The sequence below is a fragment of the Ursus arctos genome, unplaced genomic scaffold, assembly GCF_023065955.2.
Source record: "Ursus arctos isolate Adak ecotype North America unplaced genomic scaffold, UrsArc2.0 scaffold_22, whole genome shotgun sequence".
NCBI classification, from domain to species: Eukaryota; Metazoa; Chordata; class Mammalia; order Carnivora; family Ursidae; genus Ursus; species Ursus arctos.
In genome coordinates this window covers 28,251,921-28,314,667 of record NW_026622897.1, presented here as the reverse complement: position 1 = coordinate 28,314,667, position 62,747 = coordinate 28,251,921, and the positions used below count along the sequence as shown (strand labels likewise).

The window sequence follows — 62,747 nt, the reverse complement described above, 5'->3', positions numbered from 1 at the left end:
TATCCTTGAGTAGGTGAAGTGGATAGGGGCTGGTGGCCGAGTCGGCATATACAGGATCATTTACAGTATTACTGCATTCGCTGTGACAGAATGATCACTTAGGTTAATTTCAAACACAGTGCAACACTGTCAGTGGTCCATATATACAATGGAATATTACTCAGCTATCAGAAAGAATGAGTTCTCAACATTTGCTGCAACATGGGCGGCACTAGAGGAGATAATGCTAAGTGAAATAAGTCAAGCAGAGAAAGACAATTATCAAATGGTTTCTCTCATCTATGGAACACAAGAACTAGGAAGATCGGTAGGGGAAGAAAGGGATAAAGAAAGGGGGGGTAATCAGAAGGGGGAATGAAGCATGAGAGACTATGGACTCAGAAACAAACTGAGGGCTTCAGAGGGGAGGGGGGTGGGGGAATGGGATAGACTGGTGATGGGTAGTAAGGAGGGCACGTATTGCATGGTGCACTGGGTGTTATACGCAACTAATAAATCATCGAACTTTACATCAGAAACCAGGGATGTACTGTATGGTGACTAACATAATAAAAAAACATTTAAAAAAAAAGAAAAAGAAATGAGAACTGGACTCATCATTTGAATTTTTTGTTAATATCTGAATATTAACTTTCAAATGTAGGTATACCATTGAGATGTGACATGAAGTAAAACATTAAAACTTTATTGATAAGTTTAAGCAAAATAATGATTAATGGCTATTATGAAAACTATTACCATAATGTCCGGAAGTAATTAAGAACTTTCAAATACTTAAGCACATAGAGGAATACATTAATAGCCAGTAAGAATATTAAGAGAGTACATTAGCTTTATAAGTTCTAAGGAAGAATATGATATCTTCTCTGAGCCAAAAAATGTATGTAAATAGATGATCTTTAGAAAATAAAGAACATAGGGGTGCCTCAGTGCCTCATTCAGTTAAGCATCTGACTCTTGGTTTCAGGTCAGGTCATGATCTCAGGGGTATGAGATCGAGCCCTGCATTGGACTTCACATTCAGTGGGGAGTCTGCTTAACATTCCCTCTCTTCCTCTTCCTTTTCCCTCCCCCACATGTGCGTGCGTGCGCTCTCTCTCTCTCTCTCTCTCAAATAAATAAATAAATAAATAAATAAATAAATAAATAAATATTAAAGAAAATAAAGAAGATAGACATATATAGCATATACATCTAAAAATATAAATAATAATTAAGAGCTACCAATATTATTATATCACAATTTTATCACCTTAGAACTGTTTGATGTCTACCATTCATAACATTAAACAACATACTCTTTATAAGCTGAATTTAATTGCATTACTTAATTTCATTGCAGCTGTGAGTCTTGGAAAAAAGTCTTCTTTGGGAATTCTCACCACCTTGAAATTTCATGAGGAGGAAAAGCTACAACACGATAGGCAGTTACATCTATGTTAAATCATGTTCAATCCAGATAGAACAAAGAATGATCAACACGTGAAGAGAGGATGAAAGCATTAAACAAAACTTAGTCACATTTTGTTCTCACTATCAAGCTTCAAAAGGACAGACTTAACAATATTTTAAGAAGACAATTTCTTACAGATTTGAGTCCATGGAAGCTAAAAAAAGTCTCAAAATAATTGCCCTATCTTGCTATTTTCAGTCATTTCCAACTGCCCAAAGATTTTTAAAAATCTGCCCAACTTATGATTCCCAGGTGTGAAGTTCCTTCTACAAGACATGTCACTGAAAACCTTTTCCCCAAATGTCATTTTGTTATGCACCAGTTAGTGATATGAAATATCCATATTTTATATATCAGATATCAGGACATATAGGAACAAATAGAATTCTTCTTAGCGCTTGACAGCATAATAAATTAATGATGCATTTAGCTATGCCTCTCCTTTACTTTGTTACCATGATTTCTTAGTCTAGCACAGCAAACTAAGAAATATTTATCAAATGAAAAATTAGGAAATACGGGGGCTATGTATTTGTCATTGGCAAAGGACAAACCTGGCTAAAGCCATAAATGATTTAGGAATTACAAATGTATAGCTTCATTTATGACCTTCAGCTCCGTATTTAGAAAGTAATTTCAGCATAGTATAAAGTAAGCATTTTTCAACCAAAAACAAATTCCATGATATACAAGATATTTTGAAACTCTCTTGTCCCTTTACTTTATGCAAGACGTTCAGAAAGACCGAATAGCAGCTAATGCATGTTTTAAATTTTAAGCTTTAGCAAAAGAAAGACTTAATACCATACTTTACAGAAAATAATAGCAACATAGGAGGCCAAACAGCAAATGATTTATTTTCTTGAACCTGCTGAAAAAGGAACACATTGACATGCTTTGAGAGGAAAAGTTATCCTAACATGACACTTGCTGAGGAATACTAGTATCCTGTGAAAATAAAAGCTGAAATGTGGATGAAATTTCAGAGATTATTTTTGTTATCTTAAAGTACAGTTACATTACTCCATTGCTACATTTTTACACTCAGTATTTAAAAGGATACATGTTTAGGGGACTGCAAATCAAAGCGACAATGAGATAGCATTTCACACCCACTAGGATGGCTATAGTAGTAAAAAAAAAAATAAGATTAAAGCAAGTGTTAGTGAGGATGTGGAAAAATTAGAACCCTCATTCATTGTTGGTGGGAACGAATGTAAAGTGGTGTAGCCACTTAGGATAACAGTTTGGTGTTTCCTCAAAAAATTAAACATAGAGTTATCACGTGTCCCAGCAATTCCACTCCTAGGTATATACCCAAGAGAACTGAAAAGATACGTTCACACATAAACTTGAGTGTGAATGTTCAGAGCAGCACTATTCACAACAGCCAAAAATTAGAAAGAACTCAAATATCCACTCATTGATGAATGGATAAACAAAATGTGGTATCCAAATAACAGAATTTAATTAATCCCCACAAAGGAATGAAGTACTGATCTATGCTACATGAATGAATCTTACAAACATTATGCCAAGTGAAAGAAGCCAGTCACAAAGGGCCACATACTGTATGATCCCATGTACATGAAATGTTCAGAATAGGTGAATACATAGAGATAGCAAGTAGATTAATGTTGTCAGGAGCTGGGGAGGGGCGCAGGGGAGTGACTGTTAACGGGTACAGGATTTCTTTTCAGAGTGAGGAAAATGTTCTGGATTTAGAGGATGGTTACAACAACCTTATGAATATACTACACTAAAAACTACTGAACTGTGAATTTTAAAAGGATGGATTTTCTCATATAAGAACCATATCTTAATTTCAAGAACTTTTCTCAAATATAAAGTATTTCTATTTGTCTTTTTCTATGTATAGAACTAGAAATATTTGCTTTATATATTGAGGCTAAATGTTTAGGGACATACAACTCTAGAATAGTATTTTTTCATGACTTAAATCTTTTATCATTATCAGTAATTGTCTATATCTACTAATGCCTATTATCATTCAGTCTACTTGTCTGATATTATTATGGTTACTCCACCTTTTTCAATAAGAATTTGCATGGTCTGTATATATTTATATTTTTAACTGAGGTATAGTTGACAGGTTTTATATTAGTCTCAGGTGGATAACACAGTGATTCAACAATTATATACATTACAAAATGTTCACTACAATAAGTGTCGTTATTATCCATCACCATACAAAGTTATTATAATATTATTGACTATAATCCCTGTGTTGTACTTTTCATCCCTATGATTTATTTTGTAACTGGAAGATTGTACCTCTTAATTCCCTTTACCTATCTCACCCCATACCCTCACCTCTCCCCCCTCTGGCAACTACCAGTTTGTTCTCTATATTTATGTTTCTGTTTGTTTGTGCATTTGTTTTTTAGATTCCACATATAAGTGAAATCATACGGTATTTGTCTTTCTTTGTCTGACTTCAGTTAGCATAATACACTCTAGGTCTATATATGTTGTCATGAATGGCAAGATTTCAATCGTTTTATGGCTAATACTCCATTGTGCGTGTGTGTGTGTATCGGAATTTCTTTATCCATTCATCTATCCATGGATATTTGAACTGCTTCTATATCTTGGCTATTATAAGTAATGTTGTAATAAACACAAAGGTGCACATATTTTTTTGAATTAGTGTTTTTGTTTTCTTCAGGTAAATACCAAGTAGTGAAATTACTAATCATATGGTATTTCTATTTCACATTTTTTAAGGAACCTCCATACTGTTCTCCATAGTGGCTGCAGGAAATTTACCTTCCCACCAACAATGCATAAAGTTTCCCTTTTCTCCACATCCTCACTGACACTTGTTATTTCTTATTTTTTTTAAAGATTTTATTTATTTATTTGACAGAGAGAGAGACAGCCAGCGAGAGAGGGAACACAAGCAGGGGGAGTGGGAGAGGAAGAAGCAGGCTCCCAGCGGAGCAGGGAGCCCAATGCAGGGCTCGATCCCAGGACCCTGGGATCACGCCCTGAGCCGAAGGCAGACGCTTAACACTGAGCCACCCAGGCGTCCTGCATGGTATGTTTTTTTTTTTTTATTTTAACTTTCTATCATGTTGTGTACTATGTTAAAGGTGTATCTCTTGTAAAACTACAACTTTTACCTTTTAAGGTTTCGTACATTTACAAAATTTACTATGGTTGCTAATGTATTTGTATTTATTTCTACTATCTTAATATATGTTTCCTACTTATTTTTTACTTTATTGTCTAATCCCTTTTACCTTTTACTGGTTAAGTTTTTTAGTTGCTTTTCCCCCCTCATTCTATTTGTCCCCTTTGGGTTTTGTTTTGTTTTGTTTTTTGGAAGTTAGAAGCATTATGTATATTAAACAGTTAAGCTAAATTTATTAACATACATGTTCAACAAAATCTAAAGTTAATATCTGAGCATTACAGAAACCTTAGGTCCCCCCCTTTTTTTTTTGCTATCGCAGCTCTTTCACCATAGATATTTTCTCCTAGTCTTAGAATTTTATACGGATTTTGCCCTCAAATTAGACATTAGTATATTTTTTATTGAATTAATGTTTGTTCACATGTATTTGTATATTCGTCAACATCCTTCCTTTGTTTCACAATTTTTCTTGAATCTCAGACCTTACCACTGGGATCATTTTCTTTCTGCTGACATAACGTTCTTTAGGATATCTTTTCTCCGCTGAGGTTCACTGAGAGACATTAAGCTGTAATTCCCAAAAGATCTATCGTCTGTAATGAATTAACTTTCCAAATATGCATCTATAATATTACAATAAGAAACTAATCCCTGAAAACATTTTCTGTAGGGTGTTATCTTATGGAACCCCAGTTAAGAAAGGCTGCCTCAGAATTCCCTTCAGCACATGGATCTTTTGATGATATAAAATCCTTTGGCCCTTGTTTGTCTGCAAGGTCTATATTTTGTTTTCTTTTGCTTTGTTTTTCTTTAAGGACAGTGTTACTGGGTAAAGAGTTCTAAGCTGTGAGCGCTTTTCTTTAAGCACACTGAAAACATTATATCTTCTGGACAGTATTGTTGCATTCATATTTGCAGTCATAAAAAAATGACATAGGTATGGAGCTGAGGTATAATAACAGAAGAAGAGGTATAAATCAGAGAGACATGTATTCAAACACCTCTTTAAACCTTGGTTTCTCCAACTACAAAGTGGAAAAGCTGCCTAGTTGCTAAAATTAAAAATAACATATATATATTACCTGAAATATAATACACACATATGATCTTCAGAATTATTATTTCTGTTGTTCTCCCTTGGTCTATAGTTTATCCATAGATTTTATGGGTTTGAGCCTATAGCCCCAGAGAATAAAGTTTTATGTAGAAACTGTGTGGATGCATGATACAATTCTCCTTCAGTGAGCCATTCAGACTAATGGGAGAGAAGATCATCTGACTCCTTAGTCTCATCCCAAGCAGGAAGGTTCCTTCTTCCCTTTCAACACCAGATTGTTTGCTAAGTTTGTTGAAGCTCCTAGGCACCATATCTAACTAGGTGATAAGATTTTGTTATACTGCAATGGTTCAAATTTAGGTCAAGTGCTATAATTTTATTATAAAAATTTGATTCATTTCCAGTGGTGTCATTTGAAGAAATTCGTTTGACTAATACTTGTCCACTATCATTAAGAGCCTTGACTGTATCCAGATGGCTGAGGAATAATAAGACACAGAGTGCTCCATGCCAGACTTTGCTGTCATACCTGTCAGAAACAAGCAACCAAATTGCTATACCTTCTCTGATTGCATATGACCCACAAGGTCACCTTGGAGAAACACAGGCTGTAGGGAAATGCCCGAAGACATTGTTCATGGCACCTTGTATTCCCCCCTCCTACACACACACACACACACACACACACACACCAGGAATTTGCCAATCAGCATACATGGTACTTTCTCTGGCATAGAGAAAGCAGTAATCCTTACTCTCTCTTAAGCCAGAGACTCTTTTCTTCCTTCCAAATGAGTATGAAGAGTCAGAAATAAAATTTGTTATTATTTTATTCATATCTGCCTAAAGGCACATTTAATTAGAGAATAAGATTACGCTAAGGATTTAACAAGGCACATCAGTCATTAAAGATTTTGAAGACTTTTTAAAGCCTACAAATCGGCATCACATGGATATACTATAATATTCATAACAATTTCCTTTTTATTTTTTAGGTTAATTTTACATTTTTGCTATTGTAAGCAACACTGATATTCTCAACATAAATCTTTCTACTAAAACAAATGCTTGTAGATTAACAATCCTAGAAATGTGTTATAACACAGTCTTACAGCATGGGTTCATTTGTAGTTCGGATGTATGAACCACTCTTCTTTTTCTCAAACAGGATGATCTAGGGAGAAAAGAAAGGTTGACAGTAAGAAAGGGTAAGCCTATTCAGTACAGGATGAGAAAGACACTGAATTGCATTCTGGGGATGAAGGCAGATCTCAATGTTTATGAAACATAAAAGCAGGGGTAGGGGTGACTCACCTCATTGTCTTCTGGACGAAGCCAAGCACCAGGAAGGTAAAGTGTTTTCTGAGGTCCAATAATTGAATATCGCCCAAGGTTACGTCCATTGACGAACGCAAATCCAGAATTCCAGGTCTGGAAGGAATGGAGTCTTGAGACATAGGAACTGATTCACAATGGCAAGGCAAAACCTAAGGCACTTTTGGGAGTGAGAGCGAGACTCAATGCTTTGTGGCACTGAAAGTGGCAGTGAGTTTAGAACGGGATATTCTAGAAACTCTACTAAGCTGTAGCTGGTCTAGAGATGACAGAGAAAAACATGAACCAAAACTTTAATGCTAATGCTATTGCTGCTCCTGACCCATGATATGTAATGCTATGGTTTTTTAAAAAGCAGTTGCTCTGTTTCCAGAGATAAGTATTAGGTAATAAAGATGAATGCTAATGCTAAGAACAGTTATAAAAGCTATACATTTTTGGGGCGCCTGGGTGGCACAGCGGTTAAGCATCTGCCTTCGGCTCAGGGCGTGATCCTGGCGTTGTGGGATCGAGCCCCACATCAGGCTCCTCCGCTATGAGCCTGCTTCTTCCTCTCCCACTCCCCCTGCTTGTGTTCCCTCTCTCACTGGCTGTCTCTATCTCTGTCAAATAAATAAATAAAATCTTTAAAAAAAAAAAAGCTATACATTTTTAACAATCTGCTTGCAATACAATAATGAGTGACAGGACCAAGATCTAGGCAAAGCAACCTGAAAGACAAGAAGACATTGAGACAGTTTTTCCAATAGAGCCATCTGCTTATTCAGGAAGCGGTGGCTGAGAAGCTGAGCAGAACCTTTTATTGCCTCACAAGTTTAGGAAACAAAAATTGGATACCAAGGAACCTTATTAAATAATGTACATTCTGGATTGTGATCCTGAGGGCCTATACCCAAGGAGAAGAGTGAACTAGAAATAGTCTGGCAATTGTATGAGAGTCTTGATTCAAATTATTTCTGTCCTCATAATTGTAGTAAGGTGATTACTAGTGCAGCTAATGAACTCCAGGTGTGGATGTAAATTCTCTGACATCATCTTAGGCTTTAAGTTATTTCTAGCATTTTTCATATATGATTTCTGGAACTCAAAAAAATCAAGCAGATGGGGGCAAGGAAGACAACATAATTTAAAAAAAGAACCTACAAGGAACAACAGACAATAAAAATAGATGCACAGGTGATGCAGATAATGGATTTATAAGACCCAGGCTTTAAAAGAATTATGCCTATTAAATTAATATGCTCATAGGGATCAAAGACAAGAGCTACAATTTTGACAGAGAAATGGAAACTATAAAAAAGTCTAAAGTTATAGAATGAAAGTTCTAAAATTAAAAAATGTAATACTTAAAATTAAGAATTTAACAGATGTTTCGAATAGCAGATTAGATATAGCTAAATAGAGAATATACCTAAATATAGAATTAGTAAACTGAATAATAAGAAAGAAAGTTTCAAAATCAAGCTCAGAGAAAAGAAGAATGAGAAACACACAAGACAGGAAAAGACAAAAGGAGATATAACAAAATGGTTCTAACATATAAAAGTGGAGTCTCTGAAATGCTCCAGTTAAAAAACAAAGATTGCTGGACATTAAATAAAGTAGTTATATGATATTTATAAGAAAACCATCTAAAATATAAAGGAATTACAAAAATAAAAGAATAACAGAAAATGATAAAAATAGATAAATCTTAAGCAAAAGGTAGTTACTATAGCTCTATTAATACAAGAAAACTTAGACATTAAGGCAAGAAGCACTACTAGAGATAAAGAGGAACATCTCCTGATAATAAAATTCTTAATCTACTCTGAGTGATAATGATATATAGAAAAGCTAAAAGTATAGATTCAGAATATATAAGCAAACTTGATGAAATAACAGGAGAAATAAAATTCATAACCATAATAGAAAATTTTCAAACAATGTTTCAATAGCTAATAGATAAAGCAAATAGGAATCAATAAAAACATAAAACACTCAAAATAAGGCAATTAACAAAGTTGAACTAATTGACATATATAGAATATTGATTTAATACATGTAGAATATACCTATTCTTTCAAGTATACATAATAATCTTTATAACTTTGACCCTATATTGGACTAAATAAGTGTTATATTTTGAAGTTCTCAGACCACAGTGCAGTTAAACAAGAAATTGATAACAAAAAAAATTACTATAACATATCCAAATATTTGGAAATTAAGAAACATGTACACTTTTAAACAATGCAGAGGCCAAAGCAAAAATCATGAGGAAAATTAGAACATATGTGAATTGATTGGTGGTGAAAATAAAACATATAAAAACTTATGGGGTATATATCCAAAATAGGTAATTCCATAGACACAGGGAGAAAATCATTGTTTGTCAGGGGCTGAGGGAAGGGGAAGATGAGGGAAGTAAGTGCTTAATGGGTACAGGGTTTCCTGTTAGAGTTATAAAACTGTTTTGGAACTAAATAGAAAAAAGAGTTGTATTCATTGTAAATGTACCAAATGCCTCTGGATTGTTCACTTTAAAATTATTAATTTTATGTTATTGTAAATTTCACCTCAATAAATTTGAAACTTATGGGATACAACCAAATTCATACTTAAATGAAAAATCACCTAAATTTATATGTTAAAAAAGAATAAAGACTAAAAGTCAGTTATCTAAGCACCCATCTCAAGAAATTATAAAAAGAAAGAAGATAACTCCTAAGATAAAAAGTAGAATAAATAAAATACTTCACACCTTCAGAATGGCTAGTATCAAATAAATAAATAAACAAACAAGATATACCAAGTTGGCAAGGATGTGGAGAAAATGGAACCCTCGTGCACTGTTGGTGGGAATGCAAACTGGCACAGCTACTGTGGAAAATAGTAATGAGGTTCCTCAAAAAATTTAAAATAAGATTACCATATGATCCAATAATTCTACTACTGGTATTTACCCAAAGAAAACAAAAACATTAATTAAAAAAGATATGTGTACCTCTATGTTTATTACAGCATTATTTACATTAGCAAATTTGGAAGCAACGCAAGTGTCCATGGAGAGATGAATGGATAAAGAAGATGTGGGGTGTGTGTATATATATAGAGAGAGAGACGATAGAATATTACTCAGCCACAAAAAATAGTGAAATCTTGCCATTTGCAACAATATGGATGGACCTACAGGGTATAATGCTATGTGAAATAAGTCAGACAGAGAAAGACAAATACCGTATGATTTTACTCATATGTGGAATTCAAGAAACAAAACAAATGAACAAATGAAAAAAGAGACAAGTGAAAAAACAGATTCTTACATACAGAGAACAAGCTAGTGGTTGCCAGAGGGGAGGTGGGTGGAGGGATGGGTGAAATAAATAAAGGAGATTGTGAGTACTCTTATCGTGATGAGCACCAAGAAATTATATAATTGCTGAATCACTATATTGTACACGTGAAACTATTATAACACTGGATGTTAATTAAACTTGAATAAAAAACTTTAAAATGCAAAATAACGGGACTAGGTGATAGGGGAAATTATTAGTATTTAAAAGTTGTGGGGCACACGGGTGACTCAGTCAGTTAAGCATCTGCATTCGGCTCAGGTTATGATCTTGGGGTCCTGGGATTGAGTCCTGTGTCGGGCTCCCTGATCAGCAGAGTCTGCTTTTCTGTCTCCCTCCCCTCTGCCCCTCCTCCCCACTCGTGGTCTATCTCTCTCTCTCAAATAAATAAATAAAATCTTTTTTAAAAAAGTTGAACAATTAATATAATATGTATTAGAAACACATTGAAATATTTAATATATTTTTATTTTAAAATAGCTTCAGATCTATAAAAAATTTGCAAAGATAGTGCAGGATTTCACAAAAGAACAACAACGACAACAAATAATAATAATAATAATAAAGAAAATGGCAGAAATGAAACAGAAAAGAACAATATAGTATGGTAAAAGTTACAGCCAACCATTGATTCTTTGAAAATTAATAACTTGGTAATGTTCTGATGAAACTTATCAAGACAAAAAGAGACATCACTACAGATGATCTAGACATTAAAAATGAACGATGTAAACATAATACATTGAAAATTCAGAGGAAATGAAAAAATTCCCAGAAAAATAAATTTTATGAAAACGAACTTTTAAAGAAACAAAATCTGACTAATACGTTAATCTTGGAGGAATTTAATCCACACTTACAAACTCTCTCACCAAGAAAATATCGGCCCTAAATGGCTCCACTAGTGAAATCTACCAAACATGTAAGAAGTAATACCAGGCTTACACAGACTCTAATTCCCAAATCATTTACGGGGGTCGTAAAACTTGGTACCAAAACATGACAAAGATGTCTCAGTCACAAACATAAACACAAAAGAAGTCTTAATATTTATAATAGCCAAACACTGGAAATAATACAAATGTCTATCAACAGTAGAATGGTTAAATAAAGTATGGTATTTTATGAAATGGAACCCCATACAATATTGAAAATGAATAAATCACCACACCACCACTTAATGGTTGAAGCTTAGCAAAAAAGTAGCCACACAAAAAAAGAAGGCATGGTCTGCAATTCAATTTACATGAAGTAAAAAGGGAAGCACTGAATTGGAGTATTAGAAGTCAAGATAATGGTTCACGTTTAGGGACAAGGGAAAATGGTGATTGGGAGAGATGCTGACAAAATTTTATTTTTTTCATCTCAAAAGAAGTACATGGTGTTCACTTTGTGATAATTTATTGAACTGTGCATTTATTATGTGCATTTATGTCACTATATGTGTTTATACATAAAAAGTTATACAAGGTATAGTATTTTTAAAAAGCAAGTTGCAGCATATAATTTAGGGAATGAACCCATTAGTGTAAAAAGTAATTGTGTATATGTTTAGGCAAAGTTATATATGAAATCCCACAAACTGTTGGTGTCACCAGCCTAACCCCCTGATTTCAGGAAATTTCTAGTAGAAGCTTCTGCCTGTCAATGTTATCTTTTAGGAACTAAACTCTAGTAGAGGCTTCTGCCTAGTTGTCAATTTTACCTTTTAGAAAGAAACTAATGGACTGCTAGAATAGAAAAAGAAACATTTGAGGGCCACACCTGTGCAGATGAACCAGAAAGTGCCAGAAGTGACCTCAGTCTCATGATGATGTTAAAATCCCCTTCTGAATATTTATCCCAAACCCCAATAAAAAGGTCTGCTTTCCCATCTTCAGGGAGACAGGACTTTAGAAATTATGCCCCACAATCTCCTGTTTGTATAAATAAACGACTGGTGAGGCAACTCCATTTCATGTAGTCTGTCTATAACTCACCAAGGAGCAGCCCACTTTGGTCCAGTGCCATAGGTAGTGTTTAGTTCTGAAAAGTAGAAAGGAATTTGGAAGGAGAAATTCCATCATTTGCTCTATCTTATTATTTCAGGTTTTCCACTGTGTTTTGACTTATTATTTTTTAAATAATGATACATCAAGAAGATTGAGAAATGTTGGAAGTCTTGTTAGAAATGAGGAAAAGAAAAACAAGGAAAATGGGGCAGCATTCCCACCAGGAACACTATGGTTTTGCTTTAAGACTCTTTTGAAAAGAAGAGGTGGTTGGGACACCAGAACAGATGAGGGCAGCTCACCTACCGGTAGACTCAGGAAGGTGTCCTTGGGTGAAGAGTCAACATTTAAGGTACCAAGGTAGAAGGCAGGGCCCAAATACCGCTTTGGGACAGGCCTCCAGGTGGCAGAGCGGAGCCTGGAGGAAGAGCAGAGCCTTGAAGAAGAGAAAAGACCACTTCCCCACTCTAGTGCCAACACTGACCCTGGATTTCCCCACCCGGGGACTAGGATTCTGATCCAGGGAGATGTATTAGACTAGAAGCATTAAAATCAGGAGTCAGGAGACTTGTTCTGGGGTTCTAGTCCTGACCCCAAAGCACTCTATAATCCTGGGTAAATCACTTCAGTTCTCTGAATCTTAGCTCTTCATCCGCAAAGTGAAGAGTCTGACATCTATGAGCCCCCTGATCCCTTCAAGTGTTTAGGCATAAGGAGGAACATACCTTTCAAAGAAGCTCATTGTCATTTCCAGAGAATAGATAGCAAAACCATTCAGAGGAACATCATTGATGGCAACTGATCCAGTTAATCCTGCAGGTGAAGGCAGGAAAAAATATGGACAGGGACTGGACATTCTCCAGTGTCTGGGATAAAGAAATGCAGACTATATATGCCTGTGACAAGGAATCAGCCAGGAGGGCAAACACTTGTCTGACCTGCTATGACCAAAGTTTCCTGTGGTATGGTTCCATATTACCAAGAAAGCTTCCCACTTAGTATCAGAACTTTCTTTGAAATTCCCAATGGGAGACTGGGCCCTGCTCTACAATAGGCCAGGGCCCAATCTAACTGTTCTGCTCTTCTACCCAGGAGACCTGGAGAAGGCAGGACAAGGGAGAGGGAGTCTTTGGTCCTGGGACCCAGGCATCTCGCTGCTCAAGGGGATTGTTTTCTCCTCCCAACTGCAACATTGCCTTAATCTTAGGATCCAAGTAACCACAAAGAGAGATTACAGCCTCTTTCCCACCTTTCCGCTGATCTTGAATTTTCCATGAAAAATTGACTCGTCCTCGATTCTCTACCAGGATCCTTAAAAGTTGACATTCCTAAAAAAAAAAAGAAAAAGGAAGAAGGAAGTTGGCATTCCTGCTTGAGATAGACCAGTTCAAAGAGACTACATGGCCTCACAGAGTTTTTAGTCTAGAAGCCATTCTTCTCTCTGAGTCCCAGATGGAAAGATAAGCAAATGGGAGAAAAGGGGGCTCCAGAGCACAGCAGTCCTCTTCTCTCGTGAGGACCCTTTGTGTTCTTGTTCCAAACTCAATCTTCCCTTTTATCTGCTGGTCTGCCTTAGGAAAGGCAGAGAGACTTAGCTGTGTGCCTTTGATCAGAGACCCAACCAAGGGCTGATGATTGACTCAGGGCCTAATGGTGAAATTCCATTTGCACCGAAGCATGTATGCTGCAGCTCTGCTACAGGTGGGCCTGGGAGATGCTGTGACACTTTAGCCCTAAGCACTTGATAGAACTGCAGGTGAGAAGCAATACCAAAGGGCAGTGGCAGAGAAAGGAGGTAGTCCATCTCAGGACCAGGCTATGCTTGCATTTGAGTCAAAGGTCTAGGGCAGCACCCAGACTCTTGAATCACATACCATGATTTCAGGAATATTCAAATTCTCAGTATGATCATCCAGAAGTCCTATACTTATCTCGTTCAAAAACACCTGCAAAAGAAGAGCCAGCATCAGCCTACAGGCCCACCCAAAGGAAGAAGAGAGGCTCTGGATTAGGAAGCAGGTCATTTTGAAGGAAGAGACTAGCCTTGGTGATCACAGATGGCTAGAAGATGAACAGGAAGGACTTCATAGGCTTAAGCTGTGATAAAGCCAAAAACAAGTCTCTTTGGTTTGACTTTATATTCCCAATGCCTCACAAAGAGTAGGTGTTTGAAAATACCACCTAATAGTAAAACTGACCAGTGACTACACTCCCCAATAACAGAGTCAGGTTCTGCTTACCCCCATAGACAGCCTGTTGACACCTACCTGTGCTGTATCTTGAACAGTGGCACAGAGAGAACCTCCAGAGCAGATGGAAGTCTCATAAAGCACGAATCCAAAGGACTGGCCATTCCCACTGTTTATAGGGAGGTTCTCCATGTTGACTGGTCTATTAGATATAACTGGCTATGAGAGAGAGACATGGCAGAAACAGGAGCCAGGGTAATGAGAAGTTGGGATCCTTGTCATTTTTTGTTGTACCTCCTAATGGTCCCCAACAGTTCTTTGGATAAGAAATACTAAAACCAGTGCTCTATGATGATTTGCATCATCTCCACTGACCAGGAAACTCAGGGGATAGTAGGAGCATCACAGAGGGAACAATTGCTATAATCATGAGAATTAATGGAGTGAATAAATTTTATTTTAACACAACTGAAGTCGAACAAGAATTATGCACTAACACAAACACTTAGTTAGCATCTACAATGTGCCAATAACTATATTTATCTAAAACAGTGACAGCAGAGGTGAAACTAATATGAATTCAAGAGTTAACAATTTCAAACAATTTTCACCTTTTTTTCAAAATAGGACAGGTAGTCTAATTTTAAAGGGAGAGTACAGACACATAAAAGTTCAGTGACTTGGCTTATTTGATGGTGAAGAAGAGTCAGAAGCTCAGTTTTATGGGTTCCTGGCTCTCAGTCTTTCCCATATGGATCATGCAGTCCCACCTACGAGCATCTACCAGATGGTCATCTGAGCTGGGAAACAGGATCCTCTAATATCCTGCTTTCCCCACCCCCACTCATTCTTCAAGTTCAAACCCCTTTACAGTCTATCCAGAGAAAAAGTTTGTGGTTCTTACCCCATAGTTCTAAATTTGGACAAAATCTAAAAGATTTATTTTCACCCTTCACAATAAAAAGTCCTTGAAGGAATCTCTACTCTGTGGTCTAAAGCCTCTCCCCCATGCCCCAAAAGCCAACCCCCCATTCCAGTGCCAGATAGTACTCACCTCATTTAAGTACTGTAGGACATCCCACAGTGGCAAGTAAAGGGATGGTTTCACAGAAGGATACTTAGCCTTGGGAGTGAGCTTGGGTAAAGGGGGCAGGGGCATTGCTGAAATGAAAATAAGCCATGGGGCAAGAAGTGCCTGAAATAACTACTGCCTTCTCCAAATTTCCCCATCTCTACCCGTGAACTCTCATATCCCAGAACCAACAAGAGAAATGGGTCCTATCCTAGCATATGTGTATACTTCTCCAAGAGTGATGAGAAACTGGAAATTACTAAATTGGAACAAGTTTTGTATGCTTTTGATAGCTATAGACCTCTATAAAATAATGGTGGTCATATGGACTGAGGGCTCTCAGGGGCAAGAACTCTGACTTGTGCCTTCTGGCAATGCCAGTGCTCACTTTCTAGCACATAGTAGATTATTAACTTTATTTAAATAAATAAAACTAAATAGGATGGCTTTTGCTATTGTATGTGAGGGTACCATGCCATCATACTAAGAGCTCTACAATCAGTAACTTACTTAATCTTCACAGTCATTATAGGAGATGAATATCATTGTCTTCATATTTCAGTGAAGAAACAGGCTTCGGGGGCTTGAAACACTCATGCAAAGCCATTCATCTTTTAAGTGGGAAAACCGGGATTTGAACTTAAGGTTGCCCTTGCCCTTAAGGCTCCAAGCTTCTGCCCATGGGGGAGCCTTCCCTTCCCTCGCCCTTCCACTAATGAGGACAGCCATCCCTCACATTAAAATGATTGCTGAGTACCTAAGACAGATCTAAAGAGTCTCCGAAGCTTGAAGTATTTTTTGGTGTAATCCCCGGACTCTGTCAGCAGGGCGTCATAGTCTGCAAGACACCAGAGTGTTGTCACTGGCCAGCCAATCATCCACAACAGACCCTATTTCAGCACTGCTGGCACGAGATGGGCCAGGGATACCAGAAGGAGATAGAAGACACACCTTCCCCACCTCCTGGACCAGTCCATCCCAGGCTAGTGTGTGTGTGTGTGTGTGTGTGTGTGTGTGTGTGTGTGTGTGTGTGTGGTGGGGGGGAGGGGGGTTATGCCACTCTGGGAACACTTTTCACAACGCTTCCTGGGAATCTGAGGCTGCCAAGACACTGGACTCATTCTTGTTTTACTTTCTAATGGACACCCTTTTCTTCCCTCAATCTGGATTGCCCAGGTGTGCCTATCAGTGCCCACACAGCAATCACCATTTGTATTCTGTGTGTCTTAGAAGGTTCCAGCCAAAGGGTCAGTATATATGATGAGTGCAGCAGGGCTCTAGGTCTGAGGCCCCCCATCTACTGCAATGACAGCCTGCTGGGGGCATTCTGAACATCACAGAAGAAAGGAAAATAGATAGGAATATCCTGAATGCTCAGCATAGATTATGTCAAGAATTCACTGATGCTCAGTACATGGTTTTGGAGCCTCCTCTGTAAAGCTCCAGTACCCCTTATGCTGGGAGGTGACCATACAGCAAGCACTTGCCATAGCTAGTGACAACAGCTCTGTGTATCCCAAAATATGTGGCCCCATTCATGAAACCAAAGTTGGTTCCACCGTGGAACATATATACATTGAAGGAGATCTCAGATGTGATAAATTTGGACACAGTTTCCTCAACATCTGTAGAGGAGAAAGACAAGAACACAGGGAAAATTAAAAATTAAGTCAGAAGTCTCTGGTGAAATCTTATTCTCAACCCCACCCCATGATCAACTTAATTATTTTGTGTTTCAACCTCCACTAAGATTCTAACCAGAAAATAGGTGGAATTGGCCAAAACTATTCCTGGAAACCAAGTCTTGTCAATACAAAAAGCCTTTTTAAAAATTATTTTCCCCAGGGTATGGACATAATTTGGCTCCACGTTATATCTATTAAATAATAGCCTAAGAACCCTTATGTCACTTAAATATCTAATGTTCATAAAATTTTTTGAAATTGTACAAATAATTAGTATAATCTCATTACTCCCTTCTAGGGTAATATATAACCACTGCAATAGTCCACAAGCAGCTGTTCCCAATCTTTAGCCACAGAAACTCTTATTTTTTCACCATGATTTTAACAGGTATGATCAACTTTCCACTGGCCATCATAGGAAGTTGGTTAAAAGGGAGTTAGGTATGGGATTCAATTCTGGCTGTGCTCTTTACTACTTGCATTAACTTGAACAGCCTATTTTTCTCTCAGAGCCTCTGTTTCTTTATCTGTTAAGTGAAAGTCCTAATTCCTACTCCCTCATAGAACTGATGAAAGAATATAGGTAAGAAACATAGCATAGTGCCTGACACGAAAGCGATCAAAAAACTTGTTCGTTGATGGTGGGTTTTGTTTTGCTTTGTTTCAGTCCAAGCAGGCTTTCCTTGGTTACCTGGTATTTTTCATTGGTTTGCTTTACTTCTGGTACAAGTGAGCTTGTTTTCATAATATCGACAGCAAAATATCTTTAGTAGCAAAATACTTTTATTAAGTCAACATCTGCCAGGCACTATTCTGAGTCGTTTACCGCATTTAATCCTCACAAGAACCCTATGAAGTAGGTTACATGGTAATTCCTGTTCTCGGTGAGGACACTGAGACTTAGCAGACAAGCAAAGCTGCCTTGACTCATGCAGCTAGTCATGCAGACTGGCAGAGCTGAGACTGAAATCCCTATCTCCTTGGCTGCAGGATCCATGCTTTCAACCATCATTGCATGCTGTTTCCTGACAATGACTACCACTTAGCTGACAACGCCATAGCAATGGCCTGTGCGTTTACCAGAGATAAAGACTTTTAGCAAATGCATCCCCTTCTTCAGAGATGTTGCCTTTCCAAGACCCTTCCATAACCACCTTGCCTTACCTCTTCAGGCCTGTTCCTGTCTTTTCCATCACTGCACCTGTTTGTTTGCTTCAAAGCACTGGTCAGATGTGGAACCCTTGATTTACTTCTTGATTATCCGTCAACTCTACTAAATAAAGCTCCCTGGGGGTAGGAACCAGGTCATTTTTATTCATCAGTGCACCCTCAAGACTAGCCAAGTCCTTGTACATATAAGTGTTGAATGAATAGTTATGGCTGAATGAGCTAATTAATTAGCAAAGAAATGCATGAATGATCCATGACTCAAGACCACCTCTACTTGGGGTCAAACATTGCAAAACACTTACCCTCAGCATTATTAACCATGTGTTTACCTCCCCACGTGTCAAACCAGCCGACCCAGTATTCCATGACCATAATGGGCTTATTTCTCTAGAAACAAACCAAATCAAATATCAAGTCTGAGAAAATGTAAAAAGAACATCAGAAAAGCTAAGTACAACAGATAAGAATTTAAGGAACTCATGCCCGTCACTTTTTCAAAATTCAGTGCTTCGCTCTCCCTCCTTTCCCATCACCCATCACACCTTTACCATCACTCATAGCTTTGGTTTCTCCACCTCTCCTAAACATTCATGTTCTCCATACGCTTTATACTTTATATGCCTCACTGCTGTATCTGGATAGCACCATGATTCCAACCTTGTCATACGTGAGGCTGGCTTTAAAATAATTGGCTTTGGATAAACCAGGAGCTGACAGCAATTCCTGACACAGATACTGAAGCTCACATATACCAAAGACCCACAGCTAATATCATCCCAATGGGGAAAAACTGAGAGCTTTTCCTCTATGGTCAGGAATAAGACAGGGATGTCCATCCTCACCATTACTATTTAACACAGTACTGGAAGTCTTAGCCTCAGCAATCAGACAACAAAAAGAAATAAAAGGCATCCAAATCAGCAAGGAAGAAGTCAAACTTTCACTATTTGCAGATGACATGATAGTCTATGTAGAAAACCCAAAAGACTCCACCGAAAAATTGTTAGAACTGATACATGAATTCAGCAAAGTCACAGGGTATAAAATCAACATACAGAAATCTGTTGCATTTCTATTTGCCAATAATGAAGCAGCAGAAAAAACTACTAAAGAATAAATCCTATTAATAATTGCACCAAAACCAAAACATACCCAGGAATAAACCTAACCAAACAGGTAAAAGATCTGTACTCTGAAAACTACAGAACACATGTGAAAGAAATTGAAAAGGACACAAAGAAATGAAAAAACATTCCATGCTCATGGAGTGGAAGAATAAACATTGTTGAAATATCTATACTACCCAAAGCAATCTATATATTCAATGCAATCCCTATCCAAATACCACCAGCATTTTTCACAGAGCTAGAACAAACAATCCTAAGATTTGTATGGAACTACAAATGACCCTGAAGAGCCAAAGTAATCCTGAAAAAGAAAAGTAAAGCAGGAGGCATCACCATTCCAGACTACAAGCTACATTACAAAGCTGTAAGCATCAAGACAGTATTGTGCTGGCACAAAAACAGACACATAGATCAATGGAACAGAAGAGAAAACCCAGAAATGGACCCACAACTGCATGGTCAACTAATCTTCGACAAAGCAGGAAAGGATATCCAATGGAAAAAAGATAGGCTCTTCAACAGATGGTGTTGGGAAAACTGGACAGGCACATGCATAAGAATGAAAGTGGAAAACTGTCTTACACCATACACAAAAATAAATTCAAAATAGATGAAAGACCTAGCTGTGAGGCAGGAAATCATCAAAATCCTAGAGAACACAGGCCCTCTTTGATCTCGGCTGTAGCAACTTCTTACTAGACACATTGCCAGAGGCAAGGGAAACGAAAGCAAAAATGAACTATTGGGACATCATCAAGATAAAAATCTTCTGCATAGAAAAGGAAGCAACCAACAAAGAGTGCCAAAGCCCTGAAGTTCTATCAGGTGTTGAACAAATGTAGAAAGAAAATGCTTTTTGTTGAAGACTTTAGGAAAGAGTACCAGCACAAATTTCTTCCAAGTAAAAAGCATACCCTATAGTATATCAACAATTTCTTATTTGTAATTACAGAATGGGGTTCACAAGCTGGTAAAAAGAGTACGTTTTGCATAATACAATGTATCAGAAGCTTGAAAGAAAATAATTATTGCAGAATCACAAATAAGAAATAATAGTGGAAAGAAATCTGCTTGTGAAGTATCTGACATCAGTCTTACAATTTCAGCTGCCTCCCTGGGAGAGTTAGGAATGGGAAAGGGAGGTAGGTAAAGAAAAGAACTCATCCCTGAAAAAAACAATGTGCCATTAAGATATATTGTTACCCTGAAATGCAGTCAAATACTCAAAGACTTACAGGAACTTCTCTTAAGTACTTGAGCCAATAAGAGCTTATCTAATCAAGGAAGAGTATTAGTAAAAAAGGAATAAGAACAGAATCTATTTTTTAAATTTAAAAAAAGAGAAATAAAAAAATAATAAAGAGAAGAAACACTAAAAACTTGCAACGAAACAGGGCAAAATCGTGACCCAAAAATATTGGTGTGAAGTTAAAAACCTCAATGAAACAATTACCTCTATAAATTGAAGCACTAGACAAAACTAAAAGTACTCAAAGAGCACAGGATAAGAAAACACAAGGAGCTAGGGGCGCCTGGGTGGCACAGCGGTTAAGCATCTGCCTTCGGCTCAGGGCGTGATCCCGGCGTTGTGGGTTCGAGCCCCACATCAGGCTCCTCCGCTATGAGCCAGCTTCTTCCTCTCCCACTCCCCCTGCTTGTGTTCCCTCTCTCGCTGGCTGTCTCTATCTCTGTCAAATAAATAAGTAAAATCTTTAAAAAAAAAAAAAAAGAAAAGAAAACATAAGGAGCTAAAATATAACCTTGTAGATAAAACAAAACAAAAAAAAGGAGATAAAATAGAAAATATTAAGTCAAAACTGGAAGCAGCTAAAAAGGAAATAAACACTGTGAGGGACATAAAAAGTAGTGAAAAGTAAACAAAATTAAATGGAAATGAACATAAAGTAGAAAGGATTAGAGAGAAATGGACAAAGGACAGGTGAAAGACAGATAAAGAATTTGGAACTATACAAAACTTGTGTCCCTGAACAGAATAAACCAAATAATGAATCAAGAAACATACTAAAAGATATAATAGAAGACTTTCAATCTCAATAATGATAATGTATGTTATTTGGACCCACCTTCTCATTCAGGACAAAAAAAAGATGTTGGATACTTAAAAAAAAAAAAAAAGATGTTGGATAAAACAGATGATCTTAGATATAGCTCAAAAGAGAATCAGTACACATTAGAATGTGATAGATCAGGGAAAAAAAGGTATCCAAAAGGCAACATAAGAAGAAAAAATACACCAACTAATACAGATATAAAGCACACATGAGGTCTAACATAACTGTAGTTGAAATCTCAGAATGGAAGGAGTGAGACAATAGGCAGGAGCAATATTTGAAGAGATACTAGCTGAGAATACACAGGTCCAAGAAGTTCAACAAATTGGAAAAAATAATGAATAAATATATTCACACATAAACAAATTACAGTCTAAGTAAAAAACCACCAAAGACAAGGACAAAATTCTTTTTCGGATTTATTTATTTATTTTAGAGACAGAGAGCACATGTGTGCAAATGGGGGTAGGGGCCAAGGGAGAGGGAGAGAAATCCGCAAGCAGATTCCCTGCTGAACACAGAGCCCAACGTCATGGGGCTTGATCTCAGAACCCTGAGATTATGACCTGGGCCAAAATCAAGAGTTGGAGGCTCAACCAACTGAGCCACCCAGGTACTCAAAAGACAAAATTCTTTCTAGCAGACAACAGAGTAAAAATCACCTTCAGAGGAGTTAGCCTGACAGAGGACTTCTTAAATGCAATAATAAATTCAGCAGATTATATGCTGAAAGATCGGGGGGGAGAGGGAAAGGGAGAGGGAGAAGCAGACTCCCCACTGAGTGGGGAGCCCAATGCAGGGCTTGATTCCAGGACCCTGAGATCATGACCTGAGCCAAAGTGAGACACTTAACCAACTGAGTCACCCAGGTGCCCCTAAAGAAATTTCTAAAGGATAAACTTCAATCTGAAGAAAAATAATCCTAAATAGAATATCTGAGATATAAGAAATAAATAGCAAAATATGATAAATACTGTCCACTGACAGATGAATGGATAAAGAAGATGTGGTGTACATATATACAGTGGAATACTACTGAGCCATCAGGAAGGATGAATACTTACCATTTACATCAACGTGGATGGAACTGGAGGGTATTATGCTGAGTGAAATAAGTCAATCAGAGAAAGACAATTATATGGTTTCACTCATATGTGGAATATAAGAAACAGCAGTGAGGATCATAGGTGAAGGGAGGAAAAACTGAATGGGAAGTCATCAGAGAGGGAGAAAAACCATGAGAGACTCTTAACTATAGGAAACAAACTGAGGGTTGCTGGAGGGATGGTGGGTGGGGGCCTGGGGGAACTGGGTGATGGGCATTAAGGAGGACACATGATATGATATACATGCAACTGATGAATTATTGAACACTACCTCTGAAACTGATGAACTATATGTTAGCTAATTGAATTTAAATAAATTAAATTTTTTAAAGTTACAGTAAAATTAAAAGTAAAATGATGACACAAAAATGATATAATATTTATATATTAAACAAAGAAATCTGGTATGGCAATATCAACAATAGTCGAAACTTACCTTAAGATAAAAAGTAATGTTACACAAGATAAAAAGGAATAAATTTTGACATCAAAAACACAAAATGTGGGGGAGGGTAGTAAAAATGTAATTTTAGAATGTGTTTGAACTAAGTTGTTACCAACTTAAAATAGACTGTTATAAATTTAAGTTGCTCTATGCAAGCCTCATGGTAATCAAAAAGCAAAACATATGGTAGGTATATGAAAGATAAAGAGAAGGGAATCTGAGCATACCTTTAGAGAAAATCATCAAATCACAAAAGAAGGGACCAAGAAAAGAAGAAAGAAACAAAGGAATTATAAAACAGTCAGAAAACAATGAACAAAATGGCAATAAGTGAGTAACTATCAATAATTACTTTAAAAGTAAATAGAGGGGGCGCTAGGGTGGCTCAGTCAGTTAAGCATCTGCCTTCAGCTCAGGTCATGATCCCAGGGTCCTGGGACGAAGTCCCGAGTCAGGCTCCCTGCTCAGTGGGAAGCCTGCTTCTCTCTCTGCCTACTGCTTCCTGTACTCGTGCTCTCTTTTTCTCTCTGAAAACTAAATAAATAAAATCTAAAAAAAATTTTTTTTAAATAACATAAATAAAAGTAAATGGACTAAAAATTCCAGTCAAAAGACATAGAGTAGTGGAATGGGTAAAAAAAATAAGACCCAAATTGGAAGGATTATTAGAAATTTTTATCAACAGCTATATGCCAATAAACTAAGCAATCTGGAAGAGATGGAATCCTTCCTGGAAACCTATAAACTACCAAGATTGAAACCGGAAGAAATTGATTTCTTAAACAGGAAAATTAATTATGAAGAAATTGAGTCAGTGATAAACAACCTTCCAAATAACAAAACTCCAGGCCCGGACGGTTTTCCTGGGGAATTCTACCAAACATTCAAAGAAGAAATAATACCTATTCTCCTAAAGCTATTTCAAAAAATAGAAACAGAAGGAAAGCTACCAACCTCATTCTATGAGGACAATATTACCTTGATCCCCAAACCAGGCAAAGACCCCCTCAAAAAGGAGAATTACAGACCGATCTCCCTAATGAATATGGACGTCAAAATCCTCAACAAGATACTTGCTAATAGAATCCAACAGTACATTAAAAGGATTATCCATCACGATCAAGTGGGATTCATACCTGGGATGCAAGCGTGGTTCAATATTCGCAAATCAATCAGCGTGATACATCATATCAACAAGAAAAGACTCAGGAACCATATGATCCTCTCAATCGATGCCGAAAAAGCATTTGACAAAATATAGCATCCTTTCCTGATTAAAACCCTTCAGAGTGTAGGAATAGAAGGTACATTTCTCAATCTCATAAAAGCCATCTATGAAAAACCTACTGCAAATATTATTCTCAATGGGGAAAAGCTGGAAGCCTTTCCCTTAAGATCAGGAACTCGACAAGGATGCCCACTCTCACCACTATTATTCAACATAGTACTAGAAGTCCTTGCAACAGCAATCAGACGACAAAAAGGGATCAAATGTATTCAAATCGGCAAAGAAGTCAAAATGTCTCTCTTCGCAGATGACATGATACTCTATATGGAAAACCCAAAAGAAGCCACTCCCAAACTATTAGAAGTTATAGAGCAATTCAGTAATGTGGCGGGATACAAAATCAATGCTCAGAAATCAGTTGCATTTCTATACATGAATAACGAGACCAAAGAAAGAGAAATTAGGGAATCCATCCCATTTACAATAGCACCAAAAACCATACGTTACCTTGGAATTAACTTAACCAGAGACGTAAAGGACGTATATTCTAGAAACCATAAATCACTCTTGAAAGACATTGAGGAAGACATAAAAAGATGGAAAGATATTCCATACTCATGGATCGGAAGAATTAACATAGTTAAAATGTCCATGCTACCCAGAGCAATCTACACTTTCAATGCTATCCCGATCAAAATACCGAGGACATTTTTCAAAGAACTGGAACAAATAGTCCTTAAATTTGTATGGAAACAGAAAAGGCCCCAAATCTCCAAGGAACTGTTGAAAAGGAAAAACAAAGCTGGGGGCATCACAATGCCGGATTTCGAGCTGTACTACAAAGCTGTGATCACAAAGACAGCATGGTACTGGCACAAAAACAGACACATAGACCAATGGAACAGAATAGAGAGCCCAGAAATGGACCCTCGGCTCTTTGGGCAACTAATATTTGATAAAGCAGGAAAAAACATCCGGTGGGAAAAAGACAGTCTCTTCAATAAATGGTGCTGGGAAAATTGGACAGCTACATGCAAAAGAATGAAACTTGACCACTATCTCACACTATACACAAAAATAAACTCCAAATGGATGAAAGACCTCGATGTGAGACAGGAATCCATCAAAATTCTAGAGGAGAACATAGGCAGCAACCTCTACGACATTGGCCAAAGCAACTTTTTCATGACACATCCCCAAAGGCAAGAGAAACAAAAGATAAAATGAATTTATGGGACTTCATCAAGATTAAAAGTTTCTGCACATCCAAGAAAACAGTCAGAAAAACTAAGAGGCAGCCCACGGAATGGGAGAAGATATTTGCAAATGACACTACAGATAAAGGACTGGTATCCAAGATCTACAAAGAACTTCTCAAACTCAATACACTAGAAACAAATAAACAAATCAAAAAATGGGCAGAAGATATGAACAGACACTTTTCCAATGAAGACATACAAATGGCTAACAGACACATGAAAAAATGTTCAAAATCATTAGCCATCAAGGAAATTCAAATCAAAACCACACTGAGATACCACCTTACACCAGTTAGAATGGCAAAAATAGGCAAGGCAAGAGACAACAATTGTTGGAGAGGATGTGGAGAAAGGGGATCCCTCCTACACTGTTGGTGGGAATGCAACAGCCACTCTGGAAAACAGTGTGGAGTTCCCTTAAAAAGTTAAAAATTGAGCTACCCTATGATCCAGCCATTGCACTACTGGGTGTTTACCCCAAAGATACAGACGTAGTGAAGAGAAGGGCCATATGCACCCCAATGTTCATAGCAGCAATGTCCACAATAGCTAAATCGTGGAAGGAGCCGAGATGCCCTTCAACAGATGACTGGATTAAGAAGTTGTGGTCCATATATACAATGGAATATTACTCAGCTATCAGAAAGAACGAGTTCTCAACATTTGCTACAACATGGACGGCACTGGAGGAGATAATGCTAAGTGAAATAAGTCAAGCAGAGAAAGACAACTATCATATGATTTCTCTCATCTATGGAACATAAGAACTAGGATGATCGGTAGGGGAAGAAAGGGATAAAGAAAGGGGGGGTAATCAGAAGAGGGAATGAAACATGAGAGACTATGGACTATGAGAAACAAACTGAGGGCCTCAGAGGGGAGGGGGGTGGGGGAATGGGATAGACCGGTGATGGGTAGTAAGGAGGGCACGTATTGCATGGTGCACTGGGTGTTATACACAACTAATGAATCATCGAGCCTTACATCGGAAACCGGGGATGTACTGTATGGTGACTAACATAATATAATAAAAAATCATTAAAAAAAAAAATAAGACCCATCTATATGCTGCCTACGAAAGACTTACTGCACATGTAAGGACATACATAGATTGAAAGCAAGAGATGGAAAAGATATTCCATGCAAATGGAAACCAAAAGAAAACTGGGATACCTATACTCACATCACACAAAATGGACTTTAAGACAAACACTGTAATAAGAGACAAAGAAGGTCATTATATAGGGGATCAATATAAAGAGGTCAATCCAACAAGAGGATAAAACATTTGTAAATATTTATTTAATAAGTCTTAATAACTATAAGAAGATTGAAATCATATCAAGCTCTCTTCCAACTATAATAGTATAAAACCAGAAATAAATTACAAGAAGAAAAATGGATGGGCGCCTCGGTGGCCAAGTCGTTAAGCGTCTGCCTTCACCTCAGGGCGTGATCCCGGAGTCCTGGGATCGAGCCCCACATCAGGCTCCTCCGCTGGTAGCCTGCTTCTTCCTCTCCCACTCCCCCTGCTTGTGTTCCCTCTCTCGCTGACTGCCTCTCTCTCTGTCAAATAAATAAATAAAATCTAAAAAAAAATAAACAAACAAGAAAACTGGAAAGTTCAAAAGCATATAAAGATTAAACATGCTACTGAACAATCAATGGGTCAAAAAAGAAATCAAAAGAGAAATCAATAAATCTTGAGGCAAATGAAAATTGAACTACATATCAAAATTTAAGGGATGCAGCAAAAGCTGTCCTAAAAGATAAGTTTGTGTGCTAAATGCCTACATTAAAAAGCAAGAAAGATCTCAAATAAACAACCTAACTTTATACCACAAGGAAATTTTAAAAAAGGAACAAATTAAGCCCAAAGTTAATAGAAGAAAGGAAATAATAAAGATCAGAGTAGAAATACATGAGAGACTAAAAGCACAACAGAAAAGATCAATGAAACTAAGAGCTGGTTTTTTTTTGAAAAGATAAACAAATAATTGGCTAAACTTACCAAGAAAAAGATAGAGGATTCACATAAATAAAATCAGAAATGAAAAAGGACATGTTACAATTGATACCACATCAATATAAGGAAAATAAGAGACGGCAATGAACAACTATATGCCAAAAAGTTGGACAACCAAGATGAAATACATAAATTTCTAGAAATATACAACCTGCCAAGACTGAATCGTGAAACTATAGAGAATCAAAAACCTCCCAATAAACAAAGGTCCAGGACCAGATGGATTAACTGGTGAATTCTGCCAAACATTTAAAGAAGAACTAATGCCAATCCTTTCCAAACTCTTCCAAAAAATAGAAGGAGGGAGTATTTCTAACCTCATTTTCCAAAGCCAGGATTACCCTGATACCAAAACCAGACCAAGCATACTGCAAGACTAGAAAATATCAAGCCAATATACTTGATGAACATATATGCAAAAATCTGCAATAAAATATTAGCAAACTGAGTTCAACAGCACATTAAAAAAATCATTCACCATGAACAAGTGGGATTTATCCCTGCAATGCAAGAATGTTTTAACATTCACAAATCAAACAATGTAGAACAGAACTGAGAGCCCAGAAATAAACCCACACATATATGGTCAATTAATTTACAACAAAGGAGCCAAAAATATAAAATGGGGAAAGGACAGTCTCTTCAACAAATGGTGTTAGGAAAACAGGGATAGCCACATGTGAAACAATGAAACTGAACCCTTATCTTATACCTTACATAAAGATTAACTCAAAATAAATTAAATACTTGAATGTAAGACCTGAAACCATAGAATCCCTAAAAGAAAACATAGGCAGTAATCTCCTTCATGTTGGTTTTGGCAATGGTTTTTGGATCTGACATCAAAAGCAAAGGCAACAATCACGCAAAAAAAACACTGAGACTACATCAAACTAAAGAGCTTCTGTTCAGCAAAGGAAACCATCAACAAAATGAAATGGCAATCTACTGAATGTGAGAAAATATTTGCAAATCATATATCTGATAACCAGTTAATATCCAAAATACATAAAGAACTCATACAACTCAATTGCAAAAAACAGGTAACCTGATTTAAAAATGGGCAGAAGATCTGAATAGACATTTTTCAAAGAAGAAATATAGAGAGCCAACAAGTACATGAAAAGATGCTCAACATCACTAATAATTCAGGGAAATGTGAATCAAAACCACAATGATCTATCATCTCGCATCTTTAAGAATGGCTCTTATCAAAAAGACAAGAAAGAACAAGTGTTGGTGAGGATGTAGAGAAAAAGGAACCCACTGTTAATGGGAATGTATATCTGTGGAACCACTATGGAAAACAGTATAGAGGTTCCTCAAAACATTAACAATAGAAATAAAATATGATCCAGTAATTCCACCTCTGGGTATTTATCTGAAAAAAAATCAAAGCACTAACTAAAAAAGATATAAACACCCCCATGTTCATTACAGCATTATACAATAGCCAATGTATAAAAACAAACTAAGTGTCCATTGATGGACGAATGGATAAAGATGTGATACTTATGAGAAATTAAATATTTTAGCCATAAAGAATGAAATCTTGCCATTTGTGACAACATGGGTAGACCTGAGGACATTATAAAAAGTGATATAAATCAGACAGAGAAAGACAAATATCATGTGATCTCACTTATATGTGGAATCATAAAAAAAAAAAAAGTTAAAAACCAACAACAAAAACCAAAGCTCAAAGAAACAGAGAACAGATGGCTGGTTGCCAGATGGAGGGAAGGAGGGAAAAAGGGAAGATGGGGTGGTTGGGTGAAATGGGTAAAGGGGGTCAAAAGATACACACTTCTAGTTATAAAACAAATAAGTCATGGGGATGTAATGCACAGAATGGTGACTATAGTTAATAATACTGTATTTATACTTGAGCATTGCTGAGAGTAGGTCTTAAAAGTTCTCATCACAAGGGCACCTGGGTGGCTCAGTGGGTTGGTTGAGCGTCTGCCTTCAGCTCAGGCCATGATCTCAGGGTCCTGGGATCAAGTACCGCATTGGGCTCCTTGCTCAGTGGGCAGCCTGCTTCTCCCTCCCCCTCTACGTGCCACTCCCCCTTCTTGTGCTTTCTCTCGCTCTCTCTCTGTCAAATAAATAAAATCTTTAAAAAAAAACTTTTTTTAAAGTTCTCATCACAAGAAAAAAATTGTTATTAAGTGTGGTGATAGATGTTAACTAGACTTATTGTAGTGATGACTCCACGATATATACAAATATCAAATCATTATGTTATAAATCTGAAACTACTATAATGCTATATGTCAATTGTACCTCAATAAAAAAAAGAAACCATAAAGGAAAAAAAAAACCTTAGAAAAAAAGAAGTGGCGAAGAAACTACTGAACACCCCTATATGAGTGAATCCTAAATGGATACAAATGATAGTTTTATACTGAGTGTGGGTTATTCTCTTATCTTCATTTCTCATTGCCTTTTTAAAGATGTGGGAAAGAACACCTAGGAAAACATATTGGGCTAGCATGGATGTGGTGGGTCTTACATCTTTATGCAGATTTTACCTCCACAAATCCCACCACATGTTCTGTGGGAAGACTGGGGAGAATCCTCAGTAACCTTCTGTTACAGGTAAATTGGGTCCCCCCCCTCCAAAAAATTCATATATTGAGGTCCCAACTCCCAGGACCTCGGAATGTGACTGTATTTGGCAAAAGGGCCTCCAGAATGAGTGGTGTCCTTATAAAAAGAGGAAATTTGAATATAGACAAGCATAGAGAGAAGACCATGTGAAGATACAAGGAGGAGAAGATGGCTATCTACAGGCCAAGAAAAGAATCTCAGATAAAAACAACCCGGATGACACCTCAATCTTGGATGTCTAAGCCTCTAAAACTGTGAGAAGATAAATGCCTGTTGTTTAAGTACCCAGTCCATGGTGTTCTGTTATGGCAGTCCAAGGAAACTAAAACAGGTTTTGATACCAAGAAATGGGGTACTGTGGCAATTTGTTATTAGTTAACAAATACCTAAAGATGTGGAAGTGGCTCTGGAACTAGGTAATGGGGAGAGGCTGGATGAATCCTGAAGTGCTTGTAAAAAATAAGCCTAGATTTCCTTGAAGGGACTGTTAATAGAAATATGGGATTAAAGGTAATTCTAGTGAGAGCTCAGAAAAAGAAGAGGAGAGCTGGAGAGAGAGCTTGTATCATCTTAGAGAATACAAATGTCATCATAAACAAATTGCTGTTAGAAATATGAAAGTTAAAGATGCTTCTGATGAGATCTCAGGTGGAAATTAGTAAATGTTATCAGAAACTGGAAGGGGAAGTTGATCCTTGTTATAAAATGGCAAAGAACTTGGATGAATTGAGTTCTGGTATTTTGTGGAAAACAGAACTTGCAACTGATGGACCCCAATATTTAAATGAGGAGATTCCGAAGAAAATGTTGATGGCATGGTCTGGTTTCTCCTTGTTCCCTATAGTGAAATATAAGAAGAAAAAGATAAATTGAAGAAGGAATTGTTAAGCAAAAAGGAACCCAAACTTGAAGATTTGTAAAATTCTCAGCCTACCTATATTGTAAAAATTGAGAAAGTGCGATTAGAGAACATTGAAGATGTGGCTGGACAATCATTTGCTACAGAGGTTGCTGGTGGGTGACTTATGGATCCATTCAGCCACCTCAACAGAAGCCAGGAATAGGGGTGGGGCTATCTTAGGTAAGATCCAAGGAGGACCCTCTTGTCTAATGGCTTGGGCTCCCATAAATTGTATGGGAGGCCAACAGGTTTTTAAAAATTTTATACTCGCAGAAATGCTACTGACTTGGACAGAAGGCAACAGAGCTGAGGCAAAATGAAGGAAAGCTGTTGGACTTCTGGGATTCTACAGGATGAGCCAACAGAGCTATCAGGCTGCAAATATACATGATCCTTCAAGAAAAAAGAGGAATGACACTGAAGGTGGTTGAGAGGTCAGCAGGCTACCATTACTACTGTGGGCACAGAGGCCCAGTGGACAGGGCTGTGTTGTCTTTTTCTAGGTTCCAGAGGAGTCAGAGCCAATGGCCAGGTCTGAGGGTATGGGGCTGTCACCCTGGTGGGCCTGAAAGGGAAGCCCGCCCTGGTAGATATAGAGAACAGAGAATTATTATTAAGACTTAAAGCCTAATTATTATTCTGAGGCCTTAAATCTAATGGAATTTGCCCTACAAGGTTTTGGACTTGCTTGCCACCCATGACCCCTTTCTTCTTTCCAATTTCTCCCTTTTGAATGAGATTGTTTATCCTGTGCCTATCCTACATTGTATTTTGGAAGCAGATAACTTGTTGCCTGGTTTAACAGGTTCATACCTAGAGAAGCATTTTGCCTAGGATGAATCATACCTAGAGTCTCATCTCTACCTGTATTAAATGAGATTTAGATGAGATTTTGGACTCAGAGTTGATGCTGGAATTAAAAAAAAATAAGTTGGACTTTGAGGCTGCAAGCATGAGGTTAATATATTTTGCATGAAAGAAAGACCTAAATTTGGGTGAGGGTGGTTAGTTATGGGCTGAATTGTGTCCCCCACATATACAGTGAACTCCTAATGCCCAGTATCTCGGAATATGATTATATTTGGGAAAAGAGTATTTAAACAGTTTATTAAGGTTAAATGAGATTATTAGGGTGGACCCTAATCCAATATGACTAGTACCCTTATAAGAAGAGATTAGGGGGGCACCTGGGTGGCACAGCGGTTAAGCACCTGCCTTCGGCTCAGGGCGTGATCCCGGCGTTATGGGATCGAGCCCCACATCAGGCTCTTCAGCTATGAACCTGCTTCTTCCTCTCCCGCTCCCCTGCTTGTGTTCCCTCTCTCGCTGGCTGTCTCTATCTCTGTCAAATAAATAAATAAAATCTTTAAAAAAATAAAAAAAATAAAAAATAAAAAAGAAGAGATTAGGATACAGACACACACAGAGGGAAAACCTTGTGAAGATGCCCAGAGAAGTCAGCCATCTACAGGCCAAGGAGAGAAGCCGCAGAAGTAACAAACCCTTTTGACACCTTGATCTCAGATTCTAGCCCCCAGAACTGTGAGAAGATAAATACCGTTTAAGCCAACAAGCCTGAGGTACTTTGGCTTCCTTCTGGACACTGGCTGGGGAAGGGAAGCAGCAGCCCCTGCCAAATCTCCCATACCCCTCTCTTCTAGGGAACAGAAGACTCAATCTGCAGAGACAGGAACAACAAAGCTGTCACCTTAAGGCACGGGTAAAAACCTACTGCTTCTGAGAAACAGAGCAGGGAAAAACCAATAAAACAAAACACTGCCCTTGGGAGAGGGCAAGAACCTGTGGTGAGCCTGGAAATACAGCTAGGGAAGAAAGAGGAGCCCTTGAAAAGGCCGTACCTCTCCGACCCAGGCACACAGTGCTTGCCTAAGACTGAGGCTTCATTGTAACATCAGAGAATCCATTTCCTCCCTCACCATCAGGCTAACCAGTACAGAGTATAAATGACATATAGTATAGCAGGGAGAGCTGGGAAAGACAGACTCTCTTGGGGTGCAATGCAAAGGGAAGAATGAAAGCCAAGGGGAGTCCAGACATTGAGAAAACACCTCTGACAAACTAGCCCTTGCACTAGACACGAGATGTTCTAGAGGAATTTGAAGCCTATGGTTCAAGGAGGACAACCTTAGCAACAAGAAACCTCAAGTTCAGCCCAACTTCTGGCTAGATTAACACAAAACCCCCACATGAAAAGGCTAGCAGAAAGAAAAGCATGCTTATTTCCTATGTCCCACACAAGATGTTCAGTTTTCTTAAAACAAAACAAAACTATGAGCCCTACAAAATGGCAAGAAAAAAAAACACATTTTGAAGAGCTAAAGCAATAATCAAGAACAGTCTCAGATAAGACAGTCGTTGTAATTAAAATACAGCATCCAAGCAGTGTAAGACAATATCAAACGATCTTATGTACATGTAATTGGACCTGCAGAAGAAAAGAGAGAGAATAGAGGAACTATATGAATAAGCAATGAATGAATAAGCACCAAACCACAGATCCAATCTGTGAGAACAACAAGCAGGATAAACTCTAAGAAACAAACCATACCTAAGTATATTATATTCAAGCTTCTGAAAACCAAACACAATGAGAAAATTCTAAAGGCAGTTAAAGAAAAAAAGACAAATCACCTACAAAAGCCACAGATAAGAATTAATATAGACTTCTCATCAGAAACCATGAAAGCCAAAAAACAAACAAACACAATGGAATGGCATCTCTAAAATGAGGATTTAGGAATATACTATTATAAGATATTAATACTACACGTGAAACAGTTCAGTATTTGAAAGTACTTTCAGATCAATTTAACATGTATATTTTAAATCCTTGGGCAACAGCTAAAACTTAAAACCTGAGAAAAGTAATTAGTCTATAGGAGATAAAAGTGTGATTATAAAAAATGCTCAATTAACTCAAGAAAAGGGGAAAAAAGAAGAAGAAAGAAACATAACAAGTGGAAAAATAGAAAAGAATTAGCAAGATGCTAGATTTTAATCCAACTATATCAATAATCACTTTAAATGTGAATTATCTAACTACATCAGTTAAGAGACAAAAACTATCAGATTAAATATTTTAAAAAGTAATACATAATTATATGCTGTCTGGAAGAAATCCACTTTAAATACAAATACTTAAAGACAGGTAAAAAGCCACCTCGGTGGCTCAGTCAGTTAACAGCTCAGGACAGGATCCCAGGGTACTGGGATCAAGCCCCACGTCAGGCTCACTGCTCAGTGTGAAGCCTGCTTCTCCCTCTTCTTCTGCCCCTCTGCCCCGCTTGTGCTTTCTCTCTCAAATAAATGAATAAAATCTTAAAAAAAAAAAACGGTAAAAAGTAAAAGCATAAAGAAAAATACATCATGTAAACCACTAACCAAAAGAAAACTGGAATAGCTATATTTATATCAGTCCAAGTAGACTTCAAACAAGGAAGATGGTCATTACATAATGATAAAGGGGTGAATTCTCCAAGAAAATACAACAATTCTAAATGCGTATATACCAAAAACCAAAGCTTCAAAATACACAAGACGAAAATGGACAGATCAGAAAGGACAAATAAATAAATCCACTAAATAAATTAATAATAAATAATGATTAATTAATCCATTAAATAAATATAATTATTTAGAAATATCAACACTTTTCTCTTAGTAATTGATAGAATAAGTAAGTAGAAAATCAGTAAGAATAAAGATGACCTGAACAGTACCATCAATTAACTTAAGCTAATGGAAATTTATAAACAAATGCAAAATACACATCTTCTCAAGTGTACATGGAACATTCACCAAATTGACCATATTATGAGTCATAAAACAAACCTTAACAAATGTAAAAGAACAGAATCATACAAAGCATATTCTTGGATTTTAACAGAAATCCAAGTTTTTAAACTAGAAATCAACAACAGAATAATACCTGGAAAATCCCTAAGGATTCAAAAATTAAGCAACACATTTCCGATACATAGAATAAAGATGAAGTCTCAAGGGAAATTTTTAAATGTTTTGAACATTGAAACATTTTTGAAAATGAAAATATAGCATATCAAACTGCATTCAGGGAAATTTATAGCCATAAATGCTCATATTAGGAAAGAAAAAATTCTCAAGTCAGTAATTTAAGCTTCCACCAAATAAACAAACAACCTAGAAGAAGTAGAGCCAAGTCAGTCCAAAAGAAGCAAAATAAAAAATGCTAAAGATCAAAGAAAAAATCGACAAGTAGAAAAGAAAATAAAGCAAAAAAATAAATAAAAATAAAAAGCCAAAACTAGTTCTCTGAAGAGATCTATAAAACTAATAAACTTCTAGTCACAATGACTGAGATAAAAAGAAGACACAAACTTACCAATATCAGGAATGGAAGAAGGGCCACCACCACTGACAACAAAGACATTACAAGGATATCAACAGAATATTACAAACAACTTGTGTCCATGAATTCATAAACTTAGATGAGATAGAATAGAATAAATCTTTAAAAGACACAAACTACCAAAACTTGCTCAAGAAGAAATAATCTAAATCATGCTATATGTATTAGAGAAATTAAAGTTCTAGTTAAAAGTCTTTTTAAAAAGAAAACTTCAGGTCCAGATGGTTTCACTGGTGAATTTTACCAAACATTAAGTAAGAAATGCTACAGATTCTATACAACCTCTTCCAGAAAATAGAAAAGGAGGGAATACTTCCAAACTCATTTTATGAAGCCAGTATTACCCTGATTCTAAAATAAAGACATTACAAGAAAAGAAAACCAAAGACCAATATCCCCCACGAACAAGGAAGCAAAACTTCTCAATAAGTCATGAACAAATCAAATCCATCAGAATATACACAATAATATATCACAATCAAGTCGGATTAATCCCAGGAATACAAGACTGGATCAACTTTCAAAACCCAGGCTTAACCATATTAGTGTACAAAAGAAGAAGGACATGTGAGAAAAATTGCATGACCTTTGGCTTTGGCTATGACTTTAGACATAGGATACAAGTCACGATGCACTTGGCTATCAAAAGGAAGGAAGTACTGATTCATGCTACAGTACAGATGAACCTCAAGCTGCGTGAAAGAAACCAGATACAAAAGACTAGATATTGTACAATTCCATATATAGGAAATGTCTAGAAAAAGCAAATTTATAGAGATGGAAAACATCAGCACTTGCCTTGGGTTGGAGACGGGACCAGGAGATTGACCACAAATGAGTGTGGGGAAACTCTTCAGATTGTGGTGCTGGCTGTAAAACTCTACATCTTGGATTATATACTTACAACGGGTGAATTTAATGGTGTATAAATTATATTTCAACAAAGCTGCTTTTAAAAAAAAAGTGACAACCAGAGAAAGACAGTTGTCATATGGTTTCACTCATATGTGGAATATAAGAAACAGTGCAGAGGATCATAGGGGAAGGGAGGGAAAACTGAATGGGAAGAAATCAGAGAGGAAGACAAACCATGAGAGACTCGTGACTCCGGGAAACAAACTTCCTCAGGTTGTGGAAGGGCAGGTGGGTGGGGGGATGGGGTAACTGGGTGACGGGCATTAAGGAGGGCACATGATGTGACGAGCACTGGGTGTTATATGCATCTAATGAATCAATGAACACTACATCAAAAACTAATGATGTACTATATGTTGGTTAACTGAATTTAAATTAAAAAAAAATAATAATAATTTTAAAATTTTAAAAATGTTTCAAAAGTGACAAGAGAAAAAGAACCAACAACAAAAAAAGACACTTACTACAGCCATTAAAAACTAGATAGCCATTGGGGCACCTGGGTGGCTCAGTCGTTAAGCCTCTGCCTTCGGCTCAGGTCATGATCCTGGTCATGATCCCAGCGTTCTGGGATCCAGCCCGCATCGGGCTCCCTGCTCAGCGGGAAGCCTGCTTCTCCCTCTCCCACTCCCCCTGCTTGTGTTCCCTCTCTCGCTGGCTGTCTCTCTGTCAAATAAATAAATAAAATCTTAAAAAAACAAAAAACAAACTAGATAGCCATGAATGCAGCCCTGGCAGAGTCCCTTCTATTTACTAGGTCAGAAGATGTGTAGAAATTAGTGAGAAGAGGAAATAAGATTAATTTGTTCTTTAATTAAAACTTGTGTAGCAGGTGTAGGGCACTGGAGGAAGCACCCGGGAGGCTCTTGGCCAAGTGCGTGCCGTACTTTGCTGTACTGAAGAAGGCCTTCCTGCCTAAGGGAGAAGAGCAGTGCGGGCTGAGCCTGGAAAGGAAGACTGCATCAGGTTACACCAGGCCCCTCAGGCCATGGCTCCAGCTTTGGATATTATCCTGGGCACAACGGAGACCGAGAAAGTGTGTTAAGCAGAGGAAACCATAATCAGTTTGGTCTTTAAGAGCTCAATCCAGCTGTTCTGTGAAGAAAGGATATAATCCCCAAAGGCATGGACTATGCTTTGTCCATCTTTGAAACCATCACAAGGGACAACGCACTGAGAGGAAATAGGAGCTATTCAATCCATGGTTGTTAATGAAGTCATGTACAATAGTTATTCACTCCCATCATTTGCAGTCTGGCTAAAATAGGCTGACTCCAGCAAAGCTAGGTACGAGTCCTCTCTCAGCAATGTATATAGCCCATTTCTGAGCTCTGTCCTTGCAGAGAAAAAAAGAACATCATCTCCCTTTGCTTAACTCACTTAATCCCCTCACCTTCCCTCTAGTCATCTCCATGAGGTGCTTCACTAACAGTGGTGATGGAAGGACTTCCTCTTCATTCCCCATGACAAAAGGTATAAACTCCCCAAATTGCTTTGGAACCCAGCTGAGGGGGGAAGCAGCAGTTTCCTTGCCAGGCCTGTTCCCATTGAACACCAGCTGCACAGGCTAGGGGGTTTGGGCAGGCAAAGGAGCAAAGACTCTTCATCTCTAAGACATCCTTACCTGCAGCTGGGAAAGCTGCTCGAAAGCACTCTTCTCAAATGTGTTCATATTGATGGTGGCCAGAACTAGAGAGAGAAGAGGCAGGTGCTGCGTGAGGTACTGTGCCAGTGCCACCAGGGGATGGTTGGAGGCCCACACCTTGCACACAGAAGGAAGAGGTGCTAAGTAGTAAGGACAATGAGACACTACTCATAATCCACTTTGCAAAGTACAAAGGGCTGCCATATATGTCCTCACATCACTGGGAACTTGCAAGGACAAAGCAAGTTATGAAGGGCAGTTAAAATTAACCACATTTCGTGTAGAGAAGTAGAACAGGCCAAGATCATGCAACTTGATTAGACTTAGGAACTGAATACAAGTCTCCTGACCCAAGTTCAGCACACTTCCCACTGTACCATAATGACATGGGGAAGAGGGGCGCCTGGCTGGCACAGCGATTAAAGCGTCTGCCTTCGGCTCAGGGCGTGATCCCGGCGTTATGGGATCGAGCGCCATATCAGGCTCTTCCACTATGAGCCTGCTTCTTCCTCTCCCACTCCCCCTGCTTGTGTTCCCTCTCTCGCTGGCTGTCTCTATCTCTGTAGAATGAATAAATAAAATCTTGAAAAAAAAAAAATGGGGAAGAGCCACCAAAAAGGAGGGGAGACAGCAATATATGGAAGTAATGATCTTGAACTAAGGACTACGTAACAGATACTCCCCTGGTCTCAAATGGCTGCTGACGATACGTTGGTCATTTCCCTCACTATCATCACCTTATGATTATGGTCTGAGCTGTTCTATTACTCTCTAGGATGAACTCCACTCAGAGTCCATAGTAAGCCTCTGGCTGCAAGATCCCAGGACTAGAACTTGGCCTTGGCCGGCTTCCTGACACATGTCTATCTTCTGTTTCTCCACGTGGCTTTCCACATTGGTGGAGAAGACCTGGATTCTATTTTTTTTTAAAAGATTTTATTTATTTATTTGACAGAGAGAGAGACAGCCAGTGAGAGAGGGAACACAAGCAGGGGGAGTGGGAGAGGAAGAAGCAGGCTCCCAGCGGAGCAGGGAGCCCGATGAGGGGCTCAATCCCAGGACTCCAGGATCACGCCCTGAGCTGAAGGCAGACGCTTAACGACTGAGCCACCCAGGTGCCCCGAGAAGACCTGGATTCTAAACCATGCCCAGCACCAATCCAGATTCTTTGCCGGAAAAACTGTGAAAGATGAAAAAGTATACTGAGGCCAGAAGATCGTGATTACAGCTCTGTTTAAAGACAACACAAGTGAGGGAAAGAGATGGGGTTGGTGTGTGAGCTCTTCACTTGGACCTCGAGTCCTCATCAGTATCAAGTTTCTGGAGTCCACTTCAATGTACATGGGAAAGAGAGACATCCGAGATATACTTGGTTCAAGATTCAAACTGGCTGGTGAAGAGCCTCAGTTCTTCCTTAAAGTTAAGTCTAAATTTGTACCTCCTTCTAGGTAGCCTTTTTGCAGATTTTCTGCATCATCCGAGGTCACGAGCAGTTCCACAATCCCTCTTTCCAGCAGGGCCTGTTGAGAAAACAGGACAAAATTGGGGCACCTGGGTGGCACAGCGGTTAAGCGCCTGCCTTCGGCTCAGGGCGTGATCCCGGCGTTGTGGGATCGAGCCCCACATCAGGCTCCTCCGCTATGAGCCTGCTTCTTCCTCTCCCACTCCCCCTGCTTGTGTTCCCTCTCTCGCTGGCTGTCTCTATCTCTGTCAAATAAATAAATAAAATCTTTAAAAAAAAAAAAAGAAAAGAAAACAGGACAAAATGAATCTACTTCCCTTGTTCCCATGAGAAGGAAACATAAGGAAATTAGGGAAAAAATATAGCTTGGGCTCACTTGGGCAATGTGTGAGCTAGAGAGAAAGGTGTGAATTTAGAGTCTGACCATCTGCAATTCAGTAAATTAGGGAACTTTGGTCTCTGTCCCAGCCTGTGTTGTTCCCAGGGATGACCACAAGAGCAGCTGAGTTGTGGATTCTGACAGCTGTGGTCACAGCCTCAAGGGGAAAAACACAATGCTGACTTTTATGAGGAAGCACTTGAGGGAGGCTCTGAATCCAAGAGAAAGAGAGAAGGTTTTGAAGCACTTTGGGCTTGAAGGGAAGAGGCCAAGGCTGTGGGATCACAAATGAACTTCATAAAATTTGGGTCCTACCTGGACATTCAAAGGAAGCAAGGGAGCCTGTCATGGCTTCAGGGAAGGGGAAATCTAATTTGCAAATTACTAAAGGCTGAGGAGCAGACACTTGGCCAGAGGGCAAGAGGACCCTATCTGTGTATCTTAAATGTTCACTGAGCCATGTCTGGGCCTGGCAGGGTAGTCAAGTAGTAAATTTTGAAAATCAAGAAAAAACAATGCTAGCTGAATGAGACTGATTTGAGGGGGTCTAACGTTTTGCCCCTGAAAATAGTTGGGGGGGGGGGAATCCCTCACAGACCTTGTCCAGCCCCAGAGGCCACAGCTGTATGGCAGGAGCCAGGGTGTCCGGGGAGCCCAGCCCTGCCCTCCTCCCCCTCTTGTCACCTGTTTGCTCTCCCTTGCCCAGCTGGCAGCTCCTTCCCACTGCTTTCCAGATCATCCCACCCAGAGGTCTCTGTGTAGACACAGCTAACATGCAAGCCCACATTCTGCTTAGCAACCTGGGGAGGAGGTCCAGTTTATACTTGAAACTCATCAGCTTCTTCGCTGTGGGAAATCAGGGACAGGAAGGGGCCTGACCCATCAGAAAGGCAACCCAGCAAGACTATAGTTATTCCCTGGCCTGAGACCTTCCCCCCATGAAGGAGCAAAGGCAATAGAAGAATGTTAGCACTGCAGGTCAGAAAGCTGCACAATGAGAGTCATCGTCATTAAGCTCATGAAGCATTATTTACTATGGATGTAAATTTACCAGCCCCCAGATTTAAGGGGAATTATGGGTCATAGAGACAGCAACAGAAAGGAATAATCCTTCCACATCCTGTTTTATCTCCTAATAAAGTTATCTGAGTACATCTTGACCACCCGACAACATTGCAGTCACAGAGACACTGAACTTGATCTCACATATTCTCATCACTCAGAGCACCTACCACAGGGTCACCCATGCAGCAGGGCCTTGAAAATGCATGCCTGTAAAACCGACAGAGTGAGGAAGGAAGCATGCAAATATGAAGACAAACCAAGTGTCTCTTACCTTTCGAACATAAGGCATGTAATCTTTATCCATGGCAAATGAACCGTATTCATTCTCCACTTGCACTGCGATGATGGGGCCTCCCTTGTGGTACTGAGAGACAAACAGATCAAGGGGGAATGTGAAGCTACTGGTGCAAAAAGCCTGGAGTCTCGGAGTTTGCTGCTAAGATCACACACCTGGTATGGTAAGCTTTGATCCAAGTAGATACCTCATGTCTCTTTGGTGCTCCCTCTCCTCCCCCAGGTCCTGGAGTCAGTCACCTCCAGGCACTTCAGCTGTTGCAGAGTCCTGCCTTCCCTAGTCTTTGGAGATAAGTGACTCCCACAGTTTTCCCTCTATTTCTCATACTAATTTTCTGCTTAAATATGAATCTCAAATCTACAAACTCCCCTGCTTCCATGCCCACCCTATCCACTCTCCCTAACGAATGAAAGAGGTGTCCCTTCCTCCTCCTGCCTTAGGATAGTGTCACCACTCATGCATGGAGTCTCCTTGCCTCCTACCACCTGCTCTCTGCCCTGCTTCCTCTATCTTCTGTACTTTCAACCTTTCCTTCCAAACCAACAGACCTCCAGCATCATGGAAACTTATTTGGAACCCTCAATCAGAGAGGGAGAGCACTTGCACCCCAGGACTGTTCCCCCACCCACAGTTCTCTTGGTCTCTCCTCTTTAAGAGCCTTGTTTCTTGAAAGAGTTACTGGTTGTCTACACTCACTCCTCTCTGCATTCTCACTTTGTTCTGTTTTGTTTGGTTTGTTTGCTTTGGCTTTCTCACTTTGACTCCACCCCTCAAACCACCCTAGTAATTCTTCCAATGCTGTCGTGCCAACTGTCATCAATAGTAACCTAGTTGAAATCATACAGAAATTATAAGTTTTCAATGTTTAATCTTTCGATGTCCTTCCACACTCAGTGCAGAAGCCTTTCCATACTGAAGGCAGAGTGAGCTCTTGACAGTCTGACCACTGCACCCCCCACATGGCTCCTATTGCCTACAGAGTAAATGCCAATTTTAGAGCAAGGTATTCCCTTTTGGACATGGGACAGAAGAGAATGAGCACACCCCTGCGTTGGAGCAGAAGAGAGTGAGCATGTGTGCTGGGTTTTCTTCTACAGCCTCACCTTTTGCCTCTTTCCCACCTCACTTTCTATGTTCCACACCAGCTGAACTTCTTCCAGCTCTTCAAACTCCTCGTTCTATCTCTTGCTCTCTGATCTTTACCCATGTTGGAGATTCCTGACCATTGCTAATACCTGCCCATGCTTTAGGTCACTGTGTAAGTTACTTTTTCTGGAAAGCCATGCCCTGAACCTCACTTTCTCCGTGTTGCTACCCTAGGAGGGGTGTCCTGCACTTCTTGCACTGCGGCAATCATTCCTCATAGTATAAGTGGTCATTTGACTCCATGGGGCAGGAACCATGTCTATCCTTCTCACCATTGGAGGCTTAGCTCCTATACAGCACCTGGCGCACAGCAGGTGCTCAATAATTACTTGTTGAGTGAACATAAGTATTCCACACTGATGAATTAAGAAAAATTGTTTGTATTATTGAACCATATCTTCTCCCAACCTGAAGGGTGAGATTTCTAAAAACTGCATCATAAATTCACAGATGACCTTACAAAACAAACAGGGTTAGAAAAATGAAAGTCCCAAGTGAAAGAGTAAAGACACTCTAAATGATATTTAAATATAACAATTAAAACAATGAAGATAATCAAATAGAAAACCTTAAAATACTAACCATTTAGTAATAATAAGCCCTATAAATTTCATTTGCACTTAAAATTCCTTGCTTCTTAAAAATTTCCTTGCTTCTTAAAAATTTCCTAGGACTTCCTACCTCATGATTTCAGTGGCATGTTTGTAAATTCGCTTTGCTTGCTGCATCTGTACTAATGGTACGTGGCATTTGTACTTGTGTCTGAACTTCCAGCCAAACATTCAAAATCTTTCTCGTTTTAAGGCTCAGAGATTTTTGCTCCTGCACCTGGTCCCACCTACACAGCAGAAATGCAGCCAGAAACATATGGCTTCCAGCCCTTTTAATGAAAGATGTGCCTCGATTCCGCCTAAGAGACCCAGAGTTTAATCCTAATGATGATGTCTTCTTCCCCGCAGCATTGCTCATCTCTCCTAAAGCTGTACTGCAGAGACATTATTCCTAATCTGTCTTTCCCTTTATTTCCATTCCTAATCTGCAGTTTTTCTTTCAGATTATTCTAAGACTAACTCATAATTCACAATTAAGAATTAGTTACAAAGGGCTAGATTTGCATATTTCAGCCCCCAAAAAGGAGTCTAAGATAATTAGCTATTGGTCTACTACCTAATCATTGGTTTTTATCCCCCGTCAAGTTTTATCCAGATATATGCTCTCAAAATAAGATTTATTTTTATGTAAATAATAACCATGTGTCTCCTCTTGTTTGAAAGAGAGTTGTATTTTAAAAATCAAACATAATGACCAAATAATTGCAGCCTTGTAGACTGCAGGCTAAAATGTTATTTTTTATCACAGACTGGTCTGTGCCATGTGGGTACCTTGAATAAGATCTGGAGACTCCAGGAAGAAAGGAAAATGCACGGTGTCTGTGCTCTGTGCATTTATGAAACTAAAACAAACTGGAATGTAAGCAATAGCAAATATACTCACACAGGTACAAAATGACATATGAACCAAGTTACGCATTATAGCATAAGTTTGAAAAATCAAACGTCCGTGATGAGGTGCTAGTTAAATGAATTATGATATGTATCCAAATTGTGGAATACTAGGCAGACGTTAAAAAGAATGGATTTCAAAAATATATTTTAAGTGAAAAAAAAGCCCGGTGGGAATTGTGTATTTTTTATTAAAAAGTATGTATAAATACACACACACGTGTAAGTGTATATATAAATAATTTGCTTCTATATGTGTAGGAAATCTCTGGAAAGACACACAAAAATCTGGCAAAATTGATTATCTTCTGAAAAGGCAATTGAATGGCTTTGGTTCAGGGTAAGAGGGGAGGCTTATTTCACCATAAACTCTTTCATACTCTTTTGAGTTTTATCACCAACTATTCAAAACAACAAAGATAATTTAAGAGTAAAAATAAGCAGTATGAAGATCAGTGAGCTTAATGAATGTCAAGTACATTCAGAACAGCGACAGCCACAAATGAACACCCTTTGTCCATCCCTTGTATGATGTGTGTCTTTCTAGAAACCTTGGGGTAAAGGCTGTACTTGAGACAAGGTCTAGAATTGAAAATTGCAAGAATGTCAGCTTCAATTCTCATAGAAACTGGGCATGGCCTATTCTGTGAACAAGCCAGGAAAACTATTTTCCTAAAGCAAAGAGAAGAAAGAAGGAACAGAAAATTTGCTTTACCTGGAGAGGAACAACTCTGGAAATCAGGTGGTCAAAATACGTATCAACTGCTTCAACAAAGCCCTTGTAGGTTGTTCTCAATTTCATCTCGGGGTCTTGCAGCAGCCAGCTGGGGGCAAAAGGGGACTAGCTCAGTGTCTGAGGTGGGAGGGTAGAGGTGAGGGTAAGTGGGGGTGGTGCTTTGGCAGTTTTACATCCTTTGAGCTCATGTCCATGGTCCTGGAGCGCTTAGAAGTCCTGAAGGGATGTGTCCATGTCAGCTGTCAGCTTTTTGGACCATTCACACAGATTTAGAAGAAAAGATACCAACTCCATTGACATGACACTTCACAACTTACTACCAAGACTTGTAGTCCCACATCTTAATGAGAGGTAGTTTAACCTGTCATTGAATGCTCTCCTCTATTCTTGTTCAGTTCATTAAAAACATTTTTCTTGGGGCGCCTGGGTGGCACAGTCGTTAAGCGCCTGCCTTCGGCTCAGGGCGTGATCCCGGGGTTCTGGGATCCAGCCCCACATCAGGCTCTTCCGCTGGGAGCCTGCTTCTTCCTCTCCCACTCCCCCTGCTTGTGTTCCCTCTCTCGCTGGCTGTCTCTATCTCTGTCAAATTAATAAATAAAATCTTTAAAAAAAATTTAAAAAAATAAAAACATTTTTCTTGAGCAAAATGTCTACACATTAGGCAGAGGGTTGCATTTCGTCTAATGGCTAAGACTTCCGGAACAGAGTAAGAGCTTACAAGACAGAAAGCACACCCCCAGATCACCTGGAAAGAGCTGGGCAGGGATCCAGCTCACCTGCCCCATGAATTGCTGCTTCTCTAAAGCACTCTCTTCCTTCAAGGTCAGGTATTTTCTGCTCGTGAGCTGGGATGAGAGAACAAACTCATCTTGGAGAAAAGCAGTGCTTTTACCTGACAAAAGGGAGTAAAAGTGCTCACCTGGAGCAGAGCCATGGACTAAATGGGCAGTCCTGCCAGCTTGTGACAATAACAGAAGAGCATTCTTGAATTCTCACCCCGAACCTTAGTTGTTTGCATTGAGGACAAGCATCACAGATGAGAAAACAGGCCGAGAAAAAATGAGAGGGAAAGGCGGGGATCTGAGGGCTCTTAGTACAGAGAATTTGGTCTTCCATTCACAAAATAAAATAAAATCAGACATCGTCAGAACAAGCCCACTCTTCACTGTCTAAAGCTTCCCTCCCCATTCTTCCCACCCATGGACAGAGTTGGGCAGAGCTCCCTCCAGTGGGGAAAGAGAACTATGATCATCCCAATGCTTCCTCTCCCCCTGCACACTTTTGGCCACATGCCCAGAGCACCAGGACAATGACTCATCCATAAAATGGGGATTACAAGAACACCTACACCTCACTGTATTAACTGCAACCATTACCAGAGATGATGTGTATAAGCACAGAAAAGTGCAAGACACAGAGGAGGTGCTCATTCACTATTAGACTGAAGTTTTATGTTTAGTAAAGCCAGCAACTTTACTACAAGTCTGGACTCACAGCCCTGCTCACCTGGGCAAGCCCCCGAGGTCAATCTCACTGCAGATGTAGGGGCCTGGACGCAGAATCACCCACAACCCGATCTCTGCAGCCATCAGCACAAAGGCCCTAGGGAGGTCAGTGTCAGCAACTCTCAAAACTCAGAGGGGAGAGTGGGGACAAGCCCAGCATCACAAGGTGGTGGAGCTGCCCAGCCCCTCCTTTCCCTCCCTTCAGAGGCCCCGGGAGCTGGGTTCTTACCTGCTCCCAGCCCGGGACCTTCTGCACAACTCCACTGGGGACATGAGGACCAAAAGCATCAGACAGGGTACAGGGGGATCCTAATATTGAACCCGACCCCAACGGCCTTGCTATCCTAGAGGGGCAACCCCTGCCCCAACCCAGGTGGCTGGACCACACTGCAGAGCAGGGCAGACACTGGGGATTAGGTACCTCTGGGCTGCAGTGAAGAGGTCGGGGCTCAGAGGAGACAGACCCAGACCCTTGGGAGTAACAGGTTCATGGAGAGCATGTGGGTCCTGAGAACAAGGCTCCTGACCCCAGCCTCTCTCTGGTTCTCAAAGCGGAACCAAGATGGCACCATAGTTCCTAATCAACCCCAAGGAGCCACCTCTCTGCCTCACCACCCCAGGCCAGGCCACAGAAGCAGCAACCGCACTTACTCCAGGTCCAAGTTCTCAGAGAAGTCAAATTTGTCTCTTTCTGGCTCATGGAGGTTCCACGGAACATAGCTGTAATAGGGAAGGGGGAAGTACAATAAACATCTTCTGATTTCTTTCCTCTAAATTCCTGTGTCAGCCCCAAATCCATGCCAACACCTGGAATAGCTCTATTTTACAGTAAGTTGAAGTTTCTAATGACAATTAAGTCTGAATTACGTTAACAATGATTATTGTCAATAGTTCCTTTATTACCCAAGCTGCCAATAATCCTATGATTCTAGGTTCCTTGAATTTATACATAAATTACCCCACTCACCACCCATTCTACGTAATACCCGTTAAACGTTTAACAAAAAGGATAAAACCCTCAAATGCCTACATATGCCCAAGACATTTTTGCTAAGAATTAATCAAAATAAGAATAGAGGAGGACTTCCTACAAGGATAATGGAGATGCAATAAAGGAAAGTGCCAGCTTTAGATTTAGCAAGAAGGACCGTGCCAGGCATCTCCCCCCTAGGGCTGAGCCTGTAGGGACAAAGCGATACATGTCAAATTTTTATTAGGTGCTATTTTCATTAGGTGACTCTCTTTTTTGTGTGTGTCACCAACAAAGTTCTTGAGTGTTGTGTCTCTAACCTCATGTTTCTCATTAGCTCTGTAGCTCTTATTACACAATTTTGCACAATGTAGATTTTTGGAATTCATGGGTTGCATTGTGGTAGGACCGTATTTAAGATCTGTCGTTGTAAGGAGGAACAAAGAGTTGGTTTGCTAAAGACTTAAATATGCATGATAAAGTTTACAGTGATGCACGAAGAGAACAGAATGAAAAAAAATTTGCTAAATGATGCTCACAAGTGACTTACTTTAAAGAATATTGCTGGAAAAAGTGGGAAACAAAAAGATGGAACTGATATAGATGAGGCAAAATTATTCTAGCAAACGTAAATAGCAAGCAAAATGGACTTTAAGGCAAAAAAAAAAAAATCCCTCACAAATAGATGTTGAAAGGCATCAAATAATAAGAAAGGAAATGATCCATCAAGAAGATACAGTAATCACCACCTCATATATTCTAATACCATATAGAGCTTCAAGTAAAGGAGGAATTTTCTGAATCTAAAAAGAAAGGGATAAATCCACAGTCACAGTGGGAAGATTTAAAATACTTCCCTAAGAAACAAAGAAAATAACAGCAAAACCTTGTAAGGATATAAATTTGATTAACACAAATAAAAGGCTGGATCTAAGAAATACATAGAGAACTCGGTAGCCAAAGATACAGCACGTACATTCCTAAAAATGTGTATTTTACGACATGCAACAGTCATAAAATACAGAATAAATCTCAACAAATCTCAAAAACTTACATTACATAGTCCATGATCCCAAGATGAAGGCAACTACATAATTAGAAAATTATGCTTTAAAAATCCAAAAAGTAAAAGAAAGAAAGAAAGAGAGAGAGAGAGAGAGAGAAAGAAAGAAAGAAAGAAAGAAAGAAAGAAAGAAAGAAAGAAAGAAAGAAAGAAAACAGAAAGCATATTCCCAAATAGCTGAACTGTTTGAGACCAAATGACATTCAAAGTATTCCACAGCAATATTTATGAGATATGTAACCAAAGCAATAATTAGAGGTATAGTCATAACCCTGAATAAATAGATTAGAAAAAGGAAACTCCTGGAAAGAAAATGAGCTAAATATTCAACTCAGGAGACAAAGAGAAAAGAAGGAAGTGGAGGAGCAAGTAGAGGAAGAGAAGAGGAGAGGGGAGAAGGTACTAAATCAAATAAGGTAGAAGAAAGGAAATTATACATAACTCAGAAATTATCAAATAGAAAACAAAATGATATAGAAAATATTGATAAAGCTACAAGCTAGTTCTTTGAAAAGACTAAATATTTAGGCAAGAAAAAAAAGAGGCCTAAATACACAATATGATGTACAACTTCCAAGAATGAAAGGAGAATTTTTAAGTCCTAGTCAATCCAAAAGAAGAAAGAAGGGGAAGAAAAGATGCCCCCACCTTTGTTTTTCCTTTTCAACAATTCCTTGGCGATTCAGGGCCTTTTCTGGTTCCAACAAATTTAAGGGCTATTTGTTCCAGTTCTTTGAAAAATGTCATTGGTATTTTGATCGGGATAGCATTGAAAGTGTAGATTACTCTGGGTAGCATGGACATTTTAACTATGTTAATTCTTCCGATCCATGAGCATGGAATATTTTTCCATCTTTTTGTGTCTTCTTCAATGTCTTTCAAGAGTGATTTGTAGTTTCTAGAATATAGATCCTTTCCGTCTCTGGTTAAGTTAATTCCAAGATAACGTATGATTTTTGGTGCTATTGTAAACTGATGGATATGGATATAACCAAATTATCAGAAATGGAGTTCAGAGTAACAATGGTCAAGATGATGTGTAGACTTGAAAAAAATATTAACGAAAATATTAACGAGAATATAGAATCTCTAAGGGCAGAAATGAGAGCGAATCTCGCAGAAATTAAAAATGCTATGAATCAAATGCAGTCAAAACTAGATGCTCTGATGGCCGGGGTAAATGAGGCAGAAGAACAAATCAGCGAATTGGAGGATGGGATGGTAGAAGAGAAAGCTAAAACAGAAACTTGGCTCAAAAAAATCCAATCTGAAAAATGTAGGTTACAGGAGATTACTGACTCAATGAAACGTTCCAATGTCAGAATCATTGGCATCCCCGAGGGGATGGAGAAAAACAGACGTCTAAAAGAGATATTTGAACAAATTGTAGCTGAAAACTTCCCTAATCTAGCAAAGGAAACCAGCATTCGTGTCCAAGAGCCAGAGAGGACCCCTCCCAAGCTCAACCACGACAAACCTACACCACGTCACGTCATAGTGCATTCGCAAATATTAGATCCAAGGATACAGTATTGAAAGCGGCCAGGGCAAAGAAAGTTCTCACGTACCAAGGCAAAGGTATCAGAATTACATCAGACCTGTCTACACAGACCTGGAATGAGAGGATGGGTTGGGGGGGGGGGCATTTGTAAAGCTCTTTCAGAGAAAAACATGCAGCCAAGGATCCTTCATCCAGCAAGGCTGTCATTCAGAATTGATGGAGAGATAAAGACCTTCCAGAATCACCAGTCATTAACCAATTTCGTAACCACGAAACCAGCCCTACAGGATATATTAAGGGGGGTTCTATAAGAGTAAAAAGGCTCCAAGAGTAATACAGAACAGAAAGTTACAATCTATAGAAACAAAGACTTTACACGCAACATGGCATCATTAAAATCATCTCTCTCAATAATCACTCTCAATGTGAATGGCCTAAATGCTCCCATAAAATGACACAGGGTTGCAGATTGGATAAAAAGACATGACCCATCTATTTGCTGTCCACAAGAGACTCGTTTTGAACCTAAAGATACATCCAGACTGAAAGTAAAGGGATGGAATACCGTCTTTCATGCCAATGGACCTCAAAAGAAAGCTGGGGTAGCAATTCTCAGACAGATTGGATTTTAAACTAAAGACTATAGTTAGAGATACAGAAGGGCACTATATTATTCTTAAAGGATGTATCCAACAAGTGGATATGACAATTATAAATATATATGCCCCCAACAGGGGAGCAGCAAGATAAACAAGCCAACTCTTAGCCAGAATAAAGAGATATATAGATAAAAATACATTAATAGTAGGGGACCTCAACACTCCACTATCAGCAACAGATAGATCACCTAAGCAGAAAATCGACAAAGAAACAAGAGCTTTGAATGCCATACTAGACCAGTTGGACCTCATAGATATATATAGAACACTATACCCCAGAACAAAAGAATACTCATTCTATTCTAATGCACATGGAACATTCTCCAGAATAGATCATGTTCTGGGTCACAAAACAGGTCTCAACTGATACCAAAAGACTGAAATTATTCCCTGCATATTCTCAGACTACAACGCTTTGAAATTGGAACTCAACCACAAGGAAAAATTTGGAAGAAACTCAAACACTTGGAAACTAAGAACCATCCTGCTCAAGAATGATTCAATAAACCAGGAAATCAAAAATCAATTTAAACAATTTATAGAGACCAACGAGAATGAAAACACAATGGTCCAAAACCTATGGGACACTCCCTCATCGGGCTCCTCCGCTGGGAGCCTGCTTCTTCCTCTCTCACTCCCCTGCTTCTGTTTCGTTCTTGCTGACTGTCTCCCTCTCTCAGATAAGTAAATAAATAAAATCTTTAAAGAAGAAGCCCACATCTCTAAGATCCCTATAAAACAAGGGGCACGGCCTGGGACCCAGTCAATAATTTTGGGCTCTGGAAACCCCGCAACCTCTCTTAATCAGAATGACAAGAAGGAGAAGCCCCCCCCGCCCAGCAAAGAAAAGACAATGAGTCAGTGACCTCTGCCACAGAAGTAACGGATATGGATGTAACCAAATTATCAGAAATGGAATTCAGAGTAACAATGGTCAAGATAATGAGTAGACTTGAAAAAAGTATTCAGGAAAATATTACTGAGAATATACAATCCCTAAGGGCGGAAATGAGAGCGAATTTGACAGAAATTAAAAATTCTATGAGCCAAATGCAGGCAAAACTAGAGGCTCTGACGGCCAGGGTCACGGAAGCGGAGGGAAGGGTTAGTGAATTGGAGGATGGGTTAATAGAGGAAAAAATAAAAATAGAAGATGGTCTTAAAAAAATCCACGCCCACGAATGTTGGCTACGGGAGATTACTGACTCAACGAAACGATCCAATGTTAGAATCATCGGCATCCCCGAGGGGGTGGAGAAAAACAGAGGTCTAGAAGAGATATTTGAACAAATTGTAGCTGAAAACTTCCCTAATCTAGCAAGGGAAACAAAAATTCGTGTCCAAGAGGCAGAGAGGACCCCTCCCAAGCTCAACCATGACAGACCTACACCACGTCACGTCATAGTGCAATTCGCAAATATTAGATGCAAGGATACAGTATTGAAAGCGGCCAGGGCAAAGAAATTTCTCACGTACCAAGGCAAAGGCATCAGAATTACATCAGACCTGTCTACACAGACCTGGAATGAGAGAAAGGGTTGGGGGAGCATTTTTAAAGCTCTTTCAGAGAAAAACATGCAGCCAAGGATCCTTTATCCAGCAAGGCTGTCATTCAGAATTGATGGAGAAATAAAGACATTTCAGAATCGACAGTCACTAGCCAATTTCGTAACCACGAAACCAGCCCTACAGGAGGTATTACGGGGGGTTCTATAAAAGTAAAAAGGCCCCAAGAGCGATACAAAACAGAAAGTCACAGCCAATACAAACAAAGACTTTACTGACAACATGGCAGAATTAAAAGCATATCTCTCAGTACTCAGCCTGAACATTAATGGTTTAAATTCTGGCTTCAAACGCCACGGGGTTGCAGATTGGATAAAAAGAAATGACCCATCCATTTGCTGTCTACAAGAGACTCATTTCGAACCCAAAGATGCATTCAGACTGAGAGTAAGGGGATGGAGTACCATCTTTCACGCAAATGGACCTCAAAAGAAAGCTGGGGTAGCAATTCTCATATCAGATAAATTGGATTTTAAACTACAGACTATAGTTAGAGATGCAGAAGGGCACTATATTATTCTTAAAGGAAGTATTCAACAAGTGGATATGACAATTATAAATATATATGCCCCCAACAGGGGAGCAGCAAGATACACAAGCCAAATCTTAACCAGAATAAAGAGACATATAGATAAAAATACATTAATAGTAGGGGACCTCAACACTCCACTCTCAGAAATAGACAGAACACCCTGGCAAAAACTAAGCAAAGAATCAAAGGCTTTGAATGCCATACTCGACGAGTTGGACCTCTTAGATATATATAGAACACTACACCCCAGAACCAAAGAATACTCATTCTATTCTAATGCCCATGGAACATTTTCAAGAATAGACCATGTTCTGGGACACAAAACAGGTCTCAGCCGATACCAAAAGATTGAAATTATCCCCTGCATATTCTCAGACCACAACGCTCTGAAATTGGAACTCAACCACAAGGAAAAATTTGGAAGAAACTCAAACACTTGGAGACTAAGAACCATCCTGCTCAGGAATGACTCGATAAACCAGGAAATCAAAAATCAAATTAAACAATTTATGGAGACCAATGAGAATGAAAATACAACAGTCCAAAACCTATGGGATACTGCAAAGGCAGTCCTAAGGGGGAAATACATAGCCATCCAAGCCTCACTCAAAAGAATAGAAAAATCTAAAATGCAGTTTTTATATTCTCACCTCAAGAAGCTGGAACAGCAACAGAGGGACAGGCCTAATCCACGCACAAGGAAGCAGTTGACCAAAATTAAAGCTGAAATCAATCAAGCAGAAACCAGAAGTACAGTAGAGCAGATCAACAGGACTAGAAGCTGGTTCTTGGAGAGAATCAATAAAATTGACAGACCACTGGCAAGACTTATCCAAAAGAAAAGAGAAAGGACCCAGATTATTAAAATTATGAATGAAAAAGGAGAGGTCACGACGAACACCATTGAAATTGGAAGGATTATTAGAAATTTTTATCAACAGCTATATGCCAATAAACTAAGCAATCTGGAAGAGATGGACTCCTTCCTGGAAACCTATAAACTACCAAGATTGAAAAAGGAAGAAATTGATTTCTTAAACAGGCCAATTAATTATGAAGAAATTGAGTCAGTGATAAACAACCTTCCAAATAACAAAACTCCAGGCCCGGACGGTTTTCCTGGGGAATTCTACCAAACATTCAAAGAAGAAATAATACCTATTCTCCTAAAGCTATTTCAAAAAATAGAAACAGAAGGAAAGCTACCAAACTCATTCTATGAGGCCAATATTACCTTGATCCCCAAACCAGGCAAAGACCCCCTCAAAAAGGAGAATTACAGACGATTTCCCTAATGAATATGGACGCCAAAATCCTCAACAAGATACTTGCTAATAGAATCCAACAGTTCATTAAAAGGATTATCCACCACGATCAAGTGGGATTCATACCTGGGATGCAAGCGTGGTTCAATATTCGCAAATCAATCAGCGTGATACATCATATCAACAAGAAAAGACTCAAGAACCATATGATCCTCTCAATCGATGCCGAAAAAGCATTTGACAAAATACAGCATCCTTTCCTGATTAAAACCCTTCAGAGTGTAGGAATAGAAGGTACATTTCTCAATCTCATAAAAGCCATCTATGAAAAGCCTACTGCAAATATTATTCTCAATGGGGAAAAGCTGGAAGCCTTTCCCTTAAGATCAGGAACACGACAAGGATGCCCACTCTCGCCACTATTATTCAACATAGTACTAGAAGTCCTTGCAACAGCAATCAGACAACAAAAAGGGATCAAATGTATTCAAATCGGCAAAGAAGAAGTCAAAATGTCTCTCTTCGCAGATGACATGATACTCTATATGGAAAACCCAAAAGAAGCCACTCCCAAACTATTAGAAGTTATAGAGCAATTCAGTAACGTGGCGGGATACAAAATCAATGCTCAGAAATCAGTTGCATTTCTGTACACGAATAACGAGACCGAAGAAAGAGAAATCAGGGAATCCATCCCATTTACAATAGCACCAAAAACCATACGTTACCTTGGAATTAACTTAACCAGAGACGTAAAGGACCTTTATTCTAGAAACTATAAATCACTCTTAAAAGACATTGAGGAAGACATAAAAAGATGGAAAGATATTCCATGCTCATGGATCGGAAGAATTAACATAGTTAAAATGTCCATGCTACCGAGAGCAATCTACACTTTCAATGCTATCCCGATCAAAATACCGAGAACGTTTTTCAAAGAACTGGAACAAATAGTCCTTAAATTTGTATGGAACCAGAAAAGACCCCGAATCTCCAAGGAACTGTTGAAAAGGAAAAACAAAGCTGGGGGCATCACAATGCCGGATTTTGAGCTGTACTACAAAGCTGTGATCACAAAGACAGCATGGTACTGGCACAAAAACAGACACATAGACCAATGGAACAGAATAGAGAGCCCAGAAATGGACCCTCAGCTCTTTGGGCAACTAATATTTGATAAAGCAGGAAAAAACATCCGGTGGGAAAAAGACAGTCTCTTCAATAAATGGTGCTGGGAAAATTGGACAGCTACATGCAAAAGAATGAAACTTGACCACTATCTCACACCATACACAAAAATAAACTCCAAATGGATGAAAGACCTCGATGTGAGACAGGAATCCATCAAAATTCTAGAGGAGAACATAGGCAGCAACCTCTACGACATCGGCCAAAGCAAACTTTTTCATAACACATCCCCAAAGGCAAGAGAAACAAAAGATAAAATGAATTTATGGGACTTCATCAAGATTAAAAGTTTCTGCACAGCCAAGGAAACAGTCAGAAAAACTAAGAGGCAGCCCACGGAATGGGAGAAGATATTTGCAAATGACACTACAGATAAAGGACTGGTATCCAAGATCTACAAAGAACTTCTCAAACTCAATACACGAGAAACAAATAAACAAATCAAAAAATGGGCAGAAGATATGAACAGACACTTTTCCAATGAAGACATACAAATGGCTAACAGACACATGAAAAAATGTTCAAAATCATTAGCCATCAAGGAAATTCAAATCAAAACCACACTGAGATACCACCTTACGCCAGTTAGAATGGCAAAAATAGACAAGGCAAGAAACAACAATTGTTGGAGAGGATGTGGAGAAAGGGGATCCCTCCTACATTGTTGGTGGGAATGCAAGTTGGTACAGCCACTCTGGAAAACCGTGTGGAGGTCCCTTAAAAAGTTAAAAATTGAGCTACCCTATGATCCAGCCATTGCACTACTGGGTGTTTACCCCAAAGATACAGACGTAGTGAAGAGAAGGGCCATATGCACCCCAATGTTCATAGCAGCAATGTCCACAATAGCTAAATCGTGGAAGGAGCCGAGATGCCCTGCAACAGATGACTGGATTAAGAAGTTGTGGTCCATATATACAATGGAATATTACTCAGCAATCAGAAAGAATGAGTTCTCAACATTTGTTACAACATGGACGGCACTGGAGGAGATAATGCTTAGTGAAATAAGTCAAGCAGAGAAAGACAACTATCATATGATTTCTCTCATCTATGGAACATAAGAACTAGAATGATCAGTAGGGGAAGAAAGGGATAAAGAAAGGGGGGGTAATCAGAAGGGGGAATGAAACATGAGAGACTATGGACTATGAGAAACAAACTGAGGGCTACAGAGGGGAGGGGGGTGGGGGAATGGGATAGACCGGTGATGGGTAGTAAGGAGGGCACATATTGCATGGTGCACTGGGTGTTATACACAACTAATGAATCATCGAGCCTTACATCGAAAACCGGGGATGTACTGTATGGTGACTAACATAATATAATAAAAAATCATTATTAATAAAAAAAAAAAAAACCTATGGGACACTGCAAAGGCAGTCCTAAGAGGAAAATTCATAGCCATCCAAGCCTCACTCAAAAGAATAGAAAAATCTAAAATGCAGTTTTTATATTCTCACCTCAAGAAGCTAGAGCTGGAATAGAAGAACAGGCCTAATCCACTCATGAGAAGACAGTTGATCAAGATTAGAGCAGAGATCAATGAATTAGAAACCAGGAGCACAGTAGAGCAGATCAACAGAACTAGAAGCTGGTTCTTTGAAAGAATAAATAAGATCGATAAGCCACTGGCAAGATTTATCCAAAAGAGTAGAGAAAGGACCCAAATTAATAAAATTATGAATGAAAAGGGAGAGGTCACAACCAACACCAATGAAATAGGAAGGATCATTAGAAACTTTTATCAACAGCTTTATGCCAATAAATTAAGCAACCTGGAAGAGACGGAGGCCTTCCTGGAAACCTATAAACTACCAAGACTGAAACAGGAAGAAATTGATTTTTTAAACAGACCAATAATTATGAAGAGATTGAGGAAGTGATTAAAAACCCTCCAAAAAACAAAACTCCAGGGCCTGATGGATTCCCCAGGGAATTCTACCAAACATTCAAAGAAGAACTAATACCTATTCTCCTAAAGCTGTTTCAAAAAATAGGAACAGAAGGAAAGCTACCAAACTCATTCTATGAGGCCAATATTACCTTGATCCCCAAACCAGGCAAAGACCCCATCAAAAAGGAGAATTACAGACCGATATCCCTGATGAATATGGACGCCAAAATCCTCAACAAGATCCTAGCTAATAGGATCCAACAGTACATTAGAAGGATTATCCATCATGACCAAGTGGGATTCATCCCTGGGATGCAAGCGTGGTTCAACATTCGCAAATCTATCAGTGTGATAGATTATATCAACAAGAAAAAGCCAAGAATCATATGATCCTCTCAATAGATGCAGAAAAAGCATTTGACAAAATACAGCAACCTTTCCTGATTAAAACACTTCAGAGTGTGGGGATAGAGGGTACATTCCTCAATCTCATAAAAACCATCTATGAAAAGCCTACAGCAAATATCATTCTCAATGGGGAAAAGCTGGAAGCCTTTCCCTTAAGATCAGGAAAACGACAAGGATGCCCACTCTTGCCATTATTATTCAACATAGTACTAGAAGTCCTTGCAACAGCAATAGACAACAAAAAGGGATAAAAGGTATCCAAATCGGCAAAGAAGAAGTCAAACTGTCTCTCTTCGCAGATGACATGATACTCTATATGGAAAACCCAAAAGAAGCCACTCCCAAACTATTAGAAGTTATAGAGCAATTCAGTAATGTGGCAGGATACAAAATCAATGCTCAGAAATCAGTTGCATTTCTATACACGAACAATGAGACTGAAGAAAGAGAAATTAGGGAATCCATGCCTTCCAGCTTTAAATGCAGCCTTTAGCACCAGCTCTGCAGTAATGGATGGAGCCAGCCCTCGAAGCATTTTGTCCTTTATAGTGAGTACCATGCTTAGCTTTGCCACAAGAGGGCGGTGGAGAGACATGCAGGAGGAAAGGGGTTTCCCTTCAGATTCCAATGCAGGTTTTGCATTTCTATGGTCCTGCTAAATCTTGTCAGTGGTGTAGATGGGTGAGGACGTCCAGTGGCTCTTTGTTTTTTAAATAACCAATGCATTGTAAGTATAATCCGTAGCAACCAGCGTAGAATTACCCCCAGAAAGGCAAAGGAACTCAACCATTTTTGAATTAACATAATTAATATAGTTACAGATGTAAAACATTACATTCAATGCCCCATAGAGTTTTGCTAACATTTTTCTGCTCTTTCCCCTTCTATATTGTAAATTTAAGCCTCTCAGGACTGCCTTTACTTTTTCCTGATGTTACTAATAAATTCCACAGCCTGACCATGAAGACAACAGACCATTCTAATTGCCGGTAACAAACACCTCACCAAGAAACAGACAAATACACTCTGCATCATCAAATGATAAAATACCCTGTAGAGGGGACTTAAACGTTACAAGACTTTACAAGCAGCGTTGCAAAGTGCTCTGAATGTCACCCTCAATCTCTAAGTGAAGTCCACAATTATGAAAGGCAGTTGAGTTGCCCAGCAGCTGGAACCAGGTACCTGACGGAATTCAAGCATAGCTCTGCTAATACTATGTCGTCTTCAGGCAGCTGCCTTAACCTCCCTCCACCTGAGTTTTCTCACCTACAAGATAGTGATTGCACTACTCACCACATAGTATTGATATAGAGATGGCGTGAATTATTATTTTCCAGGGTTTAGAACATGCCTGGCTGAGTGTAAATACTATGTACGTGTTCGTTGAATAACTAAAACTGGTTGTCTTTTTTTTTTTTTAGGTTTTATTTATTTGAGAGAGAGAGAGCGCACAAGCAGGGGGAGGGACAAATGGAGAGGGAGAAGCAGACTCCCCACAGAGCAGGGAGTCCAATGCAGGGCTCGATCCCAGGACCCCAGAATCATGAACTGAGCTGAAGGCAGCCGCTTAACCAACTTAGCCACCCAGGCGCCCCTGGTTGTCTTACTTTACAGTGCAGATCTATGTAGGTAGAGATCTCAGTGTTCAGGCAATGGCAGCATTGTTTACTCAGGGTGGGCTCCCCTGCCTTTGCTCCAGACTCCAAAAACACCATTCCCATGAGGTTAACCTCACATCCTCTCACGTGCACCTGTTACAGTGCTGCCTTCCATGAATGGTTTCTATAGGTTTACCCTATAACCCACTTTTATTGACTCCCAGTCTTCTGAGTTTCAAGACTTTTTTGGAAAAAAGGTTTGTTAGGAAGGGATCTCCACTGTTCCTATTCATATGTGATTTTTGCTTGCGGCTGGTTTTCATTTGACTGGCCATCTGTGCAAAGGCAGGATTGCCTATGTATGACCGCGGCAGCGTCACTCCCAACCGCGTGGTCACACCCTGAGAAGATGGTGGGAGGGGACTCGCCCTGACCAAGCTAGTTAAGCCCTCCATGCTTCTGTTATTTTCCCCCTGCATAGTGGAAATTACACTCTCCGTCTCACAGGACAGCTAGTTGTGACGATTAAGTGATTTAGTGAACATTACAAAATGCCCAGCCATCAGTAGACCCTATATACACGTTACTTTTCATCACTATACACCTAATCACGCTAAAGATCACGCTAAATTTATCATGTTAAATGTATATTTAATCATGTTACATTTATATTTAAAAACTTATGATTGACTAAAGTAGGTTTGCATTTCTTTTTTGCCATCATAATTGAGTACACGTGCGTGCCATGCATTGTGATAGGCATTTTTCACATAAATATGGTAAAGGCTTTATCTCACTTAATCATCAATACAAACCTATGAACCAACTTTTATTTTGCCCATGTATAGACAAGGACACCAGGGCCCTGGGATGTGATGCTTGGAGGCAGAGCTGAGGCTGAAGACAGGTCTGTCTGACTCTGCATCATTAAGCTACAGTATTCGTTCCCTTAATGCCATTAAACTTCACTTTAGTGATACTGGTATTTCCTTTGACGTGTTCATTTTAATACTATTATTTCTTTACAAGCTCACCTCCATATACATAAATAAAAATTGTTTTTAAAACACCATGTATTGGGACGCCTGGGTGTCTTACTTAAGGGTCTGCCTTTGGCTCAGGTCATGATTCCAGGGTCCTGGGATTAGATGGAGCCCCATGTCAGGCTCCCTGCTCGGCAGGGACTCCGCTTCTCCCTCTGCCCCTCCCCCCAGCTTGTGTGCACACTCTTTCTCAAATAAATAAAATCTTTAAAAAAAAAAAAAACCCACCACACATTTATTGATCTATAAGTATACTTTGAGCCTTTGTCATTAAACCGAGAGCTCCTAAGGGACCCAGTGACTCTCCCATTAGATCCCTGAGGCAATCACTTACTCCTGTCTTTCTCTCATGACCCCCTACCCAAGGCTTTGACCACAGCACACTAAGTGTGAGGTGAGATCCTTAAGCATATAAGACACACGCCAGAAATGACTATTCAGAAGGTAAGCCCTCCAGCAGGGCTCCCAAATCCAGAGGCTCTGCTCCTGGATGCAGGGGTTAGGAGTCCCTGTAGGGCAGCAAGGCCACGGAGGGCTCGAGGGCCAGCACTCACGTGGTAAGGGTGTTGAAGCCACAGGCCTTCAGCTTCAGCAAGCGGTCCCTCCAGTACTCCCTGGGCACCCGGAAATAGTGGATGGAGCCCCCGAAAATCAGGAACTTGTGACCGCCCAGCGTGAAGTATGGCTTACTCCCGACTCGGCTTGCAGTCTGGAGTCCCACAGATCGGTCCTTCAGCGTGAGGGGGGTCAGGTGAGACCAATTAAACATGCTGAGAGAGAGAGAGAGAGAGGAGAGGAGAGGCCGCCATAACCTCAGCAGAAAAGGAAGCTCCGTAGCAGGACACGCTCTGAGCGTCCCGCCGCTATTGTCTTCTCGAAGAAAGGAGAACCCTCCCCACTTACCCCCCCAAGCAAACTGTACCGGGCTGGCTGGAGCTGGGCATTTGCATATATAAGACCCTCTTTGTCTTTCACTCGGGGAGCAAAACCTGATAAGATAAATGGCAGGAAAAAGATGCACAAGATTCTTTTCCAGGAGAGGCACCGGCTGAAAAGAGAAAGAAAGAGCAATGACCAGGGGAAGGCACTGGGCTCGTCAAACTGAGGATTAAAACGTTGCCCTAACGGCAGGGTAGAGGCAAGAGCCACCGAGGCTCACAGCATAGACTTCTAGGCGAGCCTCAGGCGCAGGGACCTGTACCTGGATCCACTGAGGTCCCCTGCACCACCAGGACTGTCCCACAGCCCACCTCACTCCCGACAGAAAGCTGAGGATAGCCTCAGTCCTAGAAGCCCACAGCCAGGAACAGAACAGGACAGGCGCGGGAACTGGGGAAAGGGGGTCCTGGGAAAAGGTGGGGGAGGGGTAAGGGGCTCAATGAGGGGTGGGAGCACTCCATCCACCAGGTTCAGAAAGGCTGCAGTGTCCGATCCCTGGAGCATTTTGTCAGCATCCACACGCTGACCTTTCTCTCTCTGGGATACTGCACAGACTCTCAGCGGGGCTCGTGCGTATCTGAGGTGTGGGCAGAAGAGCTGGAGGAGCGAAAGCCTGAAGGGCGAGTCAGTCGATGAGGAGAGGCTCGGGGCAGATAGGAGGACCCAGGGGGACGTCCCAGTCCAAAGGGGTCCTTGCTCCACGTAACGGCCCCAGGGCGAAATAAACTGTACATGATCGGCCGACCAACAGAGCCGGGGAGGAGGTCCAGTAGGCCCTCGGGTTAGCGCGCTCGGGGCTACCCAGCAGCCGGGCTGGGCGCGAGGGCCGCAGCGCCTGGAACCGCGGGCAGCGCTGCCTAGGTTAAGGTCACCTGAAGCGCCGCGGGGTGCCCATCACGCGCCGCCCGGGGGGCCGAGGTCCCATGCTGCTCCCGCCGCCTCTCCGCGGACCCAGACGCCGCGCGCCGGAGCCGGGGGCCCTGGCCAGCAGTGACGAGGAGGTCTCAAGCTTGGGGGGGGGGGGGGGGGAAGGCGGAGCACCGCACCGGACCCAGCGTGTCCGAACTGCGGGTGTACGCAGATGCGTTTCAGCTGGTGTGAGTAATGTGGGAGGGTCTTGAGCTATGGCCCTGACCTTGGTTTTCCTCTACTGTGTGTCACCAGTCAACTGGGAGGGAAAGGCGGCGATTAGTGGGAGGAAAAAGGACAACTTTGCTACGCGTGTTCCGTGAGCTCAGCGTCTGTGGTGAGTGCCCCTCTGGCTGCAGACAGCGCGTTCAAACCAATGCATGGAGTGTGCACACAGACGAACAGTTCCAAAACGATAGGTAAATGCCAAAATAAAAGTTCCACGGGGCGCGATAGAGGAGCAGGTGAGCGACACAGGCTACCCAGTAGGAGCATAGTTTAACCAAAATGAGTCTGTAAAGTAAAAGAATTATCAGAGCAAAGAAGGGAGTGCTGTTCCTATCAGTGGAACAGTTTGAAAGTATGTACACAGGGTATGCAAGAAGTACGGTTTGGAATTCTTTGGTTACAAACTAGCAGGAGATGGGGCTGGAGAGATCAAATCAGGAGGAGGCAAGCCAGGGAGGGCGATGGAAGCAATGAACTGCCATCAGTTCAGCCTCTTTCCAGAGATTTCAAACTGGAATTAAGTCAGGCAGTAATTTCCTGGAGATTAGGAGACTGCAAGGTGTAGGCTAGATGGGAAACAGACAAGTCATCCCAATAGACCTGGCGAACCCAGGATAAGGGCTGGAATTGTTCTCGTGGTGGTAATATTAAGCAAGAGGACAGAGTTGATTTAAGAAAATTTGGGGAGGTAAAACT

The 62,747-nt window shown here is 39.7% G+C and overlaps 1 protein-coding gene across 1 annotated transcript; it reads right to left on the bottom strand.

Moving 5' to 3' along the window:
• Positions 1-6,618: 6,618 nt before the first annotated feature.
• Positions 6,619-61,883, bottom strand: LOC113260169 (beta-galactosidase-1-like protein 3). The gene is made up of 20 exons (XM_057316724.1): positions 61,787-61,883; positions 60,898-61,023; positions 60,530-60,745; positions 46,934-47,002; positions 46,284-46,379; positions 44,757-44,865; positions 41,370-41,462; positions 39,631-39,712; positions 38,172-38,236; positions 18,750-18,834; positions 17,080-17,217; positions 16,350-16,430; positions 15,575-15,681; positions 14,599-14,739; positions 14,206-14,277; positions 13,581-13,659; positions 13,057-13,144; positions 12,638-12,749; positions 6,985-7,101; positions 6,619-6,844 (listed from the first exon to the last, which is right to left on the bottom strand). Exons 1-20 carry the CDS (start codon positions 61,837-61,839, stop codon positions 6,779-6,781), a joined length of 1,995 nt encoding a protein of 664 aa, XP_057172707.1. The 5' UTR covers positions 61,840-61,883; the 3' UTR covers positions 6,619-6,778.
• Between the last annotated feature and the right edge of the window lie 864 nt (positions 61,884-62,747).

Bases quoted from the DNA above. Each gene is read 5' to 3' on its own strand.
- LOC113260169 (XM_057316724.1), bottom strand. From the start codon at position 61,839: ATGGGACCTCGGCCCCCCGGGCGGCGCGTGATGGGCACCCCGCGGCGC. The intron at 61,024-61,786 runs GTGACCTTAACC...TTCTCTTTTCAG, and splicing joins GGCACCCCGCGGCGCTTCAG to CCGGTGCCTCTCCTGGAAAA. The intron at 13,660-14,205 runs GTATGTGATTCA...TTTTTTTTTTAG, and splicing joins TGAATATTCCTGAAATCATG to GAATGTCAACTTTTAAGGAT.